A 72,089-nucleotide genomic window follows, 5' to 3' on the forward strand; every position below is an offset into this window, starting at 1 on the left:
TTCTACAATCCTCTGCGTGTCCCAGGCATGTTTACTTGTATGTTGGGACCCTTACCCTGGAGATTTCAGCACCTGCAGTTTGGATCAGGCAGTACATTTCCCATGGGGGCTGCATTAACTGGCCCATCCTCACCAGGACCCTCACTCCCACTGAAGTCCACCCTTGGGACCCTAGCCTGCTCTGGCTGCAGGGATGCGACACCTGGTTGGTTCTGCACCGCTGAACGAATTCAGCAACAATTCCCAACCCCCTTTTGTTTTGTATTTTCATAATGGGATATAGCAGATTTGCAATGTTGTTTTCCTTTCCGGTGAACTCATATTTGCTTCCCTTACGCAGAGACGTTTCTGTATTTTTTGTGTGGATTGCTACCAAGCTTACATATTCTTCTTCGTGTATTACAGTGTGTTGAGTCAAGTTCTAGGTGCTAAAAGCAGGTCCTTATTCTCTAATCATTTTCTGTACTTAAGGGTAGGTATGCCAATTTCAAACTCCAGGTTGATGCCTCTCGCGCTGACTTTCCCCTTTGGTAGCCATAAGTTTGCTTTCTCAATCTGTGACTGTGTTTCTGTTAGGGAAGTTTGTTGTTTTGTATTAAGATGTAGATTGGACCTATAAGTGATATCATATGTTATTCCGCTTTCTCTGACATTTGTCACCCAGTATAATTCTACCTAGGTCCATGCGAGTTCTGCAAATGGACTCATTTCCTTCATTTCATGGCTCAGTAATATTCCATGCTTCATATGTACTGCAAGTTCTGTATCCATTGTTCCTTTCTAGGACAATTAGTTTGCTTGCGAATCTATGCTCTTGAAAAGAGGGGTGCACTCAATGTTGGGGTGCATGTGTCCTTCGATTACTGGGTTTCCCAGGGTATATGCCCCAGAGTGGCATTTCTGGATCCTCTGTAGCTCTAGATTTTAGATGTTTAGGAAGCTCCAAACGGTTCTCCATAGTGGCTGTTACCAGTTTACCTTACGCCACGAGCTGGGCAGGGTTAGCTCTTTTACCACGCCTCCTCCAGCATTTCTTTTTTCTTAGACTTGGTGATGATGGTCATTCTGAACGGTGAGAGGTGACACCTCTCTGTCGAGCTGATTTGCATTAGCGGAATATTTGATTGCCAAAAAGGGCCTTCGGTGTTTTCCACGATATAGCCCGGAAAAACCCGAACGCCCCTTTGTTCCAACCGAGTCACTGGTGCTATTAAGCAGCTTTTTACATGCTTTACTGTGCCAGTAAAACCTACCTGTTGTAATGCCTTTGTTGCAATTCCGCCTTGTTTTCACGTCTTTTTCGATCACCTACCCCAAGGTATTGAGCGAGGTCAGGTGTCCTTTACAGCACAGCAGGTCTTTTAATTGGCAGTGCCCCTGAGCACCGGTTTTCAGGTTGTTGTTACGGGAAGCGGCCACAAGGCGGCAGGCTTTCCTTCAGCCCCACTCCTGTACCAGGGGCAACCAGGGCCTTTGGGGAAGTCCTCTTCCTGCTTGGAAATGAGATGGCCTGTACCTGTGCAAACACCCTAGGGCTTGTGTCTGAGTCCTCCCCCCATTAACCTTCAGGCAGCGGACAAATTCCAAGCTGTGCAAAACGGGATATGAGGGTGTTGTCTTCCCCCGGTTGGGAGACCTTAAGGAAAGAGGTTACAGGTGGGAATCACACCATCGGGAAATATGGAGGTGAGGTGATGTTTCAAATGTCTTCCCGCCCAGAGGTTCTACCATCCTCTGGGTGTCCCAGGCATGTTTACTTGTAGGTTGGGTCCCCTTACCCTGGAGATTTCAGCACCTGCAGTTTGGATCAGGCAGTACATTTCCCATGGGGGCTGCATTAACTGGCCCATCCTCACCAGGACCCTCACTCCCACTGAAGTCCACCCTTGGGACCCTAGCCTGCTCTGGCTGCAGGGATGCGACACCTGGTTTGTTCTGCGCCGCTGAACGAATTCAGTAACAATTCCCAACCCCCTTTTGTTTTGTATTTTCATAATGGGATATAGCAGATTTGCAATGTTGTTTTCCTTTCCGGTGAACTCGTATTTGCTTCCCTTATGCAGAGAACTTTCTGTATTTTTTGTGTGGATTGCTACCAAGCTTACATATTCTTCTTCGTGTATTACAGTGTGTTGAGTCAAGTTCTAGGTGCTAAAAGGAGGTCCTTATTCGCTAATCATTTTCTGTACTTAAGCGTAGGTATGCCAATTTCAAATTCCAGGTTGATGCCTCTCCCGCTGACTTTCCCCTTTGGTAGCCATAAGTTTGCTTTCTCAATCTGTGACTGTGTTTCTGTTAGGGAAGTTTGTTGTTTTGTATTAAGATGTAGATTGCACGTATAAGTGATATCATATGATATTCCCCTTTCTCTGACATTTGTCACCCAGTATGATTCTACCGAGGTCCATGAGAGTTCTGCAAATGGACTCATTTCCTTCATTTCATGGCTCAGTAATATTCCATGCTTCATATGTACTGAAAGTTCTGTATCCATTGTTCCTTTCTAGGACAATTAATTTGCTTGCAAGTCTATGCTCTTGAAAAGAGGGGTGCACTCAATGTTGGGGTGCATGTGTCCTTCGATTACTGGGTTTCCCAGGATATATGCCCCAGAGTGGCATTTCTGGATCCTCTGTAGCTCTAGATTTTAGATGTTTAGAAAGCTCCAAACGGTTCTCCATAGTGGCTGTTACCAGTTTACCTTCCCACCACCAGCTGGGCAGGGTTAGATCTTTTACCACGCCTCCTCCAGCATTTCTTTTTCTTAGACTTGGTGATGATGGTCATTCTGAACGGTGAGAGGTGACACCTCTCTGTCGAGCTGATTTGCATGACCGGAATATTTGATTGCCAAAAAGGGCCTTCGGTGTTTTCCACGATATATCCCGGAAAAACCCGAACGCCCCTTTGTTCCAACCGAGTCACTGGTGCTATTAAGCAGCTTTTTACGTGTTTTACAGTGCCAGTAAAACCTACCTGTTGTAATGCCTTTGTTGCAATTCTGCCTTGTTTTCACGTCTTTTTCGATCACCTACCCCAAGGTATTGAGCGAGGTCAGGTGTCCTTTACAGCACAGCAGGTCTTTTAATTGGCAGTGCCCCTGAGCACCGGTTTTCAGGTTGTTGTTACGGGAAGCGGCCACAAGGCGGCAGGCTTTCCTTCAGCCCCACTCGTGTACCAGGGGCAACCAGGGCCTTTGGGGAAGTCCTCTTCCTGCTTGGAAATGAGATGGCCTGTACCTGTGCAAACACCCTAGGGCTTGTGTCTGAGTCCTGCCCCCCCCTTAACCTTCAGGCAGCGGACAAATTCCAAGCTGTGCAAAACGGGATATGAGGGTGTTGTCTTCCCCTGGTGGGGAGACCTTAAGGAAAGAGGTTACAGGTGGGAATCACACCATCGGGAAATATGGAGGTGAGGTGATGTTTCAAATGTCTTCCCTCCCAGAGGTTCTACAATCCTCTGCGTGTCCCAGGCATGTTTACTTGTATGTTGGGACCCTTACCCTGGAGATTTCAGCACCTGCAGTTTGGATCAGGCAGTACATTTCCCATGGGGGCTGCATTAACTGGCCCATCCTCACCAGGACCCTCACTCCCACTGAAGTCCACCCTTGGGACCCTAGCCTGCTCTGGCTGCAGGGATGCGACACCTGGTTGGTTCTGCACCGCTGAACGAATTCAGCAACAATTCCCAACCCCCTTTTGTTTTGTATTTTCATAATGGGATATAGCAGATTTGCAATGTTGTTTTCCTTTCCGGTGAACTCATATTTGCTTCCCTTACGCAGAGACGTTTCTGTATTTTTTGTGTGGATTGCTACCAAGCTTACATATTCTTCTTCGTGTATTACAGTGTGTTGAGTCAAGTTCTAGGTGCTAAAAGCAGGTCCTTATTCTCTAATCATTTTCTGTACTTAAGGGTAGGTATGCCAATTTCAAACTCCAGGTTGATGCCTCTCGCGCTGACTTTCCCCTTTGGTAGCCATAAGTTTGCTTTCTCAATCTGTGACTGTGTTTCTGTTAGGGAAGTTTGTTGTTTTGTATTAAGATGTAGATTGCACGTATAAGTGATATCATATGATATTCCCCTTTCTCTGACATTTGTCACCCAGTATGATTCTACCGAGGTGCATGAGAGTTCTGCAAATGGACTCATTTCCTTCATTTCATGGCTCAGTAATATTCCATGCTTCATATGTACTGCAAGTTCTGTATCCATTGTTCCTTTCTAGGACAATTAGTTTGCTTGCGAGTCTATGCTCTTGAAAAGAGGGGTGCACTCAATGTTGGGGTGCATGTGTCCTTCGATTACTGGGTTTCCCAGGGTATATGCCCCAGAGTGGCATTTCTGGATCCTCTGTAGCTCTAGATTTTAGATGTTTAGGAAGCTCCAAACGGTTCTCCATAGTGGCTGTTACCAGTTTACCTTCCCACCACCAGCTGGGCAGGGTTAGCTCTTTTACCACGCCTCCTCCAGCATTTCTTTTTCTTAGACTTGGTGATGATGGTCATTCTGAACGGTGAGAGGTGACACCTCTCTGTCGAGCTGATTTGCATGACCGGAATATTTGATTGCCAAAAAGGGCCTTCGGTGTTTTCCACGATATATCCCGGAAAAACCCGAACGCCCCTTTGTTCCAACCGAGTCACTGGTGCTATTAAGCAGCTTTTTACGTGCTTTACTGTGCCATAAAACCTACCTGTTGTAATGCCTTTGTTGCAATTCCGCCTTGTTTTCACGTCTTTTTCGATCACCTACCCCAAGGTATTGAGCGAGGTCAGGTGTCCTTTACAGCACAGCAGGTCTTTTAATTGGCAGTGCCCCTGAGCACCGGTTTTCAGGTTGTTGTTATGGGAAGCGGCCACAAGGCGGCAGGCTTTCCTTCAGCCCCACTCGTGTACCAGGGGCAACCAGGGCCTTTGGGGAAGTCCTCTTCCTGCTTGGAAATGAGATGGCCTGTACCTGTGCAAACACCCTAGGGCTTGTGTCTGAGTCCTCACCCCCCTTAACCTTCAGGCAGCGGACAAATTCCAAGCTGTGCAAAACGGGATATGAGGGTGTTGTCTTCCCCCGGTGGGGAGACCTTAAGGAAAGAGGTTACAGGTGGGAATCACACCATCGGGAAATATGGAGGTGAGGTGATGTTTCAAATGTCTTCCCGCCCAGAGGTTCTACCATCCTCTGGGTGTCCCAGGCATGTTTACTTGTAGGTTGGGTCCCCTTACCCTGGAGATTTCAGCACCTGCAGTTTGGATCAGGCAGTACATTTCCCATGGGGGCTGCATTAACTGGCCCATCCTCACCAGGACCCTCACTCCCACTGAAGTCCACCCTTGGGACCCTAGCCTGCTCTGGCTGCAGGGATGCGACACCTGGTTGGTTCTGCGCCGCTGAACGAATTCAGTAACAATTCCCAACCCCCTTTTGTTTTGTATTTTCATAATGGGATATAGCAGATTTGCAATGTTGTTTTCCTTTCCGGTGAACTCGTATTTGCTTCCCTTATGCAGAGAACTTTCTGTATTTTTTGTGTGGATTGCTACCAAGCTTACATATTCTTCTTCGTGTATTACAGTGTGTTGAGTCAAGTTCTAGGTGCTAAAAGGAGGTCCTTATTCGCTAATCATTTTCTGTACTTAAGCGTAGGTATGCCAATTTCAAACTCCAGGTTGATGCCTCTCCCGCTGACTTTCCACTTTGGTAGCCATAAGTTTGCTTTCTCAATCTGTGACTGTGTTTCTGTTAGGGAAGTTTGTTGTTTTGTATTAAGATGTAGATTGCACGTATAAGTGATATCATATGATATTCCCCTTTCTCTGACATTTGTCACCCAGTATGATTCTACCGAGGTCCATGAGATTTCTGCAAATGGACTCATTTCCTTCATTTCATGGCTCAGTAATATTCCATGCTTCATATGTACTGCAAGTTCTGTATCCATTGTTCCTTTCTAGGACAATTAGTTTGCTTGCAAGTCTATGCTCTTGAAAAGAGGGGTGCACTCAATGTTGGGGTGCATGTGTCCTTCGATTACTGGGTTTCCCAGGGTATATGCCCCAGAGTGGCATTTCTGGATCCTCTGTAGCTCTAGATTTTAGATGTTTAGGAAGCTCCAAACGGTTCTCCATAGTGGCTGTTACCAGTTTACCTTACCCCACGAGCTGGGCAGGGTTAGCTCTTTTACCACGCCTCCTCCAGCATTTCTTTTTTCTTAGACTTGGTGATGATGGTCATTCTGAACGGTGAGAGGTGACACCTCTCTGTCGAGCTGATTTGCATTAGCGGAATATTTGATTGCCAAAAAGGGCCTTCGGTGTTTTCCACGATATAGCCCGGAAAACCCGAACGCCCCTTTGTTCCAACCGAGTCACTGGTGCTATTAAGCAGCTTTTTACGTGCTTTAATGTGCCAGTAAAACCTACCTGTTGTAATGCCTTTGTTGCATTTCCGCCTTGTTTTCACGTCTTTTTCGATCACCTACCCCAAGGTATTGAGCGAGGTCAGGTGTCCTTTACAGCACAGCAGGTCTTTTAATTGGCAGTGCCCCTGAGCACCGGTTTTCAGGTTGTTGTTACGGGAAGCGGCCACAAGGCGTCAGGCTTTCCTTCAGCCCCACTCGTGTACCAGGGGCAACCAGGGCCTTTGGGGAAGTCCTCTTCCTGCTTGGAAATGAGATGGCCTGTACCTGTGCAAACACCCTAGGGCTTGTGTCTGAGTCCTCCCCCCCCTTAACCTTCAGGCAGCGGACAAATTCCAAGCTGTGCAAAACGGGATATGAGGGTGTTGTCTTCCCCTGGTGGGGAGACCTTAAGGAAAGAGGTTACAGGTGGGAATCACACCATCGGGAAATATGGAGGTGAGGTGATGTTTCAAATGTCTTCCCGCCCAGAGGTTCTACCATCCTCTGGGTGTCCCAGGCATGTTTACTTGTAGGTTGGGTCCCCTTACCCTGGAGATTTCAGCACCTGCAGTTTGGATCAGGCAATACATTTCCCATGGGGGCTGCATTAACAGGCCCATCCTCACCAGGACCCTCACTCCCACTGAAGTCCACCCTTGGGACCCTAGCCTGCTCTGGCTGCAGGGATGCGACACCTGGTTGGTTCTGCACCGCTGAACGAATTCAGCAACAATTCCCAACCCCCTTTTGTTTTGTATTTTCATAATGGGATATAGCAGATTTGCAATGTTGTTTTCCTTTCCGGTGAACTCGTATTTGCTTCCCTTACGCAGAGACGTTTCGGTATTTTTTGTGTGGATTGCTACCAAGCTTACATATTCTTCTTCGTGTATTACAGTGTGTTGAGTCAAGTTCTAGGTGCTAAAAGCAGGTCCTTATTCGCTAATCATTTTCTGTACTTAAGGGTAGGTATGCCAATTTCAAACTCCAGGTTGATGCCTCTCGCGCTGACTTTCCCCTTTGGTAGCCATAAGTTTGCTTTCTCAATCTGTGACTGTGTTTCTGTTAGGGAAGTTTGTTGTTTTGTATTAAGATGTAGATTGGACCTATAAGTGATATGATATGATATTCCGCTTTCTCTGACATTTGTCACCCAGTATAATTCTACCGAGGTCCATGCGAGTTCTGCAAATGGACTCATTTCCTTCATTTCATGGCTCAGTAATATTCCATGCTTCATATGTACTGCAAGTTCTGTATCCATTGTTCCTTTCTAGGACAATTAGTTTGCTTGCGAGTCTATGCTCTTGAAAAGAGGGGTGCACTCAATGTTGGGGTGCATGTGTCCTTCGATTACTGGGTTTCCCAGGGTATATGCCCCAGAGTGGCATTTCTGGATCCTCTGTAGCTCTAGATTTTAGATGTTTAGGAAGCTCCAAACGGTTCTCCATAGTGGCTGTTACCAGTTTACCTTCCCACCACCAGCTGGGCAGGGTTAGCTCTTTTACCACGCCTCTTCCAGCATTTCTTTTTTCTTAGAATTGGTGATGATGGTCATTCTGAACGGTGAGAGGTGACACCTCTCTGTCGAGCTGATTTGCATTAGCGGAATATTTGATTGCCAAAAAGGGCCTTCGGTGTTTTCCACGATATAGCCCGGAAAAACCCGAACGCCCCTTTGTTCCAACCGAGTCACTGGTGCTATTAAGCAGCTTTTTACGTGCTTTAATGTGCCAGTAAAACCTACCTGTTGTAATGCCTTTGTTGCAATTCCGCCTTGTTTTCACGTCTTTTTCGATCACCTACCCCAAGGTATTGAGCGAGGTCAGGTGTCCTTTACAGCACAGCAGGTCTTTTAATTGGCAGTGCCCCTGAGCACCGGTTTTCAGGTTGTTGTTACGGGAAGCGGCCACAAGGCGGCAGGCTTTCCTTCAGCCCCACTCGTGTACCAGGGGCAACCAGGGCCTTTGGGGAAGTCCTCTTCCTGCTTGGAAATGAGATGGCCTGTACCTGTGCAAACACCCTAGGGCTTGTGTCTGCGTCCTCCCCCCCCTTAACCTTCAGGCAGCGGACAAATTCCAAGCTGTGCAAAACGGGATATGAGGGTGTTGTCTTCCCCTGGTGGGGAGACCTTAAGGAAAGAGGTTACAGGTGGGAATCACACCATCGGGAAATATGGAGGTGAGGTGATGTTTCAAATGTCTTCCCGCCCAGAGGTTCTACCATCCTCTGGGTGTCCCAGGCATGTTTACTTGTAGGTTGGGTCCCCTTACCCTGGAGATTTCAGCACCTGCAGTTTGGATCAGGCAGTACATTTCCCATGGGGGCTGCATTAACTGGCCCATCCTCACCAGGACCCTCACTCCCACTGAAGTCCACCCTTGGGACCCTAGCCTGCTCTGGCTGCAGGGATGCGACACCTGGTTGGTTCTGCACCGCTGAACGAATTCAGCAACAATTCCCAACCCCCTTTTGTTTTGTATATTCATAATGGGTTATAGCAGATTTGCAATGTTGTTTTCCTTTCCGGTGAACTCGTATTTGCTTCCCTTACGCAGAGATGTTTCTGTATTTTTTGTGTGGATTGCTACCAAGCTTACATATTCCTCTTCGTGTATTACAGTGTGTTGAGTCAAGTTCTAGGTGCTAAAAGCAGGTCCTTATTCGCTAATCATTTTCTGTACTTAAGGGTAGGTATGCCAATTTCAAACTCCAGGTTGATTCCTCTCCCGCTGACTTTCCCCTTTGGTAGCCATAAGTTTGCTTTCTCAATCTGTGACTGTGTTTCTGTTAGGGATGTTTGTTGTTTTGTATTAAGATGTAGATTGGACCTATAAGTGATATCATACGATATTCCGCTTTCTCTGACATTTGTCACCCAGTATGATTCTACCTAGGTCCATGCGAGTTCTGCAAATGGACTCATTTCCTTCATTTCATGGCTCAGTAATATTCCATGCTTCATAGGTACTGCAAGTTCTGTATCCATTGTTCCTTTCTAGGACAATTAGTTTGCTTGTGAGTCTATGCTCTTGAAAAGAGGGGTGCACTCAATGTTGGGGTGCATGTGTCCTTCGATTACTGGATTTCCCAGGGTATATGCCCCAGAGTGGCATTTCTGGATCCTCTGTAGCTCTAGATTTTAGATGTTTAGGAAGCTCCAAACGGTTCTCCATAGTGGCTGTTACCAGTTTACCTTACCCCACGAGCTGGGCAGGGTTAGCTCTTTTACCACGCCTCCTCCAGCATTTCTTTTTTCTTAGACTTGGTGATGATGGTCATTCTGAACGGTGAGAGGTGACACCTCTCTGTCGAGCTGATTTGCATTAGCGGAATATTTGATTGCCAAAAAGGGCCTTCGGTGTTTTCCACGATATAGCCCGGAAAACCCGAACGCCCCTTTGTTCCAACCGAGTCACTGGTGCTATTAAGCTGCTTTTTACGTGCTTTAATGTGCCAGTAAAACCTACCTGTTGTAATGCCTTTGTTGCATTTCCGCCTTGTTTTCACGTCTTTTTCGATCACCTACCCCAAGGTATTGAGCGAGGTCAGGTGTCCTCTACAGCACAGCAGGTCTTTTAATTGGCAGTGCCCCTGAGCACCGGTTTTCAGGTTGTTGTTACGGGAAGCGGCCACAAGGCGTCAGGCTTTCCTTCAGCCCCACTCGTGTACCAGGGGCAACCAGGGCCTTTGGGGAAGTCCTCTTCCTGCTTGGAAATGAGATGGCCTGTACCTGTGCAAACACCCTAGGGCTTGTGTCTGAGTCCTCCCCCCCCTTAACCTTCAGGCAGCGGACAAATTCCAAGCTGTGCAAAACGGGATATGAGGGTGTTGTCTTCCCCTGGTGGGGAGACCTTAAGGAAAGAGGTTACAGGTGGGAATCACACCATCGGGAAATATGGAGGTGAGGTGATGTTTCAAATGTCTTCCCGCCCAGAGGTTCTACCATCCTCTGGGTGTCCCAGGCATGTTTACTTGTAGGTTGGGTCCCCTTACCCTGGAGATTTCAGCACCTGCAGTTTGGATCAGGCAATACATTTCCCATGGGGGCTGCATTAACAGGCCCATCCTCACCAGGACCCTCACTCCCACTGAAGTCCACCCTTGGGACCCTAGCCTGCTCTGGCTGCAGGGATGCGACACCTGGTTGGTTCTGCACCGCTGAACGAATTCAGCAACAATTCCCAACCCCCTTTTGTTTTGTATTTTCATAATGGGATATAGCAGATTTGCAATGTTGTTTTCCTTTCCGGTGAACTCGTATTTGCTTCCCTTACGCAGAGACGTTTCGGTATTTTTTGTGTGGATTGCTACCAAGCTTACATATTCTTCTTCGTGTATTACAGTGTGTTGAGTCAAGTTCTAGGTGCTAAAAGCAGGTCCTTATTCGCTAATCATTTTCTGTACTTAAGGGTAGGTATGCCAATTTCAAACTCCAGGTTGATGCCTCTCCCGCTGACTTTCCCCTTTGGTAGCCATAAGTTTGCTTTCTCAATCTGTGACTGTGTTTCTGTTAGGGAAGTTTGTTGTTTTGTATTAAGATGTAGATTGCAAGTATAAGTGATATCATATGATATTCCCCTTTCTCTGACATTTGTCACCCAGTATGATTCTACCGAGGTCCATGCGAGTTCTGCAAATGGACTCATTTCCTTCATTTCATGGCTCAGTAATATTCCATGCTTCATATGTACTGCAAGTTCTGTATCCATTGTTCCTTTCTAGGACAATTAGTTTGCTTGCGAGTCTATGCTCTTGAAAAGAGGGGTGCACTCAATGTTGGGGTGCATGTGTCCTTCGATTACTGGGTTTCCCAGGATATATGCCCCAGAGTGGCATTTCTGGATCCTCTGTAGCTCTAGATTTTAGATGTTTAGGAAGCTCCAAACGGTTCTCCATAGTGGCTGTTACCAGTTTACCTTCCCACCACCAGCTGGGCAGGTTAGCTCTTTTACCACGCCTCCTCCAGCATTTCTTTTTTCTTAGACTTGGTGATGATGGTCATTCTGAATGGTGAGAGGTGACACCTCTCTGTCGAGCTGATTTGCATTAGCGGAATATTTGATTGCCAAAAAGGGCCTTCGGTGTTTTCCACGATATAGCCCGGAAAAACCCGAACGCCCCTTTGTTCCAACCGAGTCACTGGTGCTATTAAGCAGCTTTTTACGTGCTTTAATGTGCCAGTAAAACCTACCTGTTGTAATGCCTTTGTTGCAATTCCGCCTTGTTTTCACGTCTTTTTCGATCACCTACCCCAAGGTATTGAGCGAGGTCAGGTGTCCTTTACAGCACAGCAGGTCTTTTAATTGGCAGTGCCCCTGAGCACCGGTTATCACGTTGTTGTTACGGGAAGCGGCCACAAGGCGGCACGCTTTCCTTCAGCCCCACTCGTGTACCAGGGGCAACCAGGGCCTTTGGGGAAGTCCTCTTCCTGCTTGGAAATGAGATGGCCTGTACCTGTGCAAACACCCTAGGGCTTGTGTCTGAGTCCTCCCCCCCCCCTTAACCTTCAGGCAGCGGACAAATTCCAAGCTGTGCAAAACGGGATATGAGGGTGTTGTCTTCCCCTGGTGGGGAGACCTTAAGGAAAGAGGTTACAGGTGGGAATCACACCATCGGGAAATATGGAGGTGAGGTGCTGTTTCAAATGTCTTCCCGCCCAGAGGTTCTACCATCCTCTGGGTGTCCCAGGCATGTTTACTTGTTGGTTGGGTCCCCTTACCCTGGAGATTTCAGCACCTGCAGTTTGGATCAGGCAGTACATTTCCCATGGGGGCTGCATTAACTGGCCCATCCTCACCAGGACCCTCACTCCCACTGAAGTCCACCCTTGGGACCCTAGCCTGCTCTGGCTGCAGGGATGCGACACCTGGTTGGTTCTGCACCGCTGAACGAATTCAGCAACAATTCCCAACCCGCTTTTGTTTTGTATTTTCATAATGGGATATAGCAGATTTGCAATGTTGTTTTCCTTTCCGGTGAACTCGTATTTGCTTCCCTTACGCAGAGATGTTTCTGTATTTTTTGTGTGGATTGCTACCAAGCTTACATATTCTTCTTCGTGTATTACAGTGTGTTGAGTCAAGTTCTAGGTGCTAAAAGGAGGTCCTTATTCGCTAATCATTTTCTGTACTTAAGCGTAGGTATGCCAATTTCAAATTCCAGGTTGATGCCTCTCCCGCTGACTTTCCCCTTTGGTAGCCATAAGTTTGCTTTCTCAATCTGTGACTGTGTTTCTGTTAGGGAAGTTTGTTGTTTTGTATTAAGATGTAGATTGCACGTATAAGTGATATCATAAGATATTCCCCTTTCTCTGACATTTGTCACCCAGTATGATTCTACCGAGGTCCATGAGAGTTCTGCAAATGGACTCATTTCCTTCATTTCATGGCTCAGTAATATTCCATGCTTCATATGTACTGAAAGTTCTGTATCCATTGTTCCTTTCTAGGACAATTAATTTGCTTGCAAGTCTATGCTCTTGAAAAGAGGGGTGCACTCAATGTTGGGGTGCATGTGTCCTTCGATTACTGGGTTTCCCAGGATATATGCCCCAGAGTGGCATTTCTGGATCCTCTGTAGCTCTAGATTTTAGATGTTTAGAAAGCTCCAAACGGTTCTCCATAGTGGCTGTTACCAGTTTATCTTCCCACCACCAGCTGGGCAGGGTTAGATCTTTTACCACGCCTCCTCCAGCATTTCTTTTTCTTAGACTTGGTGATGATGGTCATTCTGAACGGTGAGAGGTGACACCTCTCTGTCGAGCTGATTTGCATGACCGGAATATTTGATTGCCAAAAAGGGCCTTCGGTGTTTTCCACGATATATCCCGGAAAAACCCGAACGCCCCTTTGTTCCAACCGAGTCACTGGTGCTATTAAGCAGCTTTTTACGTGTTTTACAGTGCCAGTAAAACCTACCTGTTGTAATGCCTTTGTTGCAATTCTGCCTTGTTTTCACGTCTTTTTCGATCACCTACCCCAAGGTATTGAGCGAGGTCAGGTGTCCTTTACAGCACAGCAGGTCTTTTAATTGGCAGTGCCCCTGAGCACCGGTTTTCAGGTTGTTGTTACGGGAAGCGGCCACAAGGCGGCAGGCTTTCCTTCAGCCCCACTCGTGTACCAGGGGCAACCAGGGCCTTTGGGGAAGTCCTCTTCCTGCTTGGAAATGAGATGGCCTGTACCTGTGCAAACACCCTAGGGCTTGTGTCTGAGTCCTCCCCCCCCCTTAACCTTCAGGCAGCGGACAAATTCCAAGCTGTGCAAAACGGGATATGAGGGTGTTGTCTTCCCCTGGTGGGGAGACCTTAAGGAAAGGGGTTACAGGTGGGAATCACACCATCGGGAAATATGGAGGTGAGGTGATGTTTCAAATGTCTTCCCGCCCAGAGGTTCTACCATCCTCTGGGTGTCCCAGGCATGTTTACTTGTAGGTTGGGTCCCCTTACCCTGGAGATTTCAGCACCTGCAGTTTGGATCAGGCAGTACATTTCCCATGGGGGCTGCATTAACTGGCCCATCCTCACCAGGACCCTCACTCCCACTGAAGTCCACCCTTGGGACCCTAGCCTGCTCTGGCTGCAGGGATGCGACACCTGGTTGGTTCTGCACCGCTGAACGAATTCAGCAACAATTCCCAACCCCCTTTTGTTTTGTATTTTCATAATGGGATATAGCAGATTTGCAATGTTGTTTTCCTTTCCGGTGAACTCATATTTGCTTCCCTTACGCAGAGACGTTTCTGTATTTTTTGTGTGGATTGCTACCAAGCTTACATATTCTTCTTCGTGTATTACAGTGTGTTGAGTCAAGTTCTAGGTGCTAAAAGCAGGTCCTTATTCTCTAATCATTTTCTGTACTTAAGGGTAGGTATGCCAATTTCAAACTCCAGGTTGATGCCTCTCGCGCTGACTTTCCCCTTTAGTAGCCATAAGTTTGCTTTCTCAATCTGTGACTGTGTTTCTGTTAGGGAAGTTTGTTGTTTTGTATTAAGATGTAGATTGCACGTATAAGTGATATCATATGATATTCCCCTTTCTCTGACATTTGTCACCCAGTATGATTCTACCGAGGTGCATGAGAGTTCTGCAAATGGACTCATTTCCTTCATTTCATGGCTCAGTAATATTCCATGCTTCATATGTACTGCAAGTTCTGTATCCATTGTTCCTTTCTAGGACAATTAGTTTGCTTGCGAGTCTATGCTCTTGAAAAGAGGGGTGCACTCAATGTTGGGGTGCATGTGTCCTTCGATTACTGGGTTTCCCAGGGTATATGCCCCAGAGTGGCATTTCTGGATCCTCTGTAGCTCTAGATTTTAGATGTTTAGGAAGCTCCAAACGGTTCTCCATAGTGGCTGTTACCAGTTTACCTTCCCACCACCAGCTGGGCAGGGTTAGCTCTTTTACCACGCCTCCTCCAGCATTTCTTTTTCTTAGACTTGGTGATGATGGTCATTCTGAACGGTGAGAGGTGACACCTCTCTGTCGAGCTGATTTGCATGACCGGAATATTTGATTGCCAAAAAGGGCCTTCGGTGTTTTCCACGATATATCCCGGAAAAACCCGAACGCCCCTTTGTTCCAACCGAGTCACTGGTGCTATTAAGCAGCTTTTTACATGCTTTACTGTGCCAGTAAAACCTACCTGTTGTAATGCCTTTGTTGCAATTCCGCCTTGTTTTCACGTCTTTTTCGATCACCTACCCCAAGGTATTGAGCGAGGTCAGGTGTCCTTTACAGCACAGCAGGTCTTTTAATTGGCAGTGCCCCTGAGCACCGGTTTTCAGGTTGTTGTTACGGGAAGCGGCCACAAGGCGGCAGGCTTTCCTTCAGCCCCACTCGTGTACCAGGGGCACCCAGGGCCTTTGGGGAAGTCCTCTTCCTGCTTGGAAATGAGATGGCCTGTACCTGTGCAAACACCCTAGGGCTTGTGTCTGAGTCCTCCCCCCCTTAACCTTCAGGCAGTGGACAAATTCCAAGCTGTGCAAAACGGGATATGAGGGTGTTGTCTTCCACCGGTTGGGAGACCTTAAGGAAAGAGGTTACAGGTGGGAATCACACCATCGGGAAATATGGAGGTGAGGTGATGTTTCAAATGTCTTCCCGCCCAGAGGTTCTACCATCCTCTGGGTGTCCCAGGCATGTTTACTTGTAGGTTGGGTCCCCTTACCCTGGAGATTTCAGCACCTGCAGTTTGGATCAGGCAGTACATTTCCCATGGGGGCTGCATTAACTGGCCCATCCTCACCAGGACCCTCACTCCCACTGAAGTCCACCCTTGGGACCCTAGCCTGCTCTGGCTGCAGGGATGCGACACCTGGTTGGTTCTGCGCCGCTGAACGAATTCAGTAACAATTCCCAACCCCCTTTTATTTTGTATTTTCATAATGGGATATAGCAGATTTGCAATGTTGTTTTCCTTTCCGGTGAACTCGTATTTGCTTCCCTTATGCAGAGAACTTTCTGTATTTTTTGTGTGGATTGCTACCAAGCTTACATATTCTTCTTCGTGTATTACAGTGTGTTGAGTCAAGTTCTAGGTGCTAAAAGTAGGTCCTTATTCGCTAATCATTTTCTGTACTTAAGCGTAGGTATGCCAATTTCAAACTCCAGGTTGATGCCTCTCCCGCTGACTTTCCACTTTGGTAGCCATAAGTTTGCTTTCTCAATCTGTGACTGTGTTTCTGTTAGGGAAGTTTGTTGTTTTGTATTAAGATGTAGATTGCACGTATAAGTGATATCATATGATATTCCCCTTTCTCTGACATTTGTCACCCAGTATGATTCTACCGAGGTCCATGAGATTTCTGCAAATGGACTCATTTCCTTCATTTCATGGCTCAGTAATATTCCATGCTTCATATGTACTGCAAGTTCTGTATCCATTGTTCCTTTCTAGGACAATTAGTTTGCTTGCAAGTCTATGCTCTTGAAAAGAGGGGTGCACTCAATGTTGGGGTGCATGTGTCCTTCGATTACTGGGTTTCCCAGGATATATGCCCCAGAGTGGCATTTCTGGATCCTCTGTAGCTCTAGATTTTAGATGTTTAGGAAGCTCCAAACGGTTCTCCATAGTGGCTGTTACCAGTTTACCTTCCCACCACCAGCTGGGCAGGTTAGCTCTTTTACCACGCCTCCTCCAGCATTTCTTATTTCTTAGACTTGGTGATGATGGTCATTCTGAATGGTGAGAGGTGACACCTCTCTGTCGAGCTGATTTGCATTAGCGGAATATTTGATTGCCAAAAAGGGCCTTCGGTGTTTTCCACGATATAGCCCGGAAAAACCCGAACGCCCCTTTGTTCCAACCGAGTCACTGGTGCTATTAAGCAGCTTTTTACGTGCTTTAATGTGCCAGTAAAACCTACCTGTTGTAATGCCTTTGTTGCAATTCCGCCTTGTTTTCACGTCTTTTTCGATCACCTACCCCAAGGTATTGAGCGAGGTCAGGTGTCCTTTACAGCACAGCAGGTCTTTTAATTGGCAGTGCCCCTGAGCACCGGTATTCAGGTTGTTGTTACGGGAAGCGGCCACAAGGCGGCAGGCTTTCCTTCAGCCCCACTCGTGTACCAGGGGCAACCAGGGCCTTTGGGGAAGTCCTCTTCCTGCTTGGAAATGAGATGGCCTGTACCTGTGCAAACACCCTAGGGCTTGTGTCTGAGTCCTCCCCCCCCTTAAACTTCAGGCAGCGGACAAATTCCAAGCTGTGCAAAACGGGATATGAGGGTGTTGTCTTCCCCTGGTGGGGAGACCTTAAGGAAAGAGGTTAAAGGTGGGAATCACACCATCGGGAAATATGGAGGTGAGGTGATGTTTCAAATGTCTTCCCGCCCAGAGGTTCTACCATCCTCTGGGTGTCCCAGGCATGTTTACTTGTAGGTTGGGTCCCCTTACCCTGGAGATTTCAGCACCTGCAGTTTGGATCAGGCAGTACATTTCCCATGGGGGCTGCATTAACTGGCCCATCCTCACCAGGACCCTCACTCCCACTGAAGTCCACCCTTGGGACCCTAGCCTGCTCTGGCTGCAGGGATGCGACACCTGGTTGGTTCTGCACCACTGAACGAATTCAGCAACAATTCCCAACCCGCTTTTGTTTTGTATTTTCATAATGGGATATAGCAGATTTGCAATGTTGTTTTCCTTTCCGGTGAACTCGTATTTGCTTCCCTTACGCAGAGATGTTTCTGTATTTTTTGTGTGGATTGCTACCAAGCTTACATATTCTTCTTCGTGTATTACAGTGTGTTGAGTCAAGTTCTAGGTGCTAAAAGCAGGTCCTTATTCGCTAATCATTTTCTGTACTTAAGGGTAGGTATGCCAATTTCAAACTCCAGGTTGATGCCTCTCGCGCTGACTTTCCCCTTTGGTAGCCATAAGTTTGCTTTCTCAATCTGTGACTGTGTTTCTGTTAGGGAAGTTTGTTGTTTTGTATTAAGATGTAGATTGGACCTATAAGTGATATGATATGATATTCCGCTTTCTCTGACATTTGTCACCCAGTATAATTCTACCTAGGTCCATGCGAGTTCTGCAAATGGACTCATTTCCTTCATTTCATGGCTCAGTAATATTCCATGCTTCATATGTACTGCAAGTTCTGTATCCATTGTTCCTTTCTAGGACAATTAGTTTGCTTGCGAGTCTATGCTCTTGAAAAGAGGGGTGCACTCAATGTTGGGGTGCATGTGTCCTTCGATTACTGGGTTTCCCAGGGTATATGCCCCAGAGTGGCATTTCTGGATCCTCTGTAGCTCTAGATTTTAGATGTTTAGGAAGCTCCAAACGGTTCTCCATAGTGGCTGTTACCAGTTTACCTTCCCACCACCAGCTGGGCAGGGTTAGCTCTTTTACCACGCCTCCTCCAGCATTTCTTTTTCTTAGACTTGGTGATGATGGTCATTCTGAACGGTGAGAGGTGACACCTCTCTGTCGAGCTGATTTGCATGACCGGAATATTTGATTGCCAAAAAGGGCCTTCGGTGTTTTCCACGATATATCCCGGAAAAACCCGAACGCCCCTTTGTTCCAACCGAGTCACTGGTGCTATTAAGCAGCTTTTTACATGCTTTACTGTGCCAGTAAAACCTACCTGTTGTAATGCGTTTGTTGCAATTCCGCCTTGTTTTCACGTCTTTTTCGATCACCTACCCCAAGGTATTGAGCGAGGTCAGGTGTCCTTTACAGCACAGCAGGTCTTTTAATTGGCAGTGCCCCTGAGCACCGGTTTTCACGTTGTTGTTACGGGAAGCGGCCACAAGGCGGCAGGCTTTCCTTCAGCCCCACTCGTGTACCAGGGGCAACCAGGGCCTTTGGGGAAGTCCTCTTCCTGCTTGGAAATGAGATGGCCTGTACCTGTGCAAACACCCTAGGGCTTGTGTCTGAGTCCTCCCCCCCCTTAACCTTCAGGCAGCGGACAAATTCCAAGCTGTGCAAAACGGGATATGAGGGTGTTGTCTTCCCCTGGTGGGGAGACCTTAAGGAAAGAGGTTACAGGTGGGAATCACACCATCGGGAAATATGGAGGTGAGGTGATGTTTCAAATGTCTTCCCGCCCAGAGGTTCTACCATCCTCTGGGTGTCCCAGGCATGTTTACTTGTAGGTTGGGTCCCCTTACCCTGGAGATTTCAGCACCTGCAGTTTGGATCAGGCAGTACATTTCCCATGGGGGCTGCATTAACTGGCCCATCCTCACCAGGACCCTCACTCCCACTGAAGTCCACCCTTGGGACCCTAGCCTGCTCTGGCTGCAGGGATGCGACACCTGGTTGGTTCTGCACCGCTGAACGAATTCAGCAACAATTCCCAACCCCCTTTTGTTTTGTATTTTCATAATGGGATATAGCAGATTTGCAATGTTGTTTTCCTTTCCGGTGAACTCGTATTTGCTTCCCTTACGCAGAGACGTTTCTGTATTTTTTGTGTGGATTGCTACCAAGCTTACATATTCTTCTTCGTGTATTACAGTGTGTTGAGTCAAGTTCTAGGTGCTAAAAGCAGGTCCTTATTCGCTAATCATTTTCTGTACTTAAGGGTACGTATGCCAATTTCAAACTCCAGGTTGATGCCTCTCCCGCTGACTTTCCCCTTTGGTAGCCATATGTTTGCTTTCTCAATCTGTGACTGTGTTTCTGTTAGGGAAGTTTGTTGTTTTGTATTAAGATGTAGATTGGACCTATAATTGATATCATATGATATTCCGCTTTCTCTGACATTTGTCACCCAGTATGATTCTACCGAGGTCCATGCGAGTTCTGCAAATGGACTCATTTCCTTCATTTCATGGCTCAGTAATATTCCATGCTTCATATGTACTGCAAGTTCTGTATCCATTGTTCCTTTCTTGGACAATTAGTTTGCTTGCGAGTCTATGCTCTTGAAAAGAGGGGTGCACTCAATGTTGGGGTGCATGTGTCCTTCGATTACTGGGTTTCCCAGGGTATATGCCCCAGAGTGGCATTTCTAGATCCTCTGTAGCTCTAGATTTTAGATGTTTGGAAGCTCCAAACGGTTCTCCATAGTGGCTGTTACCAGTTTGCCTTCCCACCACCAGCTGGGCAGGGTTAGCTCTTTTACCACGCCTCCTCCAGCATTTCTTTTTCTTAGACTTGGTGATGATGGTCATTCTGAATGGTGAGAGGTGACACCTCTGTGTCGAGCTGATTTGCATTAGCGGAATATTTGATGGCCAAAAAGGGCCTTCGGTGTTCCACGATATATCCCGGAAAAACCCGAACGCCCCTTTGTTCCAACCGAGTCACTGGTGCTATTAAGCAGCTTTTTACGTGCTTTAATGTGCCAGTAAAACCTACCTGTTGTAATGCCTTTGTTGCAATTCCGCCTTGTTTTCACGTCTTTTTCGATCACCTACCCCAAGGTATTGAGCGAGGTCAGGTGTCCTTTACAGCACAGCAGGTCTTTTAATTGGCAGTGCCCCTGAGCACCGGTTTTCAGGTTGTTGTTACGGGAAGCGGCCACAAGGCGGCAGGCTTTCCTTCAGCCCCACTCGTGTACCAGGGGCAACCAGGGCCTTTGGGGAAGTCCTCTTCCTGCTTGGAAATGAGATGGCCTGTACCTGTGCAAACACCCTAGGGCTTGTGTCTGAGTCCTCCCCCCATTAACCTTCAGGCAGCGGACAAATTCCAAGCTGTGCAAAACGGGATATGAGGGTGTTGTCTTTCCCCGGTTGGGAGACCTTAAGGAAAGAGGTTACAGGTGGGAATCACACCATCGGGAAATATGGAGGTGAGGTGATGTTTCAAATGTCTTCCCGCCCAGAGGTTCTACCATCCTCTGGGTGTCCCAGGCATGTTTACTTGTAGGTTGGGTCCCCTTACCCTGGAGATTTCAGCACCTGCAGTTTGGATCAGGCAGTACATTTCCCATGGGGGCTGCATTAACTGGCCCATCCTCACCAGGACCCTCACTCCCACTGAAGTCCACCCTTGGGACCCTAGCCTGCTCTGGCTGCAGGGATGCGACACCTGGTTGGTTCTGCGCCGCTGAATGAATTCAGTAACAATTCCCAACCCCCTTTTGTTTTGTATTTTCATAATGGGATATAGCAGATTTGCAATGTTGTTTTCCTTTCCGGTGAACTCGTATTTGCTTCCCTTATGCAGAGAACTTTCTGTATTTTTTGTGTGGATTGCTACCAAGCTTACATATTCTTCTTCGTGTATTACAGTGTGTTGAGTCAAGTTCTAGGTGCTAAAAGGAGGTCCTTATTCTCTAATCATTTTCTGTACTTAAGCGTAGGTATGCCAATTTCAAATTCCAGGTTGATGCCTCTCCCGCTGACTTTCCCCTTTGGTAGCCATAAGTTTTCTTTCTCAATCTGTGACTGTGTTTCTGTTAGGGAAGTTTGTTGTTTTGTATTAAGATGTAGATTGGACCTATAAGTGATATCATATGATATTCCCCTTTCTCTGACATTTGTCACCCAGTATGATTCTACCGAGGTCCATGAGAGTTCTGCAAATGGACTCATTTCCTTCATTTTATGGCTCAGTAATATTCCATGCTTCATATGTACTGAAAGTTCTGTATCCATTGTTCCTTTCTAGGACAATTAATTTGCTTGCAAGTCTATGCTCTTGAAAAGAGGGGTGCACTCAATGTTGGGGTGCATGTGTCCTTCGATTACTGGGTTTCCCAGGGTATATGCCCCAGAGTGGCATTTCTGGATCCTCTGTAGCTCTAGATTTTAGATGTTTAGGAAGCTCCAAACGGTTCTCCATAGTGGCTGTTACCAGTTTACCTTCCCACCACCAGCTGGGCAGGGTTAGATCTTTTACCACGCCTCCTCCAGCATTTCTTTTTCTTAGACTTGGTGATGATGGTCATTCTGAACGGTGAGAGGTGACACCTCTCTGTCGAGCTGATTTGCATTAGCGGAATATTTGATTGCCAAAAAGGGCCTTCGGTGTTTTCCACGATATATCCCGGAAAAACCCGAACGCCCCTTTGTTCCAACCGAGTCACTGGTGCTATTAAGCAGCTTTTTACGTGTTTTACAGTGCCAGTAAAACCTACCTGTTGTAATGCCTTTGTTGCAATTCTGCCTTGTTTTCACGTCTTTTTCGATCACCTACCCCAAGGTATTGAGCGAGGTCAGGTGTCCTTTACAGCACAGCAGGTCTTTTAATTGGCAGTGCCCCTGAGCACCGGTTTTCAGGTTGTTGTTACGGGAAGCGGCCACAAGGCGGCAGGCTTTCCTTCAGCCCCACTCGTGTACCAGGGGCAACCAGGGCCTTTGGGGAAGTCCTCTTCCTGCTTGGAAATGAGATGGCCTGTACCTGTGCAAACACCCTAGGGCTTGTGTCTGAGTCCTGCCCCCCCCTTAACCTTCAGGCAGCGGACAAATTCCAAGCTGTGCAAAACGGGATATGAGGGTGTTGTCTTCCCCTGGTGGGGAGACCTTAAGGAAAGAGGTTACAGGTGGGAATCACACCATCGGGAAATATGGAGGTGAGGTGATGTTTCAAATGTCTTCCCTCCCAGAGGTTCTACAATCCTCTGCGTGTCCCAGGCATGTTTACTTGTATGTTGGGACCCTTACCCTGGAGATTTCAGCACCTGCAGTTTGGATCAGGCAGTACATTTCCCATGGGGGCTGCATTAACTGGCCCATCCTCACCAGGACCCTCACTCCCACTGAAGTCCACCCTTGGGACCCTAGCCTGCTCTGGCTGCAGGGATGCGACACCTGGTTGGTTCTGCACCGCTGAACGAATTCAGCAACAATTCCCAACCCCCTTTTGTTTTGTATTTTCATAATGGGATATAGCAGATTTGCAATGTTGTTTTCCTTTCCGGTGAACTCATATTTGCTTCCCTTACGCAGAGACGTTTCTGTATTTTTTGTGTGGATTGCTACCAAGCTTACATATTCTTCTTCGTGTATTACAGTGTGTTGAGTCAAGTTCTAGGTGCTAAAAGCAGGTCCTTATTCTCTAATCATTTTCTGTACTTAAGGGTAGGTATGCCAATTTCAAACTCCAGGTTGATGCCTCTCGCGCTGACTTTCCCCTTTGGTAGCCATAAGTTTGCTTTCTCAATCTGTGACTGTGTTTCTGTTAGGGAAGTTTGTTGTTTTGTATTAAGATGTAGATTGGACCTATAAGTGATATCATATGTTATTCCGCTTTCTCTGACATTTGTCACCCAGTATAATTCTACCTAGGTCCATGCGAGTTCTGCAAATGGACTCATTTCCTTCATTTCATGGCTCAGTAATATTCCATGCTTCATATGTACTGCAAGTTCTGTATCCATTGTTCCTTTCTAGGACAATTAGTTTGCTTGCGAATCTATGCTCTTGAAAAGAGGGGTGCACTCAATGTTGGGGTGCATGTGTCCTTCGATTACTGGGTTTCCCAGGGTATATGCCCCAGAGTGGCATTTCTGGATCCTCTGTAGCTCTAGATTTTAGATGTTTAGGAAGCTCCAAACGGTTCTCCATAGTGGCTGTTACCAGTTTACCTTACGCCACGAGCTGGGCAGGGTTAGCTCTTTTACCACGCCTCCTCCAGCATTTCTTTTTTCTTAGACTTGGTGATGATGGTCATTCTGAACGGTGAGAGGTGACACCTCTCTGTCGAGCTGATTTGCATTAGCGGAATATTTGATTGCCAAAAAGGGCCTTCGGTGTTTTCCACGATATAGCCCGGAAAAACCCGAACGCCCCTTTGTTCCAACCGAGTCACTGGTGCTATTAAGCAGCTTTTTACATGCTTTACTGTGCCAGTAAAACCTACCTGTTGTAATGCCTTTGTTGCAATTCCGCCTTGTTTTCACGTCTTTTTCGATCACCTACCCCAAGGTATTGAGCGAGGTCAGGTGTCCTTTACAGCACAGCAGGTCTTTTAATTGGCAGTGCCCCTGAGCACCGGTTTTCAGGTTGTTGTTACGGGAAGCGGCCACAAGGCGGCAGGCTTTCCTTCAGCCCCACTCCTGTACCAGGGGCAACCAGGGCCTTTGGGGAAGTCCTCTTCCTGCTTGGAAATGAGATGGCCTGTACCTGTGCAAACACCCTAGGGCTTGTGTCTGAGTCCTCCCCCCATTAACCTTCAGGCAGCGGACAAATTCCAAGCTGTGCAAAACGGGATATGAGGGTGTTGTCTTCCCCCGGTTGGGAGACCTTAAGGAAAGAGGTTACAGGTGGGAATCACACCATCGGGAAATATGGAGGTGAGGTGATGTTTCAAATGTCTTCCCGCCCAGAGGTTCTACCATCCTCTGGGTGTCCCAGGCATGTTTACTTGTAGGTTGGGTCCCCTTACCCTGGAGATTTCAGCACCTGCAGTTTGGATCAGGCAGTACATTTCCCATGGGGGCTGCATTAACTGGCCCATCCTCACCAGGACCCTCACTCCCACTGAAGTCCACCCTTGGGACCCTAGCCTGCTCTGGCTGCAGGGATGCGACACCTGGTTTGTTCTGCGCCGCTGAACGAATTCAGTAACAATTCCCAACCCCCTTTTGTTTTGTATTTTCATAATGGGATATAGCAGATTTGCAATGTTGTTTTCCTTTCCGGTGAACTCGTATTTGCTTCCCTTATGCAGAGAACTTTCTGTATTTTTTGTGTGGATTGCTACCAAGCTTACATATTCTTCTTCGTGTATTACAGTGTGTTGAGTCAAGTTCTAGGTGCTAAAAGGAGGTCCTTATTCGCTAATCATTTTCTGTACTTAATCGTAGGTATGCCAATTTCAAATTCCAGGTTGATGCCTCTCCCGCTGACTTTCCCCTTTGGTAGCCATAAGTTTGCTTTCTCAATCTGTGACTGTGTTTCTGTTAGGGAAGTTTGTTGTTTTGTATTAAGATGTAGATTGCACGTATAAGTGATATCATATGATATTCCCCTTTCTCTGACATTTGTCACCCAGTATGATTCTACCGAGGTCCATGAGAGTTCTGCAAATGGACTCATTTCCTTCATTTCATGGCTCAGTAATATTCCATGCTTCATATGTACTGAAAGTTCTGTATCCATTGTTCCTTTCTAGGACAATTAATTTGCTTGCAAGTCTATGCTCTTGAAAAGAGGGGTGCACTCAATGTTGGGGTGCATGTGTCCTTCGATTACTGGGTTTCCCAGGATATATGCCCCAGAGTGGCATTTCTGGATCCTCTGTAGCTCTAGATTTTAGATGTTTAGAAAGCTCCAAACGGTTCTCCATAGTGGCTGTTACCAGTTTACCTTCCCACCACCAGCTGGGCAGGGTTAGATCTTTTACCACGCCTCCTCCAGCATTTCTTTTTCTTAGACTTGGTGATGATGGTCATTCTGAACGGTGAGAGGTGACACCTCTCTGTCGAGCTGATTTGCATGACCGGAATATTTGATTGCCAAAAAGGGCCTTCGGTGTTTTCCACGATATATCCCGGAAAAACCCGAACGCCCCTTTGTTCCAACCGAGTCACTGGTGCTATTAAGCAGCTTTTTACGTGTTTTACAGTGCCAGTAAAACCTACCTGTTGTAATGCCTTTGTTGCAATTCTGCCTTGTTTTCACGTCTTTTTCGATCACCTACCCCAAGGTATTGAGCGAGGTCAGGTGTCCTTTACAGCACAGCAGGTCTTTTAATTGGCAGTGCCCCTGAGCACCGGTTTTCAGGTTGTTGTTACGGGAAGCGGCCACAAGGCGGCAGGCTTTCCTTCAGCCCCACTCGTGTACCAGGGGCAACCAGGGCCTTTGGGGAAGTCCTCTTCCTGCTTGGAAATGAGATGGCCTGTACCTGTGCAAACACCCTAGGGCTTGTGTCTGAGTCCTGCCCCCCCCTTAACCTTCAGGCAGCGGACAAATTCCAAGCTGTGCAAAACGGGATATGAGGGTGTTGTCTTCCCCTGGTGGGGAGACCTTAAGGAAAGAGGTTACAGGTGGGAATCACACCATCGGGAAATATGGAGGTGAGGTGATGTTTCAAATGTCTTCCCTCCCAGAGGTTCTACAATCCTCTGCGTGTCCCAGGCATGTTTACTTGTATGTTGGGACCCTTACCCTGGAGATTTCAGCACCTGCAGTTTGGATCAGGCAGTACATTTCCCATGGGGGCTGCATTAACTGGCCCATCCTCACCAGGACCCTCACTCCCACTGAAGTCCACCCTTGGGACCCTAGCCTGCTCTGGCTGCAGGGATGCGACACCTGGTTGGTTCTGCACCGCTGAACGAATTCAGCAACAATTCCCAACCCCCTTTTGTTTTGTATTTTCATAATGGGATATAGCAGATTTGCAATGTTGTTTTCCTTTCCGGTGAACTCATATTTGCTTCCCTTACGCAGAGACGTTTCTGTATTTTTTGTGTGGATTGCTACCAAGCTTACATATTCTTCTTTGTGTATTACAGTGTGTTGAGTCAAGTTCTAGGTGCTAAAAGCAGGTCCTTATTCTCTAATCATTTTCTGTACTTAAGGGTAGGTATGCCAATTTCAAACTCCAGGTTGATGCCTCTCGCGCTGACTTTCCCCTTTGGTAGCCATAAGTTTGCTTTCTCAATCTGTGACTGTGTTTCTGTTAGGGAAGTTTGTTGTTTTGTATTAAGATGTAGATTGCACGTATAAGTGATATCATATGATATTCCCCTTTCTCTGACATTTGTCACCCAGTATGATTCTACCGAGGTCCATGAGAGTTCTGCAAATGGACTCATTTCCTTCATTTCATGGCTCAGTAATATTCCATGCTTCATATGTACTGCAAGTTCTGTATCCATTGTTCCTTTCTAGGACAATTAGTTTGCTTGCGAGTCTATGCTCTTGAAAAGAGGGGTGCACTCAATGTTGGGGTGCATGTGTCCTTCGATTACTGGGTTTCCCAGGGTATATGCCCCAGATTGGCATTTCTGGATCCTCTGTAGCTCTAGATTTTAGATGTTTAGGAAGCTCCAAACGGTTCTCCATAGTGGCTGTTACCAGTTTACCTTCCCACCACCAGCTGGGCAGGGTTAGCTCTTTTACCACGCCTCCTCCAGCATTTCTTTTTCTTAGACTTGGTGATGATGGTCATTCTGAACGGTGAGAGGTGACACCTCTCTGTCGAGCTGATTTGCATGACCGGAATATTTGATTGCCAAAAAGGGCCTTCGGTGTTTTCCACGATATATCCCGGAAAAACCCGAACGCCCCTTTGTTCCAACCGAGTCACTGGTGCTATTAAGCAGCTTTTTACGTGCTTTACTGTGCCAGTAAAACCTACCTGTTGTAATGCCTTTGTTGCAATTCCGCCTTGTTTTCACGTCTTTTTCGATCACCTACCCCAAGGTATTGAGCGAGGTCAGGTGTCCTTTACAGCACAGCAGGTCTTTTAATTGGCAGTGCCCCTGAGCACCGGTTTTCAGGTTGTTGTTATGGGAAGCGGCCACAAGGCGGCAGGCTTTCCTTCAGCCCCACTCGTGTACCAGGGGCAACCAGGGCCTTTGGGGAAGTCCTCTTCCTGCTTGGAAATGAGATGGCCTGTACCTGTGCAAACACCCTAGGGCTTGTGTCTGAGTCCTCACCCCCCTTAACCTTCAGGCAGCGGACAAATTCCAAGCTGTGCAAAACGGGATATGAGGGTGTTGTCTTCCCCCGGTGGGGAGACCTTAAGGAAAGAGGTTACAGGTGGGAATCACACCATCGGGAAATATGGAGGTGAGGTGATGTTTCAAATGTCTTCCCGCCCAGAGGTTCTACCATCCTCTGGGTGTCCCAGGCATGTTTACTTGTAGGTTGGGTCCCCTTACCCTGGAGATTTCAGCACCTGCAGTTTGGATCAGGCAGTACATTTCCCATGGGGGCTACATTAACTGGCCCATCCTCACCAGGACCCTCACTCCCACTGAAGTCCACCCTTGGGACCCTAGCCTGCTCTGGCTGCAGGGATGCGACACCTGGTTGGTTCTGCGCCGCTGAATGAATTCAGTAACAATTCCCAACCCCCTTTTGTTTTGTATTTTCATAATGGGATATAGCAGATTTGCAATGTTGTTTTCCTTTCCGGTGAACTCGTATTTGCTTCCCTTATGCAGAGAACTTTCTGTATTTTTTGTGTGGATTGCTACCAAGCTTACATATTCTTCTTCGTGTATTACAGTGTGTTGAGTCAAGTTCTAGGTGCTAAAAGGAGGTCCTTATTCGCTAATCATTTTCTGTACTTAAGCGTAGGTATGCCAATTTCAAACTCCAGGTTGATGCCTCTCCCGCTGACTTTCCCCTTTGGTAGCCATAAGTTTGCTTTCTCAATCTGTGACTGTGTTTCTGTTAGGGAAGTTTGTTGTTTTGTATTAAGATGTAGATTGCACGTATAAGTGATATCATATGATATTCCCCTTTCTCTGACATTTGTCACCCAGTATGATTCTACCGAGGTCCATGAGAGTTCTGCAAATGGACTCATTTCCTTCATTTCATGGCTCAGTAATATTCCATGCTTCATATGTACTGCAAGTTCTGTATCCATTGTTCCTTTCTAGGACAATTAGTTTGCTTGCAAGTCTATGCTCTTGAAAAGAGGGGTGCACTCAATGTTGGGGTGCATGTGTCCTTCGATTACTGGGTTTCCCAGGATATATGCCCCAGAGTGGCATTTCTGGATCCTCTGTAGCTCTAGATTTTAGATGTTTAGGAAGCTCCAAACGGTTCTCCATAGTGGCTGTTACCAGTTTACCTTCCCACCACCAGCTGGGCAGGTTAGCTCTTTTACCACGCCTCCTCCAGCATTTCTTTTTTCTTAGACTTGGTGATGATGGTCATTCTGAATGGTGAGAGGTGACACCTCTCTGTCGAGCTGATTTGCATTAGCGGAATATTTGATTGCCAAAAAGGGCCTTCGGTGTTTTCCACGATATAGCCCGGAAAAACCCGAACGCCCCTTTGTTCCAACCGAGTCACTGGTGCTATTAAGCAGCTTTTTACGTGCTTTAATGTGCCAGTAATACCTACCTGTTGTAATGCCTTTGTTGCAATTCCGCCTTGTTTTCACGTCTTTTTCGATCACCTACCCCAAGGTATTGAGCGAGGTCAGGTGTCCTCTACAGCACAGCAGGTCTTTTAATTGGCAGTGCCCCTGAGCACCGGTATTCAGGTTGTTGTTACGGGAAGCGGCCACAAGGCGGCAGGCTTTCCTTCAGCCCCACTCGTGTACCAGGGGCAACCAGGGCCTTTGGGGAAGTCCTCTTCCTGCTTGGAAATGAGATGGCCTGTACCTGTGCAAACACCCTAGGGCTTGTGTCTGAGTCCTCCCCCCCCTTAAACTTCAGGCAGCGGACAAATTCCAAGCTGTGCAAAACGGGATATGAGGGTGTTGTCTTCCCCTGGTGGGGAGACCTTAAGGAAAGAGGTTAAAGGTGGGAATCACACCATCGGGAAATATGGAGGTGAGGTGATGTTTCAAATGTCTTCCCGCCCAGAGGTTCTACCATCCTCTGGGTGTCCCAGGCATGTTTACTTGTAGGTTGGGTCCCCTTACCCTGGAGATTTCAGCACCTGCAGTTTGGATCAGGCAGTACATTTCCCATGGGGGCTGCATTAACTGGCCCATCCTCACCAGGACCCTCACTCCCACTGAAGTCCACCCTTGGGACCCTAGCCTGCTCTGGCTGCAGGGATGCGACACCTGGTTGGTTCTGCACCACTGAACGAATTCAGCAACAATTCCCAACCCGCTTTTGTTTTGTATTTTCATAATGGGATATAGCAGATTTGCAATGTTGTTTTCCTTTCCGGTGAACTCGTATTTGCTTCCCTTATGCAGAGACCTTTCTGTATTTTTTGTGTGGACTGCTACCAAGCTTACATATTCTTCTTCGTGTATTACAGTGTGTTGAGTCAAGTTCTAGGTGCTAAAAGGAGGTCCTTATTCGCTAATCATTTTCTGTACTTAAGGGTAGGTATGCCAATTTCAAACTCCAGGTTGATGCCTCTCGCGCTGACTTTCCCCTTTGGTAGCCATAAGTTTGCTTTCTCAATCTGTGACTGTGTTTCTGTTAGGGAAGTTTGTTGTTTTGTATTAAGATGTAGATTGGACCTATAAGTGATATGATATGATATTCCGCTTTCTCTGACATTTGTCACCCAGTATAATTCTACCTAGGTCCATGCGAGTTCTGCAAATGGACTCATTTCCTTCATTTCATGGCTCAGTAATATTCCATGCTTCATATGTACTGCAAGTTCTGTATCCATTGTTCCTTTCTAGGACAATTAGTTTGCTTGCGAGTCTATGCTCTTGAAAAGAGGGGTGCACTCAATGTTGGGGTGCATGTGTCCTTCGATTACTGGGTTTCCCAGGGTATATGCCCCAGAGTGGCATTTCTGGATCCTCTGTAGCTCTAGATTTTAGATGTTTAGGAAGCTCCAAACGGTTCTCCATAGTGGCTGTTACCAGTTTACCTTCCCACCACCAGCTGGGCAGGGTTAGCTCTTTTACCACGCCTCTTCCAGCATTTCTTTTTTCTTAGAATTGGTGATGATGGTCATTCTGAACGGTGAGAGGTGACACCTCTCTGTCGAGCTGATTTGCATTAGCGGAATATTTGATTGCCAAAAAGGGCCTTCGGTGTTTTCCACGATATAGCCCGGAAAAACCCGAACGCCCCTTTGTTCCAACCGAGTCACTGGTGCTATTAAGCAGCTTTTTACGTGCTTTAATGTGCCAGTAAAACCTACCTGTTGTAATGCCTTTGTTGCAATTCCGCCTTGTTTTCACGTCTTTTTCGATCACCTACCCCAAGGTATTGAGCGAGGTCAGGTGTCCTTTACAGCACAGCAGGTCTTTTAATTGGCAGTGCCCCTGAGCACCGGTTTTCAGGTTGTTGTTACGGGAAGCGGCCACAAGGCGGCAGGCTTTCCTTCAGCCCCACTCGTGTACCAGGGGCAACCAGGGCCTTTGGGGAAGTCCTCTTCCTGCTTGGAAATGAGATGGCCTGTACCTGTGCAAACACCCTAGGGCTTGTGTCTGCGTCCTCCCCCCCCTTAACCTTCAGGCAGCGGACAAATTCCAAGCTGTGCAAAACGGGATATGAGGGTGTTGTCTTCCCCTGGTGGGGAGACCTTAAGGAAAGAGGTTACAGGTGGGAATCACACCATCGGGAAATATGGAGGTGAGGTGATGTTTCAAATGTCTTCCCGCCCAGAGGTTCTACCATCCTCTGGGTGTCCCAGGCATGTTTACTTGTAGGTTGGGTCCCCTTACCCTGGAGATTTCAGCACCTGCAGTTTGGATCAGGCAGTACATTTCCCATGGGGGCTGCATTAACTGGCCCATCCTCACCAGGACCCTCACTCCCACTGAAGTCCACCCTTGGGACCCTAGCCTGCTCTGGCTGCAGGGATGCGACACCTGGTTGGTTCTGCACCGCTGAACGAATTCAGCAACAATTCCCAACCCCCTTTTGTTTTGTATATTCATAATGGGTTATAGCAGATTTGCAATGTTGTTTTCCTTTCCGGTGAACTCGTATTTGCTTCCCTTACGCAGAGACGTTTCTGTATTTTTTGTGTGGATTGCTACCAAGCTTACATATTCCTCTTCGTGTATTACAGTGTGTTGAGTCAAGTTCTAGGTGCTAAAAGCAGGTCCTTATTCGCTAATCATTTTCTGTACTTAAGGGTAGGTATGCCAATTTCAAACTCCAGGTTGATTCCTCTCCCGCTGACTTTCCCCTTTGGTAGCCATAAGTTAGCTTTCTCAATCTGTGACTGTGTTTCTGTTAGGGATGTTTGTTGTTTTGTATTAAGATGTAGATTGGACCTATAAGTGATATCATACGATATTCCGCTTTCTCTGACATTTGTCACCCAGTATGATTCTACCTAGGTCCATGCGAGTTCTGCAAATGGACTCATTTCCTTCATTTCATGGCTCAGTAATATTCCATGCTTCATAGGTACTGCAAGTTCTGTATCCATTGTTCCTTTCTAGGACAATTAGTTTGCTTGTGAGTCTATGCTCTTGAAAAGAGGGGTGCACTCAATGTTGGGGTGCATGTGTCCTTCGATTACTGGATTTCCCAGGGTATATGCCCCAGAGTGGCATTTCTGGATCCTCTGTAGCTCTAGATTTTAGATGTTTAGGAAGCTCCAAACGGTTCTCCATAGTGGCTGTTACCAGTTTACCTTACCCCACGAGCTGGGCAGGGTTAGCTCTTTTACCACGCCTCCTCCAGCATTTCTTTTTTCTTAGACTTGGTGATGATGGTCATTCTGAACGGTGAGAGGTGACACCTCTCTGTCGAGCTGATTTGCATTAGCGGAATATTTGATTGCCAAAAAGGGCCTTCGGTGTTTTCCACGATATAGCCCGGAAAACCCGAACGCCCCTTTGTTCCAACCGAGTCACTGGTGCTATTAAGCAGCTTTTTACGTGCTTTAATGTGCCAGTAAAACCTACCTGTTGTAATGCCTTTGTTGCATTTCCGCCTTGTTTTCACGTCTTTTTCGATCACCTACCCCAAGGTATTGAGCGAGGTCAGGTGTCCTTTACAGCACAGCAGGTCTTTTAATTGGCAGTGCCCCTGAGCACCGGTTTTCAGGTTGTTGTTACGGGAAGCGGCCACAAGGCGTCAGGCTTTCCTTCAGCCCCACTCGTGTACCAGGGGCAACCAGGGCCTTTGGGGAAGTCCTCTTCCTGCTTGGAAATGAGATGGCCTGTACCTGTGCAAACACCCTAGGGCTTGTGTCTGAGTCCTCCCCCCCCTTAACCTTCAGGCAGCGGACAAATTCCAAGCTGTGCAAAACGGGATATGAGGGTGTTGTCTTCCCCTGGTGGGGAGACCTTAAGGAAAGAGGTTACAGGTGGGAATCACACCATCGGGAAATATGGAGGTGAGGTGATGTTTCAAATGTCTTCCCGCCCAGAGGTTCTACCATCCTCTGGGTGTCCCAGGCATGTTTACTTGTAGGTTGGGTCCCCTTACCCTGGAGATTTCAGCACCTGCAGTTTGGATCAGGCAATACATTTCCCATGGGGGCTGCATTAACAGGCCCATCCTCACCAGGACCCTCACTCCCACTGAAGTCCACCCTTGGGACCCTAGCCTGCTCTGGCTGCAGGGATGCGACACCTGGTTGGTTCTGCACCGCTGAACGAATTCAGCAACAATTCCCAACCCCCTTTTGTTTTGTATTTTCATAATGGGATATAGCAGATTTGCAATGTTGTTTTCCTTTCCGGTGAACTCGTATTTGCTTCCCTTACGCAGAGACGTTTCGGTATTTTTTGTGTGGATTGCTACCAAGCTTACATATTCTTCTTCGTGTATTACAGTGTGTTGAGTCAAGTTCTAGGTGCTAAAAGCAGGTCCTTATTCGCTAATCATTTTCTGTACTTAAGGGTAGGTATGCCAATTTCAAACTCCAGGTTGATGCCTCTCCCGCTGACTTTCCCCTTTGGTAGCCATAAGTTTGCTTTCTCAATCTGTGACTGTGTTTCTGTTAGGGAAGTTTGTTGTTTTGTATTAAGATGTAGATTGCAAGTATAAGTGATATCATATGATATTCCCCTTTCTCTGACATTTGTCACCCAGTATGATTCTACCGAGGTCCATGCGAGTTCTGCAAATGGACTCATTTCCTTCATTTCATGGCTCAGTAATATTCCATGCTTCATATGTACTGCAAGTTCTGTATCCATTGTTCCTTTCTAGGACAATTAGTTTGCTTGCGAGTCTATGCTCTTGAAAAGAGGGGTGCACTCAATGTTGGGGTGCATGTGTCCTTCGATTACTGGGTTTCCCAGGATATATGCCCCAGAGTGGCATTTCTGGATCCTCTGTAGCTCTAGATTTTAGATGTTTAGGAAGCTCCAAACGGTTCTCCATAGTGGCTGTTACCAGTTTACCTTCCCACCACCAGCTGGGCAGGTTAGCTCTTTTACCACGCCTCCTCCAGCATTTCTTTTTTCTTAGACTTGGTGATGATGGTCATTCTGAATGGTGAGAGGTGACACCTCTCTGTCGAGCTGATTTGCATTAGCGGAATATTTGATTGCCAAAAAGGGCCTTCGGTGTTTTCCACGATATAGCCCGGAAAAACCCGAACGCCCCTTTGTTCCAACCGAGTCACTGGTGCTATTAAGCAGCTTTTTACGTGCTTTAATGTGCCAGTAAAACCTACCTGTTGTAATGCCTTTGTTGCAATTCCGCCTTGTTTTCACGTCTTTTTCGATCACCTACCCCAAGGTATTGAGCGAGGTCAGGTGTCCTTTACAGCACAGCAGGTCTTTTAATTGGCAGTGCCCCTGAGCACCGGTTTTCACGTTGTTGTTACGGGAAGCGGCCACAAGGCGGCACGCTTTCCTTCAGCCCCACTCGTGTACCAGGGGCAACCAGGGCCTTTGGGGAAGTCCTCTTCCTGCTTGGAAATGAGATGGCCTGTACCTGTGCAAACACCCTAGGGCTTGTGTCTGAGTCCTCCCCCCCCCCTTAACCTTCAGGCAGCGGACAAATTCCAAGCTGTGCAAAACGGGATATGAGGGTGTTGTCTTCCCCTGGTGGGGAGACCTTAAGGAAAGAGGTTACAGGTGGGAATCACACCATCGGGAAATATGGAGGTGAGGTGATGTTTCAAATGTCTTCCCGCCCAGAGGTTCTACCATCCTCTGGGTGTCCCAGGCATGTTTACTTGTAGGTTGGGTCCCCTTACCCTGGAGATTTCAGCACCTGCAGTTTGGATCAGGCAGTACATTTCCCATGGGGGCTGCATTAACTGGCCCATCCTCACCAGGACCCTCACTCCCACTGAAGTCCACCCTTGGGACCCTAGCCTGCTCTGGCTGCAGGGATGCGACACCTGGTTGGTTCTGCACCGCTGAACGAATTCAGCAACAATTCCCAACCCGCTTTTGTTTTGTATTTTCATAATGGGATATAGCAGATTTGCAATGTTGTTTTCCTTTCCGGTGAACTCGTATTTGCTTCCCTTACGCAGAGATGTTTCTGTATTTTTTGTGTGGATTGCTACCAAGCTTACATATTCTTCTTCGTGTATTACAGTGTGTTGAGTCAAGTTCTAGGTGCTAAAAGCAGGTCCTTATTCGCTAATCATTTTCTGTACTTAAGGGTAGGTATGCCAATTTCAAACTCCAGGTTGATGCCTCTCCCGCTGACTTTCCACTTTGGTAGCCATAAGTTTGCTTTCTCAATCTGTGACTGTGTTTCTCTTAGGGAAGTTTGTTGTTTTGTATTAATATGTAGATTGCACGTATAAGTGATATCATATGATATTCCCCTTTCTCTGACATTTGTCACCCAGTATGATTCTACCGAGGTCCATGAGAGTTCTGCAAATGGACTCATTTCCTTCATTTCATGGCTCAGTAATATTCCATGCTTCATATGTACTGCAAGTTCTGTATCCATTGTTCCTTTCTAGGACAATTAGTTTGCTTGCGAGTCTATGCTCTTGAAAAGAGGGGTGCACTCAATGTTGGGGTGCATGTGTCCTTCGATTACTGGGTTTCCCAGGATATATGACCCAGAGTGGCATTTCTGGATCCTCTCTAGCTCTAGATTTTAGATGTTTAGGAAGCTCCAAACGGTTCTCCATAGTGGCTGTTACCAGTTTACCTTCCCACCACCAGCTGGGCAGGTTAGCTCTTTTACCACGCCTCCTCCAGCATTTCTTTTTTCTTAGACTTGGTGATGATGGTCATTCTGAATGGTGAGAGGTGACACCTCTCTGTCGAGCTGATTTGCATTAGCGGAATATTTGATTGCCAAAAAGGGCCTTCGGTGTTTTCCACGATATAGCCCGGAAAAACCCGAACGCCCCTTTGTTCCAACCGAGTCACTGGTGCTATTAAGCAGCTTTTTACGTGCTTTAATGTGCCAGTAAAACCTACCTGTTGTAATGCCTTTGTTGCAATTCCGCCTTGTTTTCACGTCTTTTTCGATCACCTACCCCAAGGTATTGAGCGAGGCCAGGTGTCCTTTACAGCACAGCAGGTCTTTTAATTGGCAGTGCCCCTGAGCACCGGTTTTCAGGTTGTTGTTACGGGAAGCGGCCACAAGGCGGCAGGCTTTCCTTCAGCCCCACTCGTGTACCAGGGGCAACCAGGGCCTTTGGGGAAGTCCTCTTCCTGCTTGGAAATGAGATGGCCTGTACCTGTGCAAACACCCTAGGGCTTGTGTCTGAGTCCTCCCCCCCCCTTAACCTTCAGGCAGCGGACAAATTCCAAGCTGTGCAAAACGGGATATGAGGGTGTTGTCTTCCCCTGGTGGGGAGACCTTAAGGAAAGGGGTTACAGGTGGGAATCACACCATCGGGAAATATGGAGGTGAGGTGATGTTTCAAATGTCTTCCCGCCCAGAGGTTCTACCATCCTCTGGGTGTCCCAGGCATGTTTACTTGTAGGTTGGGTCCCCTTACCCTGGAGATTTCAGCACCTGCAGTTTGGATCAGGCAGTACATTTCCCATGGGGGCTGCATTAACTGGCCCATCCTCACCAGGACCCTCACTCCCACTGAAGTCCACCCTTGGGACCCTAGCCTGCTCTGGCTGCAGGGATGCGACACCTGGTTGGTTCTGCACCACTGAACGAATTCAGCAACAATTCCCAACCCGCTTTTGTTTTGTATTTTCATAATGGGATATAGCAGATTTGCAATGTTGTTTTCCTTTCCGGTGAACTCGTATTTGCTTCCCTTACGCAGAGATGTTTCTGTATTTTTTGTGTGGATTGCTACCAAGCTTACATATTCTTCTTCGTGTATTACAGTGTGTTGAGTCAAGTTCTAGGTGCTAAAAGCAGGTCCTTATTCGCTAATCATTTTCTGTACTTAAGGGTAGGTATGCCAATTTCAAACTCCAGGTTGATGCCTCTCCCGCTGACTTTCCACTTTGGTAGCCATAAGTTTGCTTTCTCAATCTGTGACTGTGTTTCTGTTAGGGAAGTTTGTTGTTTTGTATTAAGATGTAGATTGCACGTATAAGTGATATCATATGATATTCCCCTTTCTCTGACATTTGTCACCCAGTATGATTCTACCGAGGTCCATGCGAGTTCTGCAAATGGACTCATTTCCTTCATTTCATGGCTCAGTAATATTCCATGCTTCATATGTACTGCAAGTTCTGTATCCATTGTTCCTTTCTAGGACAATTAGTTTGCTTGCGAATCTATGGTCTTGAAAAGAGGGGTGCACTCAATGTTGGGGTGCATGTGTCCTTCGATTACTGGGTTTCCCAGGGTATATGCCCCAGAGTGGCATTTCTGGATCCTCTGTAGCTCTAGATTTTAGATGTTTAGGAAGCTCCAAACGGTTCTCCATAGTGGCTGTTACCAGTTTACCTTACCCCACGAGCTGGGCAGGGTTAGCTCTTTTACCACGCCTCCTCCAGCATTTCTTTTTTCTTAGACTTGGTGATGATGGTCATTCTGAACGGTGAGAGGTGACACCTCTCTGTCGAGCTGATTTGCATTAGCGGAATATTTGATTGCCAAAAAGGGCCTTCGGTGTTTTCCACGATATAGCCCGGAAAAACCCGAACGCCCCTTTGTTCCAACCGAGTCACTGGTGCTATTAAGCAGCTTTTTACATGCTTTACTGTGCCAGTAAAACCTACCTGTTGTAATGCCTTTGTTGCAATTCCGCCTTGTTTTCACGTCTTTTTCGATCACCTACCCCAAGGTATTGAGCGAGGTCAGGTGTCCTTTACAGCACAGCAGGTCTTTTAATTGGCAGTGCCCCTGAGCACCGGTTTTCACGTTGTTGTTACGGGAAGCGGCCACAAGGCGGCAGGCTTTCCTTCAGCCCCACTCGTGTACCAGGGGCACCCAGGGCCTTTGGGGAAGTCCTCTTCCTGCTTGGAAATGAGATGGCCTGTACCTGTGCAAACACCCTAGGGCTTGTGTCTGAGTCCTCCCCCCCTTAACCTTCAGGCAGCGGACAAATTCCAAGCTGTGCAAAACGGGATATGAGGGTGTTGTCTTCCACCGGTTGGGAGACCTTAAGGAAAGAGGTTACAGGTGGGAATCACACCATCGGGAAATATGGAGGTGAGGTGATGTTTCAAATGTCTTCCCGCCCAGAGGTTCTACCATCCTCTGGGTGTCCCAGGCATGTTTACTTGTAGGTTGGGTCCCCTTACCCTGGAGATTTCAGCACCTGCAGTTTGGATCAGGCAGTACATTTCCCATGGGGGCTGCATTAACTGGCCCATCCTCACCAGGACCCTCACTCCCACTGAAGTCCACCCTTGGGACCCTAGCCTGCTCTGGCTGCAGGGATGCGACACCTGGTTGGTTCTGCGCCGCTGAACGAATTCAGTAACAATTCCCAACCCCCTTTTGTTTTGTATTTTCATAATGGGATATAGCAGATTTGCAATGTTGTTTTCCTTTCCGGTGAACTCGTATTTGCTTCCCTTATGCAGAGAACTTTCTGTATTTTTTGTGTGGATTGCTACCAAGCTTACATATTCTTCTTCGTGTATTACAGTGTGTTGAGTCAAGTTCTAGGTGCTAAAAGGAGGTCCTTATTCGCTAATCATTTTCTGTACTTAAGCGTAGGTATGCCAATTTCAAACTCCAGGTTGATGCCTCTCCCGCTGACTTTCCACTTTGGTAGCCATAAGTTTGCTTTCTCAATCTGTGACTGTGTTTCTGTTAGGGAAGTTTGTTGTTTTGTATTAAGATGTAGATTGCACGTATAAGTGATATCATATGATATTCCCCTTTCTCTGACATTTGTCACCCAGTATGATTCTACCGAGGTCCATGAGATTTCTGCAAATGGACTCATTTCCTTCATTTCATGGCTCAGTAATATTCCATGCTTCATATGTACTGCAAGTTCTGTATCCATTGTTCCTTTCTAGGACAATTAGTTTGCTTGCAAGTCTATGCTCTTGAAAAGAGGGGTGCACTCAATGTTGGGGTGCATGTGTCCTTCGATTACTGGGTTTCCCAGGATATATGCCCCAGAGTGGCATTTCTGGATCCTCTGTAGCTCTAGATTTTAGATGTTTAGGAAGCTCCAAACGGTTCTCCATAGTGGCTGTTACCAGTTTACCTTCCCACCACCAGCTGGGCAGGTTAGCTCTTTTACCACGCCTCCTCCAGCATTTCTTTTTTCTTAGACTTGGTGATGATGGTCATTCTGAATGGTGAGAGGTGACACCTCTCTGTCGAGCTGATTTGCATTAGCGGAATATTTGATTGCCAAAAAGGGCCTTCGGTGTTTTCCACGATATAGCCCGGAAAAACCCGAACGCCCCTTTGTTCCAACCGAGTCACTGGTGCTATTAAGCAGCTTTTTACGTGCTTTAATGTGCCAGTAATACCTACCTGTTGTAATGCCTTTGTTGCAATTCCGCCTTGTTTTCACGTCTTTTTCGATCACCTACCCCAAGGTATTGAGCGAGGTCAGGTGTCCTCTACAGCACAGCAGGTCTTTTAATTGGCAGTGCCCCTGAGCACCGGTATTCAGGTTGTTGTTACGGGAAGCGGCCACAAGGCGGCAGGCTTTCCTTCAGCCCCACTCGTGTACCAGGGGCAACCAGGGCCTTTGGGGAAGTCCTCTTCCTGCTTGGAAATGAGATGGCCTGTACCTGTGCAAACACCCTAGGGCTTGTGTCTGAGTCCTCCCCCCCCTTAAACTTCAGGCAGCGGACAAATTCCAAGCTGTGCAAAACGGGATATGAGGGTGTTGTCTTCCCCTGGTGGGGAGACCTTAAGGAAAGAGGTTAAAGGTGGGAATCACACCATCGGGAAATATGGAGGTGAGGTGATGTTTCAAATGTCTTCCCGCCCAGAGGTTCTACCATCCTCTGGGTGTCCCAGGCATGTTTACTTGTAGGTTGGGTCCCCTTACCCTGGAGATTTCAGCACCTGCAGTTTGGATCAGGCAGTACATTTCCCATGGGGGCTGCATTAACTGGCCCATCCTCACCAGGACCCTCACTCCCACTGAAGTCCACCCTTGGGACCCTAGCCTGCTCTGGCTGCAGGGATGCGACACCTGGTTGGTTCTGCACCACTGAACGAATTCAGCAACAATTCCCAACCCGCTTTTGTTTTGTATTTTCATAATGGGATATAGCAGATTTGCAATGTTGTTTTCCTTTCCGGTGAACTCGTATTTGCTTCCCTTATGCAGAGACCTTTCTGTATTTTTTGTGTGGACTGCTACCAAGCTTACATATTCTTCTTCGTGTATTACAGTGTGTTGAGTCAAGTTCTAGGTGCTAAAAGGAGGTCCTTATTCGCTAATCATTTTCTGTACTTAAGGGTAGGTATGCCAATTTCAAACTCCAGGTTGATGCCTCTCGCGCTGACTTTCCCCTTTGGTAGCCATAAGTTTGCTTTCTCAATCTGTGACTGTGTTTCTGTTAGGGAAGTTTGTTGTTTTGTATTAAGATGTAGATTGGACCTATAAGTGATATGATATGATATTCCGCTTTCTCTGACATTTGTCACCCAGTATAATTCTACCTAGGTCCATGCGAGTTCTGCAAATGGACTCATTTCCTTCATTTCATGGCTCAGTAATATTCCATGCTTCATATGTACTGCAAGTTCTGTATCCATTGTTCCTTTCTAGGACAATTAGTTTGCTTGCGAGTCTATGCTCTTGAAAAGAGGGGTGCACTCAATGTTGGGGTGCATGTGTCCTTCGATTACTGGGTTTCCCAGGGTATATGCCCCAGAGTGGCATTTCTGGATCCTCTGTAGCTCTAGATTTTAGATGTTTAGGAAGCTCCAAACGGTTCTCCATAGTGGCTGTTACCAGTTTACCTTCCCACCACCAGCTGGGCAGGGTTAGCTCTTTTACCACGCCTCTTCCAGCATTTCTTTTTTCTTAGAATTGGTGATGATGGTCATTCTGAACGGTGAGAGGTGACACCTCTCTGTCGAGCTGATTTGCATTAGCGGAATATTTGATTGCCAAAAAGGGCCTTCGGTGTTTTCCACGATATAGCCCGGAAAAACCCGAACGCCCCTTTGTTCCAACCGAGTCACTGGTGCTATTAAGCAGCTTTTTACGTGCTTTAATGTGCCAGTAAAACCTACCTGTTGTAATGCCTTTGTTGCAATTCCGCCTTGTTTTCACGTCTTTTTCGATCACCTACCCCAAGGTATTGAGCGAGGTCAGGTGTCCTTTACAGCACAGCAGGTCTTTTAATTGGCAGTGCCCCTGAGCACCGGTTTTCAGGTTGTTGTTACGGGAAGCGGCCACAAGGCGGCAGGCTTTCCTTCAGCCCCACTCGTGTACCAGGGGCAACCAGGGCCTTTGGGGAAGTCCTCTTCCTGCTTGGAAATGAGATGGCCTGTACCTGTGCAAACACCCTAGGGCTTGTGTCTGCGTCCTCCCCCCCCTTAACCTTCAGGCAGCGGACAAATTCCAAGCTGTGCAAAACGGGATATGAGGGTGTTGTCTTCCCCTGGTGGGGAGACCTTAAGGAAAGAGGTTACAGGTGGGAATCACACCATCGGGAAATATGGAGGTGAGGTGATGTTTCAAATGTCTTCCCGCCCAGAGGTTCTACCATCCTCTGGGTGTCCCAGGCATGTTTACTTGTAGGTTGGGTCCCCTTACCCTGGAGATTTCAGCACCTGCAGTTTGGATCAGGCAGTACATTTCCCATGGGGGCTGCATTAACTGGCCCATCCTCACCAGGACCCTCACTCCCACTGAAGTCCACCCTTGGGACCCTAGCCTGCTCTGGCTGCAGGGATGCGACACCTGGTTGGTTCTGCACCGCTGAACGAATTCAGCAACAATTCCCAACCCCCTTTTGTTTTGTATATTCATAATGGGTTATAGCAGATTTGCAATGTTGTTTTCCTTTCCGGTGAACTCGTATTTGCTTCCCTTACGCAGAGACGTTTCTGTATTTTTTGTGTGGATTGCTACCAAGCTTACATATTCCTCTTCGTGTATTACAGTGTGTTGAGTCAAGTTCTAGGTGCTAAAAGCAGGTCCTTATTCGCTAATCATTTTCTGTACTTAAGGGTAGGTATGCCAATTTCAAACTCCAGGTTGATTCCTCTCCCGCTGACTTTCCCCTTTGGTAGCCATAAGTTTGCTTTCTCAATCTGTGACTGTGTTTCTGTTAGGGATGTTTGTTGTTTTGTATTAAGATGTAGATTGGACCTATAAGTGATATCATACGATATTCCGCTTTCTCTGACATTTGTCACCCAGTATGATTCTACCTAGGTCCATGCGAGTTCTGCAAATGGACTCATTTCCTTCATTTCATGGCTCAGTAATATTCCATGCTTCATAGGTACTGCAAGTTCTGTATCCATTGTTCCTTTCTAGGACAATTAGTTTGCTTGTGAGTCTATGCTCTTGAAAAGAGGGGTGCACTCAATGTTGGGGTGCATGTGTCCTTCGATTACTGGATTTCCCAGGGTATATGCCCCAGAGTGGCATTTCTGGATCCTCTGTAGCTCTAGATTTTAGATGTTTAGGAAGCTCCAAACGGTTCTCCATAGTGGCTGTTACCAGTTTACCTTACCCCACGAGCTGGGCAGGGTTAGCTCTTTTACCACGCCTCCTCCAGCATTTCTTTTTTCTTAGACTTGGTGATGATGGTCATTCTGAACGGTGAGAGGTGACACCTCTCTGTCGAGCTGATTTGCATTAGCGGAATATTTGATTGCCAAAAAGGGCCTTCGGTGTTTTCCACGATATAGCCCGGAAAACCCGAACGCCCCTTTGTTCCAACCGAGTCACTGGTGCTATTAAGCAGCTTTTTACGTGCTTTAATGTGCCAGTAAAACCTACCTGTTGTAATGCCTTTGTTGCATTTCCGCCTTGTTTTCACGTCTTTTTCGATCACCTACCCCAAGGTATTGAGCGAGGTCAGGTGTCCTTTACAGCACAGCAGGTCTTTTAATTGGCAGTGCCCCTGAGCACCGGTTTTCAGGTTGTTGTTACGGGAAGCGGCCACAAGGCGTCAGGCTTTCCTTCAGCCCCACTCGTGTACCAGGGGCAACCAGGGCCTTTGGGGAAGTCCTCTTCCTGCTTGGAAATGAGATGGCCTGTACCTGTGCAAACACCCTAGGGCTTGTGTCTGAGTCCTCCCCCCCCTTAACCTTCAGGCAGCGGACAAATTCCAAGCTGTGCAAAACGGGATATGAGGGTGTTGTCTTCCCCTGGTGGGGAGACCTTAAGGAAAGAGGTTACAGGTGGGAATCACACCATCGGGAAATATGGAGGTGAGGTGATGTTTCAAATGTCTTCCCGCCCAGAGGTTCTACCATCCTCTGGGTGTCCCAGGCATGTTTACTTGTAGGTTGGGTCCCCTTACCCTGGAGATTTCAGCACCTGCAGTTTGGATCAGGCAATACATTTCCCATGGGGGCTGCATTAACAGGCCCATCCTCACCAGGACCCTCACTCCCACTGAAGTCCACCCTTGGGACCCTAGCCTGCTCTGGCTGCAGGGATGCGACACCTGGTTGGTTCTGCACCGCTGAACGAATTCAGCAACAATTCCCAACCCCCTTTTGTTTTGTATTTTCATAATGGGATATAGCAGATTTGCAATGTTGTTTTCCTTTCCGGTGAACTCGTATTTGCTTCCCTTACGCAGAGACGTTTCGGTATTTTTTGTGTGGATTGCTACCAAGCTTACATATTCTTCTTCGTGTATTACAGTGTGTTGAGTCAAGTTCTAGGTGCTAAAAGCAGGTCCTTATTCGCTAATCATTTTCTGTACTTAAGGGTAGGTATGCCAATTTCAAACTCCAGGTTGATGCCTCTCCCGCTGACTTTCCCCTTTGGTAGCCATAAGTTTGCTTTCTCAATCTGTGACTGTGTTTCTGTTAGGGAAGTTTGTTGTTTTGTATTAAGATGTAGATTGCAAGTATAAGTGATATCATATGATATTCCCCTTTCTCTGACATTTGTCACCCAGTATGATTCTACCGAGGTCCATGCGAGTTCTGCAAATGGACTCATTTCCTTCATTTCATGGCTCAGTAATATTCCATGCTTCATATGTACTGCAAGTTCTGTATCCATTGTTCCTTTCTAGGACAATTAGTTTGCTTGCGAGTCTATGCTCTTGAAAAGAGGGGTGCACTCAATGTTGGGGTGCATGTGTCCTTCGATTACTGGGTTTCCCAGGATATATGCCCCAGAGTGGCATTTCTGGATCCTCTGTAGCTCTAGATTTTAGATGTTTAGGAAGCTCCAAACGGTTCTCCATAGTGGCTGTTACCAGTTTACCTTCCCACCACCAGCTGGGCAGGTAGGCTCTTTTACCACGCCTCCTCCAGCATTTCTTTTTTCTTAGACTTGGTGATGATGGTCATTCTGAATGGTGAGAGGTGACACCTCTCTGTCGAGCTGATTTGCATTAGCGGAATATTTGATTGCCAAAAAGGGCCTTCGGTGTTTTCCACGATATAGCCCGGAAAAACCCGAACGCCCCTTTGTTCCAACCGAGTCACTGGTGCTATTAAGCAGCTTTTTACGTGCTTTAATGTGCCAGTAAAACCTACCTGTTGTAATGCCTTTGTTGCAATTCCGCCTTGTTTTCACGTCTTTTTCGATCACCTACCCCAAGGTATTGAGCGAGGTCAGGTGTCCTTTACAGCACAGCAGGTCTTTTAATTGGCAGTGCCCCTGAGCACCGGTTTTCACGTTGTTGTTACGGGAAGCGGCCACAAGGCGGCACGCTTTCCTTCAGCCCCACTCGTGTACCAGGGGCAACCAGGGCCTTTGGGGAAGTCCTCTTCCTGCTTGGAAATGAGATGGCCTGTACCTGTGCAAACACCCTAGGGCTTGTGTCTGAGTCCTCCCCCCCCCCTTAACCTTCAGGCAGCGGACAAATTCCAAGCTGTGCAAAACGGGATATGAGGGTGTTGTCTTCCCCTGGTGGGGAGACCTTAAGGAAAGAGGTTACAGGTGGGAATCACACCATCGGGAAATATGGAGGTGAGGTGATGTTTCAAATGTCTTCCCGCCCAGAGGTTCTACCATCCTCTGGGTGTCCCAGGCATGTTTACTTGTAGGTTGGGTCCCCTTACCCTGGAGATTTCAGCACCTGCAGTTTGGATCAGGCAGTACATTTCCCATGGGGGCTGCATTAACTGGCCCATCCTCACCAGGACCCTCACTCCCACTGAAGTCCACCCTTGGGACCCTAGCCTGCTCTGGCTGCAGGGATGCGACACCTGGTTGGTTCTGCACCGCTGAACGAATTCAGCAACAATTCCCAACCCGCTTTTGTTTTGTATTTTCATAATGGGATATAGCAGATTTGCAATGTTGTTTTCCTTTCCGGTGAACTCGTATTTGCTTCCCTTACGCAGAGATGTTTCTGTATTTTTTGTGTGGATTGCTACCAAGCTTACATATTCTTCTTCGTGTATTACAGTGTGTTGAGTCAAGTTCTAGGTGCTAAAAGCAGGTCCTTATTCGCTAATCATTTTCTGTACTTAAGGGTAGGTATGCCAATTTCAAACTCCAGGTTGATGCCTCTCCCGCTGACTTTCCACTTTGGTAGCCATAAGTTTGCTTTCTCAATCTGTGACTGTGTTTCTCTTAGGGAAGTTTGTTGTTTTGTATTAATATGTAGATTGCACGTATAAGTGATATCATATGATATTCCCCTTTCTCTGACATTTGTCACCCAGTATGATTCTACCGAGGTCCATGCGAGTTCTGCAAATGGACTCATTTCCTTCATTTCATGGCTCAGTAATATTCCATGCTTCATAGGTACTGCAAGTTCTGTATCCATTGTTCCTTTCTAGGACAATTAGTTTGCTTGCGAATCTATGCTCTTGAAAAGAGGGGTGCACTCAATGTTGGGGTGCATGTGTCCTTCGATTACTGGGTTTCCCAGGGTATATGCCCCAGAGTGGCATTTCTGGATCCTCTGTAGCTCTAGATTTTAGATGTTTAGGAAGCTCCAAACGGTTCTCCATAGTGGCTGTTACCAGTTTACCTTACCCCACGAGCTGGGCAGGGTTAGCTCTTTTACCACGCCTCCTCCAGCATTTCTTTTTTCTTAGACTTGGTGATGATGGTCATTCTGAACGGTGAGAGGTGACACCTCTCTGTCGAGCTGATTTGCATTAGCGGAATATTTGATTGCCAAAAAGGGCCTTCGGTGTTTTCCACGATATAGCCCGGAAAAACCCGAACGCCCCTTTGTTCCAACCGAGTCACTGGTGCTATTAAGCAGCTTTTTACATGCTTTACTGTGCCAGTAAAACCTACCTGTTGTAATGCCTTTGTTGCAATTCCGCCTTGTTTTCACGTCTTTTTCGATCACCTACCCCAAGGTATTGAGCGAGGTCAGGTGTCCTTTACAGCACAGCAGGTCTTTTAATTGGCAGTGCCCCTGAGCACCAGTTTTCAGGTTGTTGTTACGGGAAGTGGCCACAAGGCGGCAGGCTTTCCTTCAGCCCCACTCGTGTACCAGGGGCAACCAGGGCCTTTGGGGAAGTCCTCTTCCTGCTTGGAAATGAGATGGCCTGTACCTGTGCAAACACCCTAGGGCTTGTGTCTGAGTCCTCCCCCCCTTAACCTTCAGGCAGCGGACAAATTCCAAGCTGTGCAAAACGGGATATGAGGGTGTTGTCTTCCCCCGGTTGGGAGACCTTAAGGAAAGAGGTTACAGGTGGGAATCACACCATCGGGAAATATGGAGGTGAGGTGATGTTTCAAATGTCTTCCCGCCCAGAGGTTCTACCATCCTCTGGGTGTCCCAGGCATGTTTACTTGTAGGTTGGGTCCCCTTACCCTGGAGATTTCAGCACCTGCAGTTTGGATCAGGCAGTACATTTCCCATGGGGGCTGCATTAACTGGCCCATCCTCACCAGGACCCTCACTCCCACTGAATTCCACCCTTGGGACCCTAGCCTGCTCTGGCTGCAGGGATGCGACACCTGGTTGGTTCTGCGCCGCTGAACGAATTCAGTAACAATTCCCAACCCCCTTTTGTTTTGTATTTTCATAATGGGATATAGCAGATTTGCAATGTTGTTTTCCTTTCCGGTGAACTCGTATTTGCTTCCCTTATGCAGAGAACTTTCTGTATTTTTTGTGTGGATTGCTACCAAGCTTACATATTCTTCTTCATGTATTACAGTGTGTTGAGTCAAGTTCTAGGTGCTAAAAGGAGGTCCTTATTCGCTAATCATTTTCTGTACTTAAGGGTAGGTATGCCAATTTCAAACTCCAGGTTGATGCCTCTCCCGCTGACTTTCCCCTTTGGTAGCCATAAGTTTGCTTTCTCAATCTGTGACTGTGTTTCTGTTAGGGAAGTTTGTTGTTTTGTATTAAGATGTAGATTGCACGTATAAGTGATATCATATGATATTCCCCTTTCTCTGACATTTGTCACCCAGTATGATTCTACCGAGGTCCATGAGAGTTCTGCAAATGGACTCATTTCCTTCATTTCATGGCTCAGTAATATTCCATGCTTCATATGTACTGCAAGTTCTGTATCCATTGTTCCTTTCTAGGACAATTAGTTTGCTTGCAAGTCTATGCTCTTGAAAAGAGGGGTGCACTCAATGTTGGGGTGCATGTGTCCTTCGATTACAGGGTTTCCCAGGATATATGCCTCAGAGTGGCATTTCTGGATCCTCTGTAGCTCTAGATTTTAGATGTTTAGAAAGCTCCAAACGGTTCTCCATAGTGGCTGTTACCAGTTTACCTTCCCACCGCCAGCTGGGCAGGTTAGCTCTTTTACCACGCCTCCTCCAGCATTTCTTTTTTCTTAGACTTGGTGATGATGGTCATTCTGAATGGTGAGAGGTGACACCTCTCTGTCGAGCTGATTTGCATTAGCGGAATATTTGATTGCCAAAAAGGGCCTTCGGTGTTTTCCACGATATAGCCCGGAAAAACCCGAACGCCCCTTTGTTCCAACCGAGTCACTGGTGCTATTAAGCAGCTTTTTACGTGCTTTAATGTGCCAGTAAAACCTACCTGTTGTAATGCCTTTGTTGCAATTCCGCCTTGTTTTCACGTCTTTTTCGATCACCTACCCCAAGGTATTGAGCGAGGTCAGGTGTCCTTTACAGCACAACAGGTCTTTTAATTAGCAGTGCCCCTGAGCACCGGTTTTCAGGTTGTTGTTACGGGAAGCGGCCACAAGGCGGCAGGCTTTCCTTCAGCCCCACTCGTGTACCAGGGTCAACCAGGGCCTTTGGGGAAGTCCTCTTCCTGCTTGGAAATGAGATGGCCTGTACCTGTGCAAACACCCTAGGGCTTGTGTCTGAGTCCTCCCCCCCCTTAACCTTCAGGCAGCGGACAAATTCCAAGCTGTGCAAAACGGGATATGAGGGTGTTGTCTTCCCCTGGTGGGGAGACCTTAAGGAAAGAGGTTACAGGTGGGAATCACACCATCGGGAAATATGGAGGTGAGGTGATGTTTCAAATGTCTTCCCGCCCAGAGGTTCTACCATCCTCTGGGTGTCCCACGCATGTTTACTTGTAGGTTGGGTCCCCTTAACCTGGAGATTTCAGCACCTGCAGTTTGGATCAGGCAGTACATTTCCCATGGGGGCTGCATTAACTGGCCCATCCTCACCAGGACCCTCACTCCCACTGAAGTCCACCCTTGGGACCCTAGCCTGCTCTGGCTGCAGGGATGCGACACCTGGTTGGTTCTGCACCACTGAACGAATTCAGCAACAATTCCGAACCCCCATTTGTTTTGTATTTTCATAATGGGTTATAGCAGATTTGCAATGTTGTTTTCCTTTCCGGTGAACTCGTATTTGCTTCCCTTACGCAGAGACGTTTCTGTATTTTTTGTGTGGATTGCTACCAAGCTTACATATTCCTCTTCGTGTATTACAGTGTGTTGAGTCAAGTTCTAGGTGCTAAAAGCAGGTCCTTATTCGCTAATCATTTTCTGTACTTAAGGGTAGGTATGCCAATTTCAAACTCCAGGTTGATGCCTCTCCCGCTGACTTTCCCCTTTGGTAGCCATAAGTTTGCTTTCTCAATCTGTGACTGTGTTTCTGTTAGGGAAGTTTGTTGTTTTGTATTAAGATGTAGATTGGACCTATAAGTGATATCGTACGATATTCCGCTTTCTCTGACATTTGTCACCCAGTATGATTCTACCTAGGTCCATGCGAGTTCTGCAAATGGACTCATTTCCTTCATTTCATGGCTCAGTAATATTCCATGCTTCATAGATACTGCAAGTTCTGTATCCATTGTTCCTTTCTAGGACAATTAGTTTGCTTGTGAGTCTATGCTCTTGAAAAGAGGGGTGCACTCAATGTTGGGGTGCATGTGTCCTTCGATTACTGGGTTTCCCAGGGTATATGCCCCAGAGTGGCATTTCTGGATCCTCTGTAGCTCTAGATTTTAGATGTTTAGGAAGCTCCAAACGGTACTCCATAGTGGCTGTTACCAGTTTACCTTCCCACCACCAGCTGGGCAGGGTTAGCTCTTTTACCACGCCTCCTCCAGCATTTCTTTTTTCTTAGACTTGGTGATGATGGTCATTCTGAACGGTGAGAGGTGACACCTCTCTGTCGAGCTGATTTGCATTAGCGGAATATTTGATTGCCAAAAAGGGCCTTCGGTGTTTTCCACGATATAGCCCGGAAAAACCCGAACGCCCCTTTGTTCCAACCGAGTCACTGGTGCTATTAAGCAGCTTTTTACGTGCTTTAATGTGCCAGTAAAACCTACCTGTTGTAATGCCTTTGTTGCAATTCCGCCTTGTTTTCACGTCTTTTTCGATCACCTACCCCAAGGTATTGAGCGAGGTCAGGTGTCCTTTACAGCACAGCAGGTCTTTTAATTGGCAGTGCCCCTGAGCACCGGTTTTCAGGTTGTTGTTACGGGAAGCGGCCACAAGGCGGCAGGCTTTCCTTCAGCCCCACTCGTGTACCAGGGGCAACCAGGGCCTTTGGGGAAGTCCTCTTCCTGCTTGGAAATGAGATGGCCTGTACCTGTGCAAACACCCTAGGGCTTGTGTCTGCGTCCTCCCCCCCCTTAACCTTCAGGCAGCGGACAAATTCCAAGCTGTGCAAAACGGGATATGAGGGTGTTGTCTTCCCCTGGTGGGGAGACCTTAAGGAAAGAGGTTACAGGTGGGAATCACACCATCGGGAAATATGGAGGTGAGGTGATGTTTCAAATGTCTTCCCGCCCAGAGGTTCTACCATCCTCTGGGTGTCCCAGGCATGTTTACTTGTAGGTTGGGTCCCCTTACCCTGGAGATTTCAGCACCTGCAGTTTGGATCAGGCAGTACATTTCCCATGGGGGCTGCATTAACTGGCCCATCCTCACCAGGACCCTCACTCCCACTGAAGTCCACCCTTGGGACCCTAGCCTGCTCTGGCTGCAGGGATGCGACACCTGGTTGGTTCTGCGCCACTGAACGAATTCAGTAACAATTCCCAACCCCCTTTTGTTTTGTATTTTCATAATGGGTTATAGCAGATTTGCAATGTTGTTTTCCTTTCCGGTGAACTCGTATTTGCTTCCCTTACGCAGAGAACTTTCTGTATTTTTTGTGTGGATTTCTACCAAGCTTACATATTCTTCTTCGTGTATTACAGTGTGTTGAGTCAAGTTCTAGGTGCTAAAAGCAGGTCCTTATTCGCTAATCATTTTCTGTACTTAAGGGTAGGTATGCCAATTTCAAACTCCAGGTTGATGCCTCTCCCGCTGACTTTCCCCTTTGGTAGCCATAAGTTTGCTTTCTCAATCTGTGACTGTGTTTCTTTTAGGGAAGTTTGTTGTTTTGTATTAAGATGTAGATTGCACGTATAAGTGATATCATATGATATTCCCCTTTCTCTGACATTTGTCACCCAGTATGATTCTACCGAGGTCCATGAGAGTTCTGCAAATGGACACATTTCCTTCATTTCATGGCTCAGTAATATTCCATGCTTCATATGTACTGCAAGTTCTGTATCCATTGTTCCTTTCTAGGACAATTAGTTTGCTTGCAAGTCTATGCTCTTGAAAAGAGGGGTGCACTCAATGTTGGGGTGCATGTGTCCTTCGATTACTGGGTTTCCCAGGATATATGCCCCAGAGTGGCATTTCTGGATCCTCTGTAGCTCTAGATTTTAGATGTTTAGAAAGCTCCAAACGGTTCTCCATAGTGGCTGATACCAGTTTACCTTCCCACCACCAGCTGGGCAGGTTAGCTCTTTTACCACGCCTCCTCCAGCATTTCTTTTTTCTTAGACTTGGTGATGATGGTCATTCTGAATGGTGAGAGGTGACACCTCTCTGTCGAGCTGATTTGCATTAGCGGAATATTTGATTGCCAAAAAGGGCCTTCGGTGTTTTCCACGATATAGCCCGGAAAAACCCGAACGCCCCTTTGTTCCAACCGAGTCACTGGTGCTATTAAGCAGCTTTTTACGTGCTTTAATGTGCCAGTAAAACCTACCTGTTGTAATGCCTTTGTTGCAATTCCGCCTTGTTTTCACGTCTTTTTCGATCACCTACCCCAAGGTATTGAGCGAGGTCAGGTGTCCTTTACAGCACAGCAGGTCTTTTAATTGGCAGTGCCCCTGAGCACCGGTATTCAGGTTGTTGTTACGGGAAGCGGCCACAAGGCGGCAGGCTTTCCTTCAGCCCCACTCGTGTACCAGGGGCAACCAGGGCCTTTGGGGAAGTCCTCTTCCTGCTTGGAAATGAGATGGCCTGTACCTGTGCAAACACCCTAGGGCTTGTGTCTGCGTCCTCCCCCCCCTTAACCTTCAGGCAGCGGACAAATTCCAAGCTGTGCAAAACGGGATATGAGGGTGTTGTCTTCCCCTGGTGGGGAGACCTTAAGGAAAGAGGTTACAGGTGGGAATCACACCATCGGGAAATATGGAAGTGAGGTGATGTTTCAAATGTCTTCCCGCCCAGAGGTTCTACCATCCTCTGGGTGTCCCAGGCATGTTTACTTGTAGGTTGGGTCCCCTTACCCTGGAGATTTCAGCACCTGCAGTTTGGATCAGGCAGTACATTTCCCATGGGGGCTGCATTAACTGGCCCATCCTCACCAGGACCCTCACTCCCACTGAAGTCCACCCTTGGGACCCTAGCCTGCTCTGGCTGCAGGGATGCGACACCTGGTTGGTTCTGCACCGCTGAACGAATTCAGCAACAATTCCGAACCCCCTTTTGTTTTGTATTTTCATAATGGGTTATAGCAGATTTGCAATGTTGTTTTCCTTTCCGGTGAACTCGTAGTTGCTTCCCTTACGCAGAGACGTTTCTGTATTTTTTGTGTGTATTGCTACCAAGATTACATATACCTCTTCGTGTATTACAGTGTGTTGAGTCAAGTTCTAGGTGCTAAAAGCAGGTCCTTATTCGCTAATCATTTTCTGTACTTAAGGGTAGGTATGCCAATTTCAAACTCCAGGTTGATTCCTCTCCCGCTGACTTTCCCCTTTGGTAGCCATAAGTTTGCTTTCTCAATCTGTGACTGTGTTTCTGTTAGGGAAGTTTGTTGTTTTGTATTAAGATGTAGATTGGACCTATAAGTGATATCATATGATATTCCGCTTTCTCTGACATTTGTCACCCAGTATAATTCTACCTAGGTCCATGCGAGTTCTGCAAATGGACTCATTTCCTTCATTTCATGGCTCAGTAATATTCCATGCTTCATAGGTACTGCAAGTTCTGTATCCATTGTTCCTTTCTAGGACAATTAGTTTGCTTGTGAGTCTATGCTCTTGAAAAGAGGGGTGCACTCAATGTTGGGGTGCATGTGTCCTTCGATTACTGGGTTTCCCAGGGTATATGCCCCAGAGTGGCATTTCTGGATCCTCTGTAGCTCTAGATATTAGATGTTTAGGAAGCTCCAAACGGTACTCCATAGTGGCTGTTACCAGTTTACCTTCCCACCACCAGCTGGGCAGGGTTAGCTCTTTTACCACGCCTCCTCCAGCATTTCTTTTTTCTTAGACTTGGTGATGATGGTCATTCTGAACGGTGAGAGGTGACAACTCTCTGTCGAGCTGATTTGCATTAGCGGAATATTTGATTGCCAAAAAGGGCCTTCGGTGTTTTCCACGATATAGCCCGGAAAAACCCGAATGCCCCTTTGTTCCAACCGAGTCACTGGTGCTATTAAGCAGCTTTTTACGTGCTTTAATGTGCCAGTAAAACCTACCTGTTGTAATGCCTTTGTTGCAATTCCGCCTTGTTTTCACGTCTTTTTCGATCACCTACCCCAAGGTATTGAGCGAGGTCAGGTGTCCTTTACAGCACAGCAGGTCTTTTAATTGGCAGTGCCCCTGAGCACCGGTATCCAGGTTGTTGTTACGGGAAGCGGCCACAAGGTGGCAGGCTTTCCTTCAGCCCCACTCGTGTACCAGGGGCAACCAGGGCCTTTGGGGAAGTCCTCTTCCTGCTTGGAAATGAGATGGCCTGTACCTGTGCAAACACCCTAGGGCTTGTGTCTGCGTCCTCCCCCCCCTTAACCTTCAGGCAGCGGACAAATTCCAAGCTGTGCTAAACGGGATATGACGGTGTTGTCTTCCCCTGGTGGGGAGACCTTAAGGAAAGAGGTTACAGGTGGGAATCACACCATCGGGAAATATGGAGGTGAGGTGGTGTTTCAAATGTCTTCCCGCCCAGAGGTTCTACCATCCTCTGGGTGTCCCAGGCATGTTTACTTGTAGGTTGGGTACCCTTACCCTGGAGATTTCAGCACCTGCAGTTTGGATCAAGCAGTACATTTCCCATGGGGGTGCATTAACTGGCCCATCCTCACCAGGACCCTCACTCCCACTGAAGTCCACCCTTGGGACCCTAGCCTGCTCTGGCTGCAGGGATGCGACACCTGGTTGGTTCTGCACCGCTGAACGAATTCAGCAACAATTCCCAACCCCCTTTTGTTTTGTATTTTCATAATGGGATATAGCAGATTTGCAATGTTGTTTTCCTTTCCGGTGAACTCGTATTTGCTTCCCTTACGCAGAGACGTTTCTGTATTTTTTGTGTGGATTGCTACCAAGCTTACATATTCTTCTTCGTGTATTACAGTGTGTTGAGTCAAGTTCTAGGTGCTAAAAGCAGGTCCTTATTCGCTAATCATTTTCTGTACTTAAGGGTAGGTAGGCCAATTTCAAACTCCAGGTTGATGCCTCTCCCGCTGACTTTCCCCTTTGGTAGCCATAAGTTAGCTTTCTCAATCTGTGACTGTGTTTCTGTTAGGGAAGTTTGTTGTTTTGTATTAAGATGTAGATTGGACCTATAAGTGATATCATACGATATTCCGCTTTCTCTGACATTTGTCACCCAGTATGATTCTACCTAGGTCCATGCGAGTTCTGCAAATGGACTCATTTCCTTCATTTCATGGCTCAGTAATATTCCATGCTTCATAGGTACTGCAAGTTCTGTATCCATTGTTCCTTTCTAGGACAATTAGTTTGCTTGTGAGTCTATGCTCTTGAAAAGAGGGGTGCACTCAATGTTGGGGTGCATGTGTCCTTCGATTACTGGGTTTCCCAGGGTATATGCCCCAGAGTGGCATTTCTGGATCCTCTGTAGCTCTAGATTTTAGATGTTTAGGAAGCTCCAAACGGTTCTCCATAGTGGCTGTTACCAGTTTACCTTCCCACCACCAGCTGGGCAGGGTTAGCTCTTTTACCACGCCTCCTCCAGCATTTCTTTTTTCTTAGACTTGGTGATGATGGTCATTCTGAATGGTGAGAGGTGACACCTCTCTGTCGAGCTGATTTGCATTAGCGGAATATTTGATTGCCAAAAAGGGCCTTCGGTGTTTTCCACGATATAGCCCGGAAAAACCCGAACGCCCCTTTGTTCCAACCGAGTCACTGGTGCTATTAAGGAGCTTTTTACGTGCTTTAATGTGCCAGTAAAACCTACCTGTTGTAATGCCTTTGTTGCAATTCCGCCTTGTTTTCACGTCTTTTTCGATCACCTACCCCAAGGTATTGAGCGAGGCCAGGTGTCCTTTACAGCACAGCAGGTCTTTTAATTGGCAGTGCCCCTGAGCACCGGTTTTCAGGTTGTTGTTACGGGAAGCGGCCACAAGGAGGCAGGCTTTCCTTCAGCCCCACTCGTGTACCAGGGGCAACCAGGGCCTTTGGGGAAGTCCTCTTCCTGCTTGGAAATGAGATGGCCTGTACCTGTGCAAACACCCTAGGGCTTGTGTCTGAGTCCTCCCCCCCCTTAACCTTCAGGCAGCGGACAAATTCCAAGCTGTGCAAAACGGGATATGAGGGTGTTGTCTTCCCCTGGTGGGGAGACCTTAAGGAAAGGGGTTACAGGTGGGAATCACACCATCGGGAAATATGGAGGTGAGGTGATGTTTCAAATGTCTTCCCGCCCAGAGGTTCTACCATCCTCTGGGTGTCCCAGGCATGTTTACTTGTAGGTTGGGTCCCCTTACCCTGGAGATTTCAGCACCTGCAGTTTGGATCAGGCAGTACATTTCCCATGGGGGCTGCATTAACTGGCCCATCCTCACCAGGACCCTCACTCCCACTGAAGTCCACCCTTGGGACCCAAGCCTGCTCTGGCTGCAGGGATGCGACACCTGGTTGGTTCTGCACCGCTGAACGAATTCAGCAACAATTCCCAACCCGCTTTTGTTTTGTATTTTCATAATGGGATATAGCAGATTTGCAATGTTGTTTTCCTTTCCGGTGAACTCGTATTTGCTTCCCTTACGCAGAGATGTTTCTGTATTTTTTGTGTGGATTGCTACCAAGCTTACATATTCTTCTTCGTGTATTACAGTGTGTTGAGTCAAGTTCTAGGTGCTAAAAGCAGGTCCTTATTCGCTAATCATTTTCTGTACTTAAGGGTAGGTATGCCAATTTCAAACTCCAGGTGGATGCCTCTCACGCTGACTTTCCACTTTGGTAGCCATAAGTTTGCTTTCTCAATCTGTGACTGTGTTTCTGTTAGGGAAGTTTGTTGTTTTGTATTAAGATGTAGATTGGACCTATAAGTGATATCATATGATATTCCCCTTTCTCTGACATTTGTCACCCAGTATGATTCTACCGAGGTCCATGAGAGTTCTGCAAATGGACTCATTTCCTTCATTTCATGGCTCAGTAATATTCCATGCTTCATATGTACTGCAAGTTCTGTATCCATTGTTCCTTTCTAGGACAATTAGTTTGCTTGCGAATCTATGCTCTTGAAAAGAGGGGTGCACTCAATGTTGGGGTGCATGTGTCCTTCGATTACTGGGTTTCCCAGGGTATATGCCCCAGAGTGGCATTTCTGGATCCTCTGTAGCTCTAGATTTTAGATGTTTAGGAAGCTCCAAACGGTTCTCCATAGTGGCTGTTACCAGTTTACCTTACCCCACGAGCTGGGCAGGGTTAGCTCTTTTACCACGCCTCCTCCAGCATTTCTTTTTTCTTAGACTTGGTGATGATGGTCATTCTGAACGGTGAGAGGTGACACCTCTCTGTCGAGCTGATTTGCATTAGCGGAATATTTGATTGCCAAAAAGGGCCTTCGGTGTTTTCCACGATATAGCCCGGAAAAACCCGAACGCCCCTTTGTTCCAACCGAGCCACTGGTGCTATTAAGCAGCTTTTTACATGCTTTACTGTGCCAGTAAAACCTACCTGTTGTAATGCCTTTGTTGCAATTCCGCCTTGTTTTCACGTCTTTTTCGATCACCTACCCCAAGGTATTGAGCGAGGTCAGGTGTCCTTTACAGCACAGCAGGTCTTTTAATTGGCAGTGCCCCTGAGCACCGGTTTTCAGGTTGTTGTTACGGGAAGCGGCCACAAGGCGGCAGGCTTTCCTTCAGCCCCACTCGTGTACCAGGGGCAACCAGGGCCTTTGGGGAAGTCCTCTTCCTGCTTGGAAATGAGATGGCCTGTACCTGTGCAAACACCCTAGGGCTTGTGTCTGAGTCCTCCCCCCCTTAACCTTCAGGCAGCGGACAAATTCCAAGCTGTGCAAAACGGGATATGAGGGTGTTGTCTTCCCCCGGTTGGGAGACCTTAAGGAAAGAGGTTACAGGTGGGAATCACACCATCGGGAAATATGGAGGTGAGGTGATGTTTCAAATGTCTTCCCGCCCAGAGGTTCTACCATCCTCTGGGTGTCCCAGGCATGTTTACTTGTAGGTTGGGTCCCCTTACCCTGGAGATTTCAGCACCTGCAGTTTGGATCAGGCAGTACATTTCCCATGGGGGCTGCATTAACTGGCCCATCCTCACCAGGACCCTCACTCCCACTGAAGTCCACCCTTGGGACCCTAGCCTGCTCTGGCTGCAGGGATGCGACAACTGGTTGGTTCTGCGCCGCTGAACGAATTCAGTAACAATTCCCAACCACCTTTTGTTTTGTATTTTCATAATGGGATATAGCAGATTTGCAATGTTGTTTTCCTTTCCGGTGAACTCGTATTTGCTTCCCTTATGCAGAGAACTTTCTGTATTTTTTGTGTGGATTGCTACCAAGCTTACATATTCTTCTTCGTGTATTACAGTGTGTTGAGTCAAGTTCTAGGTGCTAAAAGGAGGTCCTTATTCGCTAATCATTTTCTGTACTTAAGGGTAGGTATGCCAATTTCAAACTCCAGGTTGATGCCTCTCCCGCTGACTTTCCCCTTTGGTAGCCATAAGTTTGCTTTCTCAATCTGTGACTGTGTTTCTGTTAGGGAAGTTTGTTGTTTTGTATTAAGATGTAGATTGCACGTATAAGTGATATCATATGATATTCCCCTTTCTCTGACATTTGTCACCCAGTATGATTCTACCGAGGTCCATGAGAGTTCTGCAAATGGACTCATTTCCTTCATTTCATGGCTCAGTAATATTCCATGCTTCATATGTACTGCAAGTTCTGTATCCATTGTTCCTTTCTAGGACAATTAGTTTGCTTGCAAGTCTATGCTCTTGAAAAGAGGGGTGCACTCAATGTTGGGGTGCATGTGTCCTTCGATTACAGGGTTTCCCAGGATATATGCCTCAGAGTGGCATTTCTGGATCCTCTGTAGCTCTAGATTTTAGATGTTTAGAAAGCTCCAAACGGTTCTCCATAGTGGCTGTTACCAGTTTACCTTCCCACCGCCAGCTGGGCAGGTTAGCTCTTTTACCACGCCTCCTCCAGCATTTCTTTTTTCTTAGACTTGGTGATGATGGTCATTCTGAATGGTGAGAGGTGACACCTCTCTGTCGAGCTGATTTGCATTAGCGGAATATTTGATTGCCAAAAAGGGCCTTCGGTGTTTTCCACGATATAGCCCGGAAAAACCCGAACGCCCCTTTGTTCCAACCGAGTCACTGGTGCTATTAAGCAGCTTTTTACGTGCTTTAATGTGCCAGTAAAACCTACCTGTTGTAATGCCTTTGTTGCAATTCCGCCTTGTTTTCACGTCTTTTTCGATCACCTACCCCAAGGTATTGAGCGAGGTCAGGTGTCCTTTACAGCACAACAGGTCTTTTAATTAGCAGTGCCCCTGAGCACCGGTTTTCAGGTTGTTGTTACGGGAAGCGGCCACAAGGCGGCAGGCTTTCCTTCAGCCCCACTCGTGTACCAGGGTCAACCAGGGCCTTTGGGGAAGTCCTCTTCCTGCTTGGAAATGAGATGGCCTGTACCTGTGCAAACACCCTAGGGCTTGTGTCTGAGTCCTCCCCCCCCTTAACCTTCAGGCAGCGGACAAATTCCAAGCTGTGCAAAACGGGATATGAGGGTGTTGTCTTCCCCTGGTGGGGAGACCTTAAGGAAAGAGGTTACAGGTGGGAATCACACCATCGGGAAATATGGAGGTGAGGTGATGTTTCAAATGTCTTCCCGCCCAGAGGTTCTACCATCCTCTGGGTGTCCCACGCATGTTTACTTGTAGGTTGGGTCCCCTTACCCTGGAGATTTCAGCACCTGCAGTTTGGATCAGGCAGTACATTTCCCATGGGGGCTGCATTAACTGGCCCATCCTCACCAGGACCCTCACTCCCACTGAAGTCCACCCTTGGGACCCTAGCCTGCTCTGGCTGCAGGGATGCGACACCTGGTTGGTTCTGCACCACTGAACGAATTCAGCAACAATTCCGAACCCCCATTTGTTTTGTATTTTCATAATGGGTTATAGCAGATTTGCAATGTTGTTTTCCTTTCCGGTGAACTCGTATTTGCTTCCCTTACGCAGAGACGTTTCTGTATTTTTTGTGTGGATTGCTACCAAGCTTACATATTCCTCTTCGTGTATTACAGTGTGTTGAGTCAAGTTCTAGGTGCTAAAAGCAGGTCCTTATTCGCTAATCATTTTCTGTACTTAAGGGTAGGTATGCCAATTTCAAACTCCAGGTTGATGCCTCTCCCGCTGACTTTCCCCTTTGGTAGCCATAAGTTTGCTTTCTCAATCTGTGACTGTGTTTCTGTTAGGGAAGTTTGTTGTTTTGTATTAAGATGTAGATTGGACCTATAAGTGATATCGTACGATATTCCGCTTTCTCTGACATTTGTCACCCAGTATGATTCTACCTAGGTCCATGCGAGTTCTGCAAATGGACTCATTTCCTTCATTTCATGGCTCAGTAATATTCCATGCTTCATAGATACTGCAAGTTCTGTATCCATTGTTCCTTTCTAGGACAATTAGTTTGCTTGTGAGTCTATGCTCTTGAAAAGAGGGGTGCACTCAATGTTGGGGTGCATGTGTCCTTCGATTACTGGGTTTCCCAGGGTATATGCCCCAGAGTGGCATTTCTGGATCCTCTGTAGCTCTAGATTTTAGATGTTTAGGAAGCTCCAAACGGTACTCCATAGTGGCTGTTACCAGTTTACCTTCCCACCACCAGCTGGGCAGGGTTAGCTCTTTTACCACGCCTCCTCCAGCATTTCTTTTTTCTTAGACTTGGTGATGATGGTCATTCTGAACGGTGAGAGGTGACACCTCTCTGTCGAGCTGATTTGCATTAGCGGAATATTTGATTGCCAAAAAGGGCCTTCGGTGTTTTCCACGATATAGCCCGGAAAAACCCGAACGCCCCTTTGTTCCAACCGAGTCACTGGTGCTATTAAGCAGCTTTTTACGTGCTTTAATGTGCCAGTAAAACCTACCTGTTGTAATGCCTTTGTTGCAATTCCGCCTTGTTTTCACGTCTTTTTCGATCACCTACCCCAAGGTATTGAGCGAGGTCAGGTGTCCTTTACAGCACAGCAGGTCTTTTAATTGGCAGTGCCCCTGAGCACCGGTATTCAGGTTGTTGTTACGGGAAGCGGCCACAAGGCGGCAGGCTTTCCTTCAGCCCCACTCGTGTACCCGGGGCAACCAGGGCCTTTGGGGAAGTCCTCTTCCTGCTTGGAAATGAGATGGCCTGTACCTGTGCAAACACCCTAGGGCTTGTGTCTGCGTCCTCCCCCCCCTTAACCTTCAGGCAGCGGACAAATTCCAAGCTGTGCAAAACGGGATATGAGGGTGTTGTCTTCCCCTGGTGGGGAGACCTTAAGGAAAGAGGTTACAGGTGGGAATCACACCATCGGGAAATATGGAGGTGAGGTGATGTTTCAAATGTCTTCCCGCCCAGAGGTTCTACCATCCTCTGGGTGTCCCAGGCATGTTTACTTGTAGGTTGGGTCCCCTTACCCTGGAGATTTCAGCACCTGCAGTTTGGATCAGGCAGTACATTTCCCATGGGGGCTGCATTAACTGGCCCATCCTCACCAGGACCCTCACTCCCACTGAAGTCCACCCTTGGGACCCTAGCCTGCTCTGGCTGCAGGGATACGACACCTGGTTGGTTCTGCGCCACTGAACGAATTCAGTAACAATTCCCAACCCCCTTTTGTTTTGTATTTTCATAATGGGTTATAGCAGATTTGCAATGTTGTTTTCCTTTCCGGTGAACTCGTATTTGCTTCCCTTACGCAGAGAACTTTCTGTATTTTTTGTGTGGATTGCTACCAAGCTTACATATTCTTCTTCGTGTATTACAGTGTGTTGAGTCAAGTTCTAGGTGCTAAAAGCAGGTCCTTATTCGCTAATCATTTTCTGTACTTAAGGGTAGGTATGCCAATTTCAAACTCCAGGTTGATGCCTCTCCCGCTGACTTTCCCCTTTGGTAGCCATAAGTTTGCTTTCTCAATCTGTGACTGTGTTTCTGTTAGGGAAGTTTGTTGTTTTGTATTAAGATGTAGATTGCACGTATAAGTGATATCATATGATATTCCCCTTTCTCTGACATTTGTCACCCAGTATGATTCTACCGAGGTCCATGAGAGTTCTGCAAATGGACTCATTTCCTTCATTTCATGGCTCAGTAATATTCCATGCTTCATATGTACTGCAAGTTCTGTATCCATTGTTCCTTTCTAGGACAATTAGTTTGCTTGCGAGTCTATGCTCTTGAAAAGAGGGGTGCACTCAATGTTGGGGTGCATGTGTCCTTCGATTACTGGGTTTCCCTGGGTATATGCCCCAGAGTGGCATTTCTGGATCCTCTGTAGCTCTAGATTTTAGATGTTTAGGAAGCTCCAAACGGTTCTCCATAGTGGCTGTTACCAGTTTACCTTCCCACCACCAGCTGGGCAGGGTTAGCTCTTTTACCACGCCTCCTCCAGCATTTCTTTTTTCTTAGACTTGGTGATGATGGTCATTCTGAATGGTGAGAGGTGACACCTCTCTGTCGAGCTGATTTGCATTAGCGGAATATTTGATTGCCAAAAAGGGCCTTCGGTGTTTTCCACGATATAGCCCGGAAAAACCCGAACGCCCCTTTGTTCCAACCGAGTCACTGGTGCTATTAAGCAGCTTTTTACGTGCTTTAATGTGCCAGTAAAACCTACCTGTTGTAATGCCTTTGTTGCAATTCCGCCTTGTTTTCACGTCTTTTTCGATCACCTACCCCAAGGTATTGAGCGAGGCCAGGTGTCCTTTACAGCACAGCAGGTCTTTTAATTGGCAGTGCCCCTGAGCACCGGTTTTCAGGTTGTTGTTACGGGAAGCGGCCACAAGGAGGCAGGCTTTCCTTCAGCCCCACTCGTGTACCAGGGGCAACCAGGACCTTTGGGGAAGTCCTCTTCCTGCTTGGAAATGAGATGGCCTGTACCTGTGCAAACACCCTAGGGCTTGTGTCTGAGTCCTCCCCCCCCTTAACCTTCAGGCAGCGGACAAATTCCAAGCTGTGCAAAACGGGATATGAGGGTGTTGTCTTCCCCTGGTGGGGAGACCTTAAGGAAAGGGGTTACAGGTGGGAATCACACCATCGGGAAATATGGAGGTGAGGTGATGTTTCAAATGTCTTCCCGCCCAGAGGTTCTACCATCCTCTGGGTGTCCCAGGCATGTTTACTTGTAGGTTGGGTCCCCTTACCCTGGAGATTTCAGCACCTGCAGTTTGGATCAGGCAGTACATTTCCCATGGGGGCTGCATTAACTGGCCCATCCTCACCAGGACCCTCACTCCCACTGAAGTCCACCCTTGGGACCCAAGCCTGCTCTGGCTGCAGGGATGCGACACCTGGTTGGTTCTGCACCGCTGAACGAATTCAGCAACAATTCCCAACCCGCTTTTGTTTTGTATTTTCATAATGGGATATAGCAGATTTGCAATGTTGTTTTCCTTTCCGGTGAACTCGTATTTGCTTCCCTTACGCAGAGATGTTTCTGTATTTTTTGTGTGGATTGCTACCAAGCTTACATATTCTTCTTCGTGTATTACAGTGTGTTGAGTCAAGTTCTAGGTGCTAAAAGCAGGTCCTTATTCGCTAATCATTTTCTGTACTTAAGGGTAGGTATGCCAATTTCAAACTCCAGGTGGATGCCTCTCCCGCTGACTTTCCCCTTTGGTAGCCATAAGTTTGCTTTCTCAATCTGTGACTGTGTTTCTGTTAGGGAAGTTTGTTGTTTTGTATTAAGATGTAGATTGGACCTATAAGTGATATCATATGATATTCCCCTTTCTCTGACATTTGTCACCCAGTATGATTCTACCGAGGTCCATGCGAGTTCTGCAAATGGACTCATTTCCTTCATTTCATGGCTCAGTAATATTCCATGCTTCATATGTACTGCAAGTTCTGTATCCATTGTTCCTTTCTAGGACAATTAGTTTGCTTGCGAGTCTATGCTCTTGAAAAGAGGGGTGCACTCAATGTTGGGGTGCATGTGTCCTTCGATTACTGGGTTTCCCAGGGTATATGCCCCAGAGTGGCATTTCTGGATCCTCTGTAGCTCTAGATTTTAGATGTTTAGGAAGCTCCAAACGGTTCTCCATAGTGGCTGTTACCAGTTTACCTTACCCCACGAGCTGGGCAGGGTTAGCTCTTTTACCACGCCTCCTCCAGCATTTCTTTTTTCTTAGACTTGGTGATGATGGTCATTCTGAACGGTGAGAGGTGACACCTCTCTGTCGAGCTGATTTGCATTAGCGGAATATTTGATTGCCAAAAAGGGCCTTCGGTGTTTTCCACGATATAGCCCGGAAAAACCCGAACGCCCCTTTGTTCCAACCGAGTCACTGGTGCTATTAAGCAGCTTTTTACATGCTTTACTGTGCCAGTAAAACCTACCTGTTGTAATGCCTTTGTTGCAATTCCGCCTTGTTTTCACGTCTTTTTCGATCACCTACCCCAAGGTATTGAGCGAGGTCAGGTGTCCTTTACAGCACAGCAGGTCTTTTAATTGGCAGTGCCCCTGAGCACCGGTTTTCAGGTTGTTGTTACGGGAAGCGGCCACAAGGCGGCAGGCTTTCCTTCAGCCCCACTCGTGTACCAGGGGCAACCAGGGCCTTTGGGGAAGTCCTCTTCCTGCTTGGAAATGAGATGGCCTGTACCTGTGCAAACACCCTAGGGCTTGTGTCTGAGTCCTCCCCCCCTTAACCTTCAGGCAGCGGACAAATTCCAAGCTGTGCAAAACGGGATATGAGGGTGTTGTCTTCCCCCGGTTGGGAGACCTTAAGGAAAGAGGTTACAGGTGGGAATCACACCATCGGGAAATATGGAGGTGAGGTGATGTTTCAAATGTCTTCCCGCCCAGAGGTTCTACCATCCTCTGGGTGTCCCAGGCATGTTTACTTGTAGGTTGGGTCCCCTTACCCTGGAGATTTCAGCACCTGCAGTTTGGATCAGGCAGTACATTTCCCATGGGGGCTGCATTAACTGGCCCATCCTCACCAGGACCCTCACTCCCACTGAAGTCCACCCTTGGGACCCTAGCCTGCTCTGGCTGCAGGGATGCGACACCTGGTTGGTTCTGCGCCGCTGAACGAATTCAGTAACAATTCCCAACCACCTTTTGTTTTGTATTTTCATAATGGGATATAGCAGATTTGCAATGTTGTTTTCCTTTCCGGTGAACTCGTATTTGCTTCCCTTATGCAGAGAACTTTCTGTATTTTTTGTGTGGATTGCTACCAAGCTTACATATTCTTCTTCGTGTATTACAGTGTGTTGAGTCAAGTTCTAGGTGCTAAAAGCAGGTCCTTATTCGCTAATCATTTTCTGTACTTAAGGGTAGGTATGCCAATTTCAAACTCCAGGTGGATGCCTCTCCCGCTGACTTTCCCCTTTGGTAGCCATAAGTTTGCTTTCTCAATCTGTGACTGTGTTTCTGTTAGGGAAGTTTGTTGTTTTGTATTAAGATGTAGATTGCACGTATAAGTGATATCATATGATATTCCCCTTTCTCTGACATTTGTCACCCAGTATGATTCTACCGAGGTCCATGAGAGTTCTGCAAATGGACTCATTTCCTTCATTTCATGGCTCAGTAATATTCCATGCTTCATATGTACTGCAAGTTCTGTATCCATTGTTCCTTTCTAGGACAATTAGTTTGCTTGCAAGTCTATGCTCTTGAAAAGAGGGGTGCACTCAATGTTGGGGTGCATGTGTCCTTCGATTCCTGGGTTTCCCAGGATATATGCCCCAGAGTGGCATTTCTGGATCCTCTGTAGCTCTAGATTTTAGATGTTTAGAAAGCTCCGAACGGTTCTCCATAGTGGCTGTTACCAGTTTACCTTCCCACCACCAGCTGGGCAGGTTAGCTCTTTTACCACGCCTCCTCCAGCATTTCTTTTATCTTAGACTTGGTGATGATGGTCATTCTGAATGGTGAGAGGTGACACCTCTCTGTCGAGCTGATTTGCATTAGCGGAATATTTGATTGCCAAAAAGGGCCTTCGGTGTTTTCCACGATATAGCCCGGAAAAACCCGAACGCCCCTTTGTTCCAACCGAGTCACTGGTGCTATTAAGCAGCTTTTTACGTGCTTTAATGTGCCAGTAAAACCTACCTGTTGTAATGCCTTTGTTGCAATTCCGCCTTGTTTTCACGTCTTTTTCGATCACCTACCCCAAGGTATTGAGCGAGGTCAGGTGTCCATTACAGCACAACAGGTCTATTAATTAGCAGTGCCCCTGAGCACCGGTTTTCAGGTTGTTGTTACGGGAAGCGGCCACAAGGCGGCAGGCTTTCCTTCAGCCCCACTCGTGTACCAGGGTCAACCAGGGCCTTTGGGGAAGTCCTCTTCCTGCTTGGAAATGAGATGGCCTGTACCTGTGCAAACACCCTAGGGCTTGTGTCTGAGTCCTCCCCCCCCTTAACCTTCAGGCAGCGGACAAATTCCAAGCTGTGCAAAACGGGATATGAGGGTGTTGTCTTCCCCTGGTGGGGAGACCTTAAGGAAAGAGGTTACAGGTGGGAATCACACCATCGGGAAATATGGAGGTGAGGTGATGTTTCAAATGTCTTCCCGCCCAGAGATTCTACCATCCTCTGGGTGTCCCACGCATGTTTACTTGTAGGTTGGGTCCCCTTACCCTGGAGATTTCAGCACCTGCAGTTTGGATCAGGCAGTACATTTCCCATGGGGGCTGCATTAACTGGCCCATCCTCACCAGGACCCTCACTCCCACTGAAGTCCACCCTTGGGACCCTAGCCTGCTCTGGCTGCAGGGATGCGACACCTGGTTGGTTCTGCACCACTGAACGAATTCAGCAACAATTCCGAACCCCCATTTGTTTTGTATTTTCATAATGGGTTATAGCAGATTTGCAATGTTGTTTTCCTTTCCGGTGAACTCGTATTTGCTTCCCTTACGCAGAGACGTTTCTGTATTTTTTGTGTGGATTGCTACCAAGCTTACATATTCCTCTTCGTGTATTACAGTGTGTTGAGTCAAGTTCTAGGTGCTAAAAGCAGGTCCTTATTCGCTAATCATTTTCTGTACTTAAGGGTAGGTATGCCAATTTCAAACTCCAGGTTGATGCCTCTCCCGCTGACTTTCCCCTTTGGTAGCCATAAGTTTGCTTTCTCAATCTGTGACTGTGTTTCTGTTAGGGAAGTTTGTTGTTTTGTATTAAGATGTAGATTGGACCTATAAGTGATATCATACGATATTCCGCTTTCTCTGACATTTGTCACCCAGTATGATTCTACCTAGGTCCATGCGAGTTCTGCAAATGGACTCATTTCCTTCATTTCATGGCTCAGTAATATTCCATGCTTCATAGGTACTGCAAGTTCTGTATCCATTGTTCCTTTCTAGGACAATTAGTTTGCTTGTGAGTCTATGCTCTTGAAAAGAGGGGTGCACTCAATGTTGGGGTGCATGTGTCCTTCGATTACTGGGTTTCCCAGGGTATATGCCCCAGAGTGGCATTTCTGGATCCTCTGTAGCTCTAGATTTTAGATGTTTAGGAAGCTCCAAACGGTACTCCATAGTGGCTGTTACCAGTTTACCTTCCCACCACCAGCTGGGCAGGGTTAGCTCTTTTACCACGCCTCCTCCAGCATTTCTTTTTTCTTAGACTTGGTGATGATGGTCATTCTGAACGGTGAGAGGTGACACCTCTCTGTCGAGCTGATTTGCATTAGCGGAATATTTGATTGCCAAAAAGGGCCTTCGGTGTTTTCCACGATATAGCCCGGAAAAACCCGAACGCCCCTTTGTTCCAACCGAGTCACTGGTGCTATTAAGCAGCTTTTTACGTGCTTTAATGTGCCAGTAAAACCTACCTGTTGTAATGCCTTTGTTGCAATTCCGCCTTGTTTTCACGTCTTTTTCGATCACCTACCCCAAGGTATTGAGCGAGGTCAGGTGTCCTTTACAGCACAGCAGGTCTTTTAATTGGCAGTGCCCCTGAGCACCGGTATTCAGGTTGTTGTTACGGGAAGCGGCCACAAGGCGGCAGGCTTTCCTTCAGCCCCACTCGTGTACCCGGGGCAACCAGGGCCTTTGGGGAAGTCCTCTTCCTGCTTGGAAATGAGATGGCCTGTACCTGTGCAAACACCCTAGGGCTTGTGTCTGCGTCCTCCCCCCCCTTAACCTTCAGGCAGCGGACAAATTCCAAGCTGTGCAAAACGGGATATGAGGGTGTTGTCTTCCCCTGGTGGGGAGACCTTAAGGAAAGAGGTTACAGGTGGGAATCACACCATCGGGAAATATGGAGGTGAGGTGATGTTTCAAATGTCTTCCCGCCCAGAGGTTCTACCATCCTCTGGGTGTCCCAGGCATGTTTACTTGTAGGTTGGGTCCCCTTACCCTGGAGATTTCAGCACCTGCAGTTTGGATCAGGCAGTACATTTCCCATGGGGGCTGCATTAACTGGCCCATCCTCACCAGGACCCTCACTCCCACTGAAGTCCACCCTTGGGACCCTAGCCTGCTCTGGCTGCAGGGATACGACACCTGGTTGGTTCTGCGCCACTGAACGAATTCAGTAACAATTCCCAACCCCCTTTTGTTTTGTATTTTCATAATGGGTTATAGCAGATTTGCAATGTTGTTTTCCTTTCCGGTGAACTCGTATTTGCTTCCCTTACGCAGAGAACTTTCTGTATTTTTTGTGTGGATTGCTACCAAGCTTACATATTCTTCTTCGTGTATTACAGTGTGTTGAGTCAAGTTCTAGGTGCTAAAAGCAGGTCCTTATTCGCTAATCATTTTCTGTACTTAAGGGTAGGTATGCCAATTTCAAACTCCAGGTTGATGCCTCTCTCGCTGACTTTCCCCTTTGGTAGCCATAAGTTTGCTTTCTCAATCTGTGACTGTGTTTCTGTTAGGGAAGTTTGTTGTTTTGTATTAAGATGTAGATTGCACGTATAAGTGATATCATATGATATTCCCCTTTCTCTGACATTTGTCACCCAGTATGATTCTACCGAGGTCCATGAGAGTTCTGCAAATGGACTCATTTCCTTCATTTCATGGCTCAGTAATATTCCATGCTTCATATGTACTGCAAGTTCTGTATCCATTGTTCCTTTCTAGGACAATTAGTTTGCTTGCGAGTCTATGCTCTTGAAAAGAGGGGTGCACTCAATGTTGGGGTGCATGTGTCCTTCGATTACTGGGTTTCCCTGGGTATATGCCCCAGAGTGGCATTTCTGGATCCTCTGTAGCTCTAGATTTTAGATGTTTAGGAAGCTCCAAACGGTTCTCCATAGTGGCTTTTACCAGTTTACCTTCCCACCACCAGCTGGGCAGGGTTAGCTCTTTTACCACGCCTCCTCCAGCATTTCTTTTTTCTTAGACTTGGTGATGATGGTCATTCTGAATGGTGAGAGGTGACACCTCTCTGTCGAGCTGATTTGCATTAGCGGAATATTTGATTGCCAAAAAGGGCCTTCGGTGTTTTCCACGATATAGCCCGGAAAAACCCGAACGCCCCTTTGTTCCAACCGAGTCACTGGTGCTATTAAGCAGCTTTTTACGTGCTTTAATGTGCCAGTAAAACCTACCTGTTGTAATGCCTTTGTTGCAATTCCGCCTTGTTTTCACGTCTTTTTCGATCACCTACCCCAAGGTATTGAGCGAGGTCAGGTGTCCTTTACAGCACAACAGGTCTATTAATTAGCAGTGCCCCTGAGCACCGGTTTTCAGGTTGTTGTTACGGGAAGCGGCCACAAGGAGGCAGGCTTTCCTTCAGCCCCACTCGTGTACCAGGGGCAACCAGGACCTTTGGGGAAGTCCTCTTCCTGCTTGGAAATGAGATGGCCTGTACCTGTGCAAACACCCTAGGGCTTGTGTCTGAGTCCTCCCCCCCCTTAACCTTCAGGCAGCGGACAAATTCCAAGCTGTGCAAAACGGGATATGAGGGTGTTGTCTTCCCCTGGTGGGGAGACCTTAAGGAAAGGGGTTACAGGTGGGAATCACACCATCGGGAAATATGGAGGTGAGGTGATGTTTCAAATGTCTTCCCGCCCAGAGGTTCTACCATCCTCTGGGTGTCCCAGGCATGTTTACTTGTAGGTTGGGTCCCCTTACCCTGGAGATTTCAGCACCTGCAGTTTGGATCAGGCAGTACATTTCCCATGGGGGCTGCATTAACTGGCCCATCCTCACCAGGACCCTCACTCCCACTGAAGTCCACCCTTGGGACCCAAGCCTGCTCTGGCTGCAGGGATGCGACACCTGGTTGGTTCTGCACCGCTGAACGAATTCAGCAACAATTCCCAACCCGCTTTTGTTTTGTATTTTCATAATGGGATATAGCAGATTTGCAATGTTGTTTTCCTTTCCGGTGAACTCGTATTTGCTTCCCTTACGCAGAGATGTTTCTGTATTTTTTGTGTGGATTGCTACCAAGCTTACATATTCTTCTTCGTGTATTACAGTGTGTTGAGTCAAGTTCTAGGTGCTAAAAGCAGGTCCTTATTCGCTAATCATTTTCTGTACTTAAGGGTAGATATGCCAATTTCAAACTCCAGGTGGATGCCTCTCCCGCTGACTTTCCACTTTGGTAGCCATAAGTTTGCTTTCTCAATCTGTGACTGTGTTTCTGTTAGGGAAGTTTGTTGTTTTGTATTAAGATGTAGATTGGACCTATAAGTGATATCATATGATATTCCCCTTTCTCTGACATTTGTCACCCAGTATGATTCTACCGAGGTCCATGCGAGTTCTGCAAATGGACTCATTTCCTTCATTTCATGGCTCAGTAATATTCCATGCTTCATATGTACTGCAAGTTCTGTATCCATTGTTCCTTTCTAGGACAATTAGTTTGCTTGCGAGTCTATGCTCTTGAAAAGAGGGGTGCACTCAATGTTGGGGTGCATGTGTCCTTCGATTACTGGGTTTCCCTGGGTATATGCCCCAGAGTGGCATTTCTGGATCCTCTGTAGCTCTAGATTTTAGATGTTTAGGAAGCTCCAAACGGTTCTCCATAGTGGCTGTTACCAGTTTACCTTCCCACCACCAGCTGGGCAGGGTTAGCTCTTTTACCACGCCTCCTCCAGCATTTCTTTTTTCTTAGACTTGGTGATGATGGTCATTCTGAATGGTGAGAGGTGACACCTCTCTGTCGAGCTGATTTGCATTAGCGGAATATTTGATTGCCAAAAAGGGCCTTCGGTGTTTTCCACGATATAGCCCGGAAAAACCCGAACGCCCCTTTGTTCCAACCGAGTCACTGGTGCTATTAAGCAGCTTTTTACGTGCTTTAATGTGCCAGTAAAACCTACCTGTTGTAATGCCTTTGTTGCAATTCCGCCTTGTTTTCACGTCTTTTTCGATCACCTACCCCAAGGTATTGAGCGAGGCCAGGTGTCCTTTACAGCACAGCAGGTCTTTTAATTGGCAGTGCCCCTGAGCACCGGTTTTCAGGTTGTTGTTACGGGAAGCGGCCACAAGGAGGCAGGCTTTCCTTCAGCCCCACTCGTGTACCAGGGGCAACCAGGACCTTTGGGGAAGTCCTCTTCCTGCTTGGAAATGAGATGGCCTGTACCTGTGCAAACACCCTAGGGCTTGTGTCTGAGTCCTCCCCCCCCTTAACCTTCAGGCAGCGGACAAATTCCAAGCTGTGCAAAACGGGATATGAGGGTGTTGTCTTCCCCTGGTGGGGAGACCTTAAGGAAAGGGGTTACAGGTGGGAATCACACCATCGGGAAATATGGAGGTGAGGTGATGTTTCAAATGTCTTCCCGCCCAGAGGTTCTACCATCCTCTGGGTGTCCCAGGCATGTTTACTTGTAGGTTGGGTCCCCTTACCCTGGAGATTTCAGCACCTGCAGTTTGGATCAGGCAGTACATTTCCCATGGGGGCTGCATTAACTGGCCCATCCTCACCAGGACCCTCACTCCCACTGAAGTCCACCCTTGGGACCCAAGCCTGCTCTGGCTGCAGGGATGCGACACCTGGTTGGTTCTGCACCGCTGAACGAATTCAGCAACAATTCCCAACCCGCTTTTGTTTTGTATTTTCATAATGGGATATAGCAGATTTGCAATGTTGTTTTCCTTTCCGGTGAACTCATATTTGCTTCCCTTACGCAGAGATGTTTCTGTATTTTTTGTGTGGATTGCTACCAAGCTTACATATTCTTCTTCGTGTATTACAGTGTGTTGAGTCAAGTTCTAGGTGCTAAAAGCAGGTCCTTATTCGCTAATCATTTTCTGTACTTAAGGGTAGGTATGCCAATTTCAAACTCCAGGTGGATGCCTCTCCCGCTGACTTTCCACTTTGGTAGCCATAAGTTTGCTTTCTCAATCTGTGACTGTGTTTCTGTTAGGGAAGTTTGTTGTTTTGTATTAAGATGTAGATTGGACCTATAAGTGATATCATATGATATTCCCCTTTCTCTGACATTTGTCACCCAGTATGATTCTACCGGGGTCCATGCGAGTTCTGCAAATGGACTCATTTCCTTCATTTCATGGCTCAGTAATATTCCATGCTTCATATGTACTGCAAGTTCTGTATCCATTGTTCCTTTCTAGGACAATTAGTTTGCTTGCGAATCTATGCTCTTGAAAAGAGGGGTGCACTCAATGTTGGGGTGCATGTGTCCTTCGATTACAGGGTTTCCCAGGGTATATGCCCCAGAGTGGCATTTCTGGATCCTCTGTAGCTCTAGATTTTAGATGTTTAGAAAGCTCCGAACGGTTCTCCATAGTGGCTGTTACCAGTTTACCTTCCCACCACCAGCTGGGCAGGTTAGCTCTTTTACCACGCCTCCTCCAGCATTTCTTTTATCTTAGACTTGGTGATGATGGTCATTCTGAATGGTGAGAGGTGACACCTCTCTGTCGAGCTGATTTGCATTAGCGGAATATTTGATTGCCAAAAAGGGCCTTCGGTGTTTTCCACGATATAGCCCGGAAAAACCCGAACGCCCCTTTGTTCCAACCGAGTCACTGGTGCTATTAAGCAGCTTTTTACGTGCTTTAATGTGCCAGTAAAACCTACCTGTTGTAATGCCTTTGTTGCAATTCCGCCTTGTTTTCACGTCTTTTTCGATCACCTACCCCAAGGTATTGAGCGAGGTCAGGTGTCCTTTACAGCACAACAGGTCTATTAATTAGCAGTGCCCCTGAGCACCGGTTTTCAGGTTGTTGT

The sequence above is a fragment of the Mesoplodon bidens genome, assembly GCF_964165515.1.
Source record: "Mesoplodon bidens genome assembly, chromosome: 9".
NCBI classification, from domain to species: Eukaryota; Metazoa; Chordata; class Mammalia; order Artiodactyla; family Ziphiidae; genus Mesoplodon; species Mesoplodon bidens.